The sequence below is a fragment of the Impatiens glandulifera genome, chromosome 7, assembly GCF_907164915.1.
Source record: "Impatiens glandulifera chromosome 7, dImpGla2.1, whole genome shotgun sequence".
Lineage (NCBI taxonomy): Eukaryota > Viridiplantae > Streptophyta > Magnoliopsida > Ericales > Balsaminaceae > Impatiens > Impatiens glandulifera.
In genome coordinates, this window is record NC_061868.1 from 21,982,836 (window position 1) to 22,054,924 (window position 72,089).

The window sequence follows — 72,089 nt, forward strand, 5'->3', positions numbered from 1 at the left end:
TAAAGTGTAAAGATTACTTATAAGCTTCTGGATGATTAGAACGTTATATATTTCAAGCCAATCTAAAAAGGAAAAATAGAAAAACTCTAATCTAAACTCAAAATCCAACATATTTTAATATAAACTTAAATCAAACTAAACGATATTAAAAACAATGAATTTGAACCTAAATCAAACCAATCTAAACATAAATCAAACAAAAATCTAAATACATGAATCATTGATGGTCTTTGGAAGAATTTGTAAAGATGGATTAAAGAAACAGATGAATGAAGAAAAATGAATGGTAGAAGAAGATATATTGGAGAAGAGTCAGAACTTGTTGAAAAATAATGACTTGTTTGACATGTACAAATTAAATTAAAATATTTTATTGACACGTAAATTAAAATAGACGAATTTAACGACTGTTTAGTAAAAAGCCCAAAACTAGGATAGTTCAAGCCCCATATAGCTCAAAACAAAGTTTGAGCTCAAAATGGTAATTGGCTTATATTATATGTTTTGGGTTATATTTTTTTTTAAAAATTTTTTAAAAATTTTTTGTTTTAATGAAGAATCATGGATGAAAATACACGTTAAAGTCATCGTGTTTAAAAAGACCGGTGACTCGTCTCACTTAAAGGTTGTCACTTTACAAGATTAATGACATACATTTGATCATGAAAATCTTGTACCTCAATACTTATATTTTCTTAATTGAATTTTCGTATTTATTTAGAATTTAGGAATCTAATTTGTTTCTTATTTTTTCAAAAATTATTTAGGATCTATATGAATTATAGACGACATTATAATTATAATTTTAATTTCAGTTTCATCATAATTCAATTTCATTTCTATATTTAAAAAATTATAGAAAATTGTATTTCAAACATAATAAAGTTAATTTGAATATAGATTAGTTATATTTCTGGATAGGTGGATCGAGCACACTTTCAAAATAATAATTTCTAGTCTTCATCCATATTTCCTCCTATAACCCAATTTGTATACCAATGGTGGCAACAAAATTTATGCTCTGCATTTGGGAATAATTCAGCAACGACTTTTATTAATCCATAACAAAATAAAATCAAATTATTCAGTAATTCTTCTTAAAAACTATGTGATCAAATTCACATATCAAATTGTATATTAAAATTAAATTATAATTTAAAAATATATATTTTGGATGTCTTAAATTATGTTAATGTTATCTCCTTATTTTAAACATAGATCCTCAATTAGAAGTTTAAAAAAACATTCTCAACTTGTTTTACTCTCTCCTTCCACCACATCCCATGCCATCGAAACATTTAATCATTTGCAACTTGACCAATACCATAAAGTAGTTCCCCTTTACATGCAGTCTATAAAAAACATTCATCAACCCCAATTATTTGTCTAAAAGCGTTTATCTAATCACTCTTACATGTCTCAAAAACACACCTACATTCTATGAAATTTTGTTTCACCCGTTTTTTCATCTTGGATGGTTTTTCAGAATAAAAGTACCATTATTCCTTGATTGTAATTCTTTTAGATAGTTCCATAACTCACTAAAGTCTTTCTCGATGTCACATTCCACTTCGGCCAAAACAATTCTTTTGACTTTATTCATGAAAGAAGAACTCACATCAAAATTTTAAATCCTCCCTACAATGTTGTTGAAGATTTTTTTGGAAATGTATCTAACGGGTGAAAATTATATTCTGAAATTTTATCTCAACATACTTTGTAGAGACCAACACTTTATTGTTATTAGACAATGATATTAAGAATGATAATTCTTTACTATCCACTTTTTTATTCATGCCCTTACTTGAAATAAAGTAGTAAGAACATCCTTTTTTACTTCATTTCACCCTCGTTCTGTACGAGTCTTGTAATTCATTTTAAATTAACTCTACAAACACATGAATAATCAATTATAACATGTTTTATTATTTGTTTTGATTCAAATACCATGCCTACTATGAAGCACCCTACACCCTGAAAAGAAGGGTTGAATTTTAAATAAGAACATTGTTGTCTTTTTACTTGATAAGATAATACATCATCAAGCCCATAATAACCACTTTTTTCACTACCATTCCATAAATAACTCCTATGGGCACTTTCATTAAAATATTCATAAACTTAATCTTCATCTTTTTCATCATCTATATCACTATTATAATCTGACTGAACTTCAATTTCCTCTTCATATGTAGAGTCATCTTATTCATCCTCATCTTCTACTAGAAACTCACTTTCAACCTCACATTGATCCTTAAGATTGCATTGAATTGGGACATGTTCGATACTGTCTCAATTTCAATATAATCTTTAAAATATTATTTTTCATCATTTTCAACCACCACATTTTTAACATTCATCTCTATAACTTGTATATTTATAAGAAGAATACTTGATTGAATTTCATATTATTGGAGTATAGAATCATATTTTACTTTAAGATAAATATCAAACTTTAGTAACATCTCAAGGACCTTTAATAAATGTACCAGATGTTGATCATTATTCAAAACCATTAATTTTTAATTTGGTGGACGATACCAAAACTCCAATTTATCATTATCTATTTCCGAGAGAACCTTCAAATTCCATTAAATCCTAGAAGCAAAATCGATCAAGGATTCTAATGGGAATGCTATGTTATTTACCATTGTTTACAACTCGAAGAAATCCACAAAACATTAATATAAATTTAATATTAAACAAACAAAAGTTACAAGTGCTATATTACTAATCCGGAATTGAAGAGAATTTGTTCAAAGTAATGATTATATTCTTACAATGACGACCTTTAGAACGTTCACTTAAAATATTCTTCATTTTTCTTAATTTTTCGTATTTCCCATAGTATGTTTTTATAACATTTTACTCTAAATGTGCATAATCATACTTATAAAAAAAATATTCATTATCAAATATTTTTTAATAAGTAAAAGTTTTAATTTAAATTTCCATAAAATAAAAGAATATTTTAGTCGATATTAAAAAATATTTTTCTTATGTTATTATATTCAAATGCCCAAACTCTATCCTATTTAGATATTGATTAAAAAAACATAATAAAAAAGATTATCTCGATGAACAATTCAGACAATAAAATAAGACTTAATCCAATTCAGGCAATAAATAAAACATGATTCTTTTATGCTCATCAATATTATGCAATGATATGCATGTCTTAAATGATGGAAATGATATGCAAAAATAACTTAAATTAATATTATGAAAGGAAATGAAAAAAAACATAAATGATATACAAGAATCTAAAAAAAAAGTTACTGTAATATCAATTAGTAATAGTGTTCTTTAGTAATAATGGTCTTGATTAAAACTAGTTAAAATAAAAGTCATCCGCCCATAAGTTATGAAACAGTTATTTACAACTTTTATCATTTAAAAATATTTATGAATTTTTTTATTAGAAGAATATTATATTAGTACTATATTTAATGTCATTAATTAAGAATAAATCAAATAAATTATTAATTTTTTTTAACTTAAATCATTAAATTACTATTATTGTTACTATCATTTTTAATTTGTTAATTAATTACAATAATAAATTTAAAATATTTTCATTACCAATTCATTATTTATTGTCCTGAATTCTCCAATTAATTTTTAAGTTACAATTTATTTAATTAAAAAAGAAGTAAAAATGAAAAAAATTATCTATTATTTTATGTAGGCACACACAACTTTTATTGGTCTCATATTTATGTTTTTCTTAATATGGACAAAAATATTATTTGACTTTATATTATAATATAATAAAATTTATTAAATAATTAAAAGTTAAATAATTATTATAATAAGATTAATATATATAATAATAAAAATTTTAAATCCTCCCTACAATGTTGTTGAAGATTTTTTTGGAAATGTATCTAACGTGTGAAAATTATATTCTGAAATTTTATCTCAACATACTTTGTAGAGACCAACACTTTATTGTTATTAGACAATGATATTAAGAATGATAATTTTTACTATCCACTTTTTTATTCATGCCTTTACTTGAAATAAAGTTGTAAGAACATCATTTTTTACTTCATTTCACCTTCGTTCTGTACGAGTCTTGTAATCCATTTTAAATTAACTCTACAAACACATGAATAATCAATTATAACATCTTTTATTATTTGTTTTGATTCAAATACCATGCCTACTATGAAGCACCCTACACCCTGAAAAGAAGGGTTGAATTTTAAATAAGAACATTGTTGTCTTTTTACTTGATAAGATAATACATCATCAAGCCCATAATAACCACTTTTTTCACTACCATTCCATAAATAACTCCTATGGGCACTTTCATTAAAATATTCATAAACTTAATCTTCATCTTTTTATCATCTATATCACTATTATAATCTGACTGAACTTCAATTTCCTCTTCATATGTAGAGTCATCTTATTCATCCTCATCTTCTACTAGAAACTCACTTTCAACCTCACATTGATCCTTAAGATTACATTGAATTGGGACATGTTCGATACTGTCTCAATTTCAATATAATCTTTAAAATATTATTTTTCATCATTTTCAACCACCTCATTTTTAACATTCATCTCTATAACTTGTATATTTATAAGAAGAATACTTGATTGAATTTCATATTATTGGAGTATAGAATCATATTTTACTTTAAGATAAATATCAAACTTTAGTAACATCTCAAGGACCTTTAATAAATGTACCAGATGTTGATCATTGTTCAAAACCATTAATTTCTAATTTGGTGGACGATACCAAAACTCCAATTTATCATTATCTATTTCCGAGAGAACCTTCAAATTCCATTAAATCCTAGAAGCAAAATCGATCAAGGATTCTAATGGGAATGCTATGTTATTTACCATTGTTTACAACTCGAAGAAATCCACAAAACATTAATATAAATTTAATATTAAACAAACAAAAGTCACAAGTGCTATATTACTAATCCGGAATTTAAGAGAATTTGTTCAAAGTAATGATTATATTCTTACAATGACGACCTTTAGAACGTTTACTTAAAATATTCTTCATTTTTCTTAATTTTTCGTATTTCCCATAGTATGTTTTTATAACATTTTACTCTAAATGTGCATAATCATACTTATAAAAAAAATATTAATTATCAAATATTTTTTAATAAGTAAAAGTTTTAATTTAAATTTCCATAAAATAAAAGAATATTTTAGTGGATATTAAAAAATATTTTTCTTATGTTATTATATTCAAATGCCCAAACTCTATCCTATTTAGATATTGATTAAAAAAGCATAATAAAAAAGATTATCTCGATGAACAATTCAGACAATAAAATAAGACTTAATCCAATTCAGGCAATAAATAAAACATGATTCTTTTATGCTCATCAATATTATGCAATGATATGCATGTCTTAAATGGGTGAAATGATATGCAAAAATAACTTAAATTAATATTATGAAAGGAAATGAAAAAAAACATAAATGATATACAAGAATCTAAAAAAAAAAGTTACTGTAATATCAATTAGTAATAGTGTTCTTTAGTAATAATGTTCTTGATTAAAACTAGTTAAAATAAAAGTCATCCGCCCATAAGTTATGAAACAGTTATTTACAACTTTTATCATTTAAAAATATTTATGAATTTTTTTATTAGAAGAATATTATATTAGTACTATATTTAATGTCATTAATTAAGAATAAATCAAATAAATTATTAATTTTTTTTAACTTAAATCATTAAATTACTATTATTGTTACTATCATTTTTAATTTGTTAATTAATTACAATAATAAATTTAAAATATTTTCATTACCAATTCATTATTTATTGTCCTGAATTCTCCAATTAATTTTTAAGTTACAATTTATTTAATTAAAAAAAGAAGTAAAAATGAAAAAAATTATCTATTATTTTATGTAGGCACACACAACTTTTATTGGTCTCATATTTATGTTTTTCTTAATATGGACAAAAATATTATTTGACTTTATGTTATAATATAATAAAATTTATTAAATAATTAAAAGTTAAATAATTATTATAATAAGATTAATATATATAATAATAAAAATTTTAAATCCTCCCTACAATGTTGTTGAAGATTTTTTTGGAAATGTATCTAACGGGTGAAAATTATATTCTGAAATTTTATCTCAACATACTTTGTAGAGACCAACACTTTATTGTTATTAGACAATGATATTAAGAATGATAATTTTTACTATCCACTTTTTTATTCATGCCCTTACTTGAAATAAAGTAGTAAGAACATCCTTTTTTACTTCATTTCACCCTCGTTCTGTACGAGTCTTGTAATCCATTTTAAATTAACTCTACAAACACATGAATAATCAATTATAACATGTTTTATTATTTGTTTTGATTCAAATACCATGCCTACTATGAAGCACCCTACACCCTGAAAAGAAGGGTTGAATTTTAAATAAGAACATTGTTGTCTTTTTACTTGATAAGATAATACATCATCAAGCCCATAATAACCACTTTTTTCACTACCATTCCATAAATAACTCCTATGGGAACTTTCATTAAAATATTCATAAACTTAATCTTCATCTTTTTCATCATCTATATCACTATTATAATCTTACTGAACTTCAATTTCCTCTTCATATGTAGAGTCATCTTATTCATCCTCATCTTCTACTAGAAACTCACTTTCAACCTCACATTGATCCTTAAGATTGCATTGAATTGGGACATGTTCGATACTGTCTCAATTTCAATATAATCTTTAAAATATTATTTTTCATCATTTTCAACCACCTCATTTTTAACATTCATCTCTATAACTTGTATATTTATAAGAAGAATACTTGATTGAATTTCATATTATTGGAGTATAGAATCATATTTTACTTTAAGATAAATATCAAACTTTAGTAACATCTCAAGGACCTTTAATAAATGTACCAGATGTTGATCATTGTTCAAAACCATTAATTTCTAATTTGGTGGACGATACCAAAACTCCAATTTATCATTATCTATTTCCGAGAGAACCTTCAAATTCCATTAAATCCTAGAAGCAAAATCGATCAAGGATTCTAATGGGAATGCTATGTTATTTACCATTGTTTACAACTCGAAGAAATCCACAAAACATTAATATAAATTTAATATTAAACAAACAAAAGTCACAAGTGCTATATTACTAATCCGGAATTTAAGAGAATTTGTTCAAAGTAATGATTATATTCTTACAATGACGACCTTTAGAACGTTCACTTAAAATATTCTTCATTTTTCTTAATTTTTCGTATTTCCCATAGTATGTTTTTATAACATTTTACTCTAAATGTGCATAATCATACTTATAAAAAAAATATTCATTATCAAATATTTTTTAATAAGTAAAAGTTTTAATTTAAATTTCCATAAAATAAAAGAATATTTTAGTGGATATTAAAAAATATTTTTCTTATGTTATTATATTCAAATGCCCAAACTCTATCTATTTAGATATTGATTAAAAAAACATAATAAAAAAGATTATCTCGATGAACAATTCAGACAATAAAATAAGACTTAATCCAATTCAGGCAATAAATAAAACATGATTCTTTTATGCTCATCAATATTATGCAATGATATGCATGTCTTAAATGGGTGAAATGATATGCAAAAATAACTTAAATTAATATTATGAAAGGAAATGAAAAAAAACATAAATGATATACAAGAATCTAAAAAAAAAAGTTACTGTAATATCAATTAGTAATAGTGTTCTTTAGTAATAATGTTCTTGATTAAAACTAGTTAAAATAAAAGTCATCCGCCCATAAGTTATGAAACAGTTATTTACAATTTTTATCATTTAAAAATATTTATGAATTTTTTTATTAGAAGAATATTATATTAGTACTATATTTAATGTCATTAATTAAGAATAAATCAAATAAATTATTAATTTTTTTTAACTTAAATCATTAAATTACTATTATTGTTACTATCATTTTTAATTTTTTAATTAATTACAATAATAAATTTAAAATATTTTCATTACCAATTTATTATTTATTTTCCTGAATTCTCCAATTAATTTTTAAGTTACAATTTATTTAATTAAAAAAAGAAGTAAAAATGAAAAAAATTATCTATTATTTTATGTAGGCACACACAACTTTTATTGGTCTCATATTTATGTTTTTCTTAATATGGACAAATATTATTTGACTTTATATTATAATATAATAAAATTTATTAAATAATTAAAATTTAAATAATTATTATAATAAGATTAATATATATAATAATATAAATTTTAAATCCTCCCTACAATGTTGTTGAATATTTTTTTGGAAATGTATCTAACGGGTGAAAATTATATTCTGAAATTTTATCTCAACATACTTTGTAGAGACAAACACTTTATTGTTATTAGACAATGATATTAAGAATGATAATTCTTTACTATCCACTTTTTTATTCATGCCCTTACTTGAAATAAAGTAGTAAGAACATCCTTTTTTACTTCATTTCACCCTCGTTTTGTACGAGTCTTGTAATCCATTTTAAATTAACTCTACAAACACATGAATAATCAATTATAACATGTTTTATTATTTGTTTTGATTCAAATACCATGCCTACTATCAAGCACCCTACACCCTGAAAAGAAGGGTTGAATTTTAAATAAGAACATTGTTGTCTTTTTACTTGATAAGATAATACATCATCAAGCCCATAATAACCACTTTTTTCACTACCATTCCATAAATAACTCCTATGGGCACTTTCATTAAAATATTCATAAACTTAATCTTCATCTTTTTAATCATCTATATCACTATTATAATCTGACTGAACTTCAATTTCCTCTTCATATATAGAGTCATCTTATTCATCCTCACCTTCTACTAGAAACTCAGTTTCAACCTCACATTGATCCTTAAGATTGCATTGAATTGGGACATGTTCGATACTGTCTCAATTTCAATATAATCTTTAAAATATTATTTTTCATCATTTTCAACCACCTCATTTTTAACATTCATCTCTATAACTTGTATATTTATAAGAAGAATACTTGATTGAATTTCATATTATTGGAGTATAGAATCATATTTTACTTTAAGATAAATATCAAACTTTAGTAACATCTCAAGGACCTTTAATAAATGTACCAGATGTTGATCATTGTTCAAAACCATTAATTTCTAATTTGGTGGACGATACCAAAAATCCAATTTATCATTATCTATTTCCGAGAGAACCTTCAAATTCCATTAAATTCTAGAAGCAAAATCGATCAAGGATTCTAATGGGAATGCTATGTTATTTACCATTGTTTACAACTCGAAGAAATCCACAAAACATTAATATAAATTTAATATTAAACAAACAAAAGTCACAAGTGCTATATTACTAATCCGGAATTTAAGAGAATTTGTTCAAAGTAATGATTATATTCTTACAATGACGACCTTTAGAACGTTCACTTAAAATATTCTTCATTTTTCTTAATTTTTCGTATTTCCCATAGTATGTTTTTATAACATTTTACTCTAAATGTGCATAATCATACTTATAAAAAAAATATTCATTATCAAATATTTTTTAATAATTAAAAGTTTTAATTTAAATTTCCATAAAATAAAAGAATATTTTAATGGATATTAAAAAATATTTTTCTTATGTTATTATATTCAAATGCCCAAACTCTATCCTATTTAGATATTGATTAAAAAAACATAATAAAAAAGATTATCTCGATGAACAATTCAGACAATAAAATAAGACTTAATCCAATTCAGGCAATAAATAAAACATGATTCTTTTATGCTCATCAATATTATGTAATCATATGCATGTCTTAAATGGGTGAAATGATATGCAAAAATAACTTAAATTAATATTATGAAAGGAAATGAAAAAAAACATAAATGATATACAAGAATCTAAAAAAAAAAAGTTACTGTAATATCAATTAGTAATAGTGTTCTTTAGTAATAATGTTCTTGATTAAAACTAGTTAAAATAAAAGTCATCCGCCCATAAGTTATGAAACAGTTATTTACAATTTTTATCATTTAAAAATATTTATGAATTTTTTTATTAGAAGAATATTATATTAGTACTATATTTAATGTCATTAATTAAGAATAAATCAAATAAATTATTAATTTTTTTTTAACTTAAATCATTAAATTACTATTATTGTTACTATCATTTTTAATTTGTTAATTAATTACAATAATAAATTTAAAATATTTTCATTACCAATTCATTATTTATTGTCCTGAATTCTCCAATTAATTTTTAAGTTACAATTTATTTAATTAAAAAAAGAAGTAAAAATGAAAAAAATTATCTATTATTTTATGTAGGCACACACAACTTTTATTGGTCTCATATTTATGTTTTTCTTAATATGGACAAATATTATTTGACTTTATATTATAATATAATAAAATTTATTAAATAATTAAAATTTAAATAATTATTATAATAAGATTAATATATATAATAATATAAATTTTAAATCCTCCCTACAATGTTGTTGAATATTTTTTTGGAAATGTATCTAACGGCTGAAAATTATATTCTGAAATTTTATCTCAACATACTTTGTAGAGACCAACACTTTATTGTTATTAGACAATGATATTAAGAATGATAATTCTTTACTATCCAATTTTTTATTCATACCCTTACTTGAAATAAAGTAGTAAGAACATCCTTTTTTACTTCATTTCACCCTCGTTCTGTACGAGTCTTGTAATCCATTTTAAATTAACTCTACAAACACATGAATAATCAATTATAACATGTTTTATTATTTGTTTTGATTCAAATACCATGCCTACTATGAAGCACCCTACACCCTGAAAAGAAGGGTTGAATTTTAAATAAGAACATTGTTGTCTTTTTACTTGATAAGATAATACATCATCAAGCCCATAATAACCACTTTTTTCACTACCATTCCATAAATAACTCCTATGGGCACTTTCATTAAAATATTCATAAACTTAATCTTCATCTTTTTCATCATCTATATCACTATTATAATCTGACTGAACTTCAATTTCCTCTTCATATGTAGAGTCATCTTATTCATCCTCATCTTCTACTAGAAACTCACTTTCAATCTCACATTGATCCTTAAGATTGCATTGAATTGGGACATGTTCGATACTGTCTCAATTTCAATATAATCTTTAAAATATTATTCTTCATCATTTTCAACCACCACATTTTTAACATTCATCTCTATAACATGTATATTTATAAGAAGAAGACTTGATTGAATTTCATATTATTGGAGTATAGAATCATATTTTACTTTAAGATAAATATCAAACTTTAGTAACATCTCAAGGACCTTTAATAAATGTACCAGATGTTGATCATTGTTCAAAACCATTAATTTCTAATTTGGTGGACGATACCAAAACTCCAATTTATCATTATCCCTATTTTCGAGAAAACCTTCAAATTCCATTAAATCGTAGAAGCAAAATCGATCAAGGATTCTAATGGGAATGCTATGTTATTTACCATTGTTTACAACTCGAAGAAATCCACAAAACATTAATATAAATTTAATATTAAACAAACAAAAGTTATAAGTGCTATATTACTAATCCGGAATTTAAGAGAATTTGTTCAAAGTAATGATTATATTCTTACAATGACGACCTTTAGAACGTTCACTTAAAATATTCTTCATTTTTCTTAATTTTTCATATTTCCCATAGTATGTTTTTATAACATTTTACTCTAAATGTGCATAATCATACTTATAAAAAAAATATTCATTATCAAATATTTTTTAATAAGTAAAAGTTTTAATTTAAATTTCCATAAAATAAAAGAATATTTTAATGGATATTAAAAAATATTTTTCTTGTGTTATTATATTCAAATGCCCAAACTTTATCCTATTTAGATATTGATTAAAAAAACATAATAAAAAAGATTATCTCGATAAACAATTCAGACAATAAAATAAGACTTAATCCAATTCAGGCAATAAATAAAACATGATTCTTTTATGCTCATCAATATTATGCAATGATATGCATGTCTTAAATGATTGAAATGATATGCAAAAATAACTTAAATTAATATTATGAAAGGAAATGAAAAAAAACATAAATGATATACAAGAATCTAAAAAAAAGTTACTGTAATATCAATTAGTAATAGTGTTCTTTAGTAATAATGTTCTTGATTAAAACTAGTTAAAATAAAAGTCATCCGCCCATAAGTTATGAAACAGTTATTTACAACTATTATCATTTAAAAATATTTATGAATTTTTTTATTAGAAGAATATTATATTAGTATTATATTTAATGTCATTAATTAAGAATAAATCAAATAAATTATTAATTTTTTTTAACTTAAATCATTAAATTACTATTATTGTTACTATCATTTTTAATTTGTTAATTAATTACAATAATAAATTTAAAATATTTTCATTACCAATTCATTATTTATTGTCCTGAATTCTCCAATTAATTTTGAAGTTACAATTTATTTAATTAAAAAAAGAAGTAAAAATGAAAAAAATTATCTATTATTTTATGTAGGCACACACAACTTTTATTGGTCTCATATTTATGTTTTTCTTAATATGGACAAAAATATTATTTGACTTTATATTATAATATAATAAAATTTATTAAATAATTAAAATTTAAATAATTATTATAATAAGATTAATATATATAATAATATAAATTTTATTAAAATTATATATATATATATATATATATATATATATATATATATATATATATATATATATATATATATATATTGTGTGGTGTGAATATGATTCCAATCTATTCATAATTTTAATTTTTGTTATAATTATTTATTATTATTCTTAATATATTACATTACTAAAATTAGATTTTGATAATTTAATTATAAGTAAATTTAAAATATATATATATATAATAAAAATAATATTTTATTTTTGAAAATGTAATCTAAATAAAAAACGGAGAGATTTAAGTGTTATTTTAAGTTGTGAAATTTTATTTGTATAATTTGCATTCTTAATATAATTTGTATCATGTATTGTGTATAAGTTAGAGAAGATAATATATTTTTTATTTAATTATTATTTTTTATATTTTTAGTTCACTCTTTTATAATATTTTAGACACGCTAATTTTACACTATATTTATAATAAACATCAAATAAACTTAAAATGAATATTTATTTTATAATTTTTCGTTCTTTGTGTTTTTTCATTTTGAAAAAAAAAGATCACATATGTGCAAATGGGGCCTAAGACTCCTCTATCTCTATCCACACGCCTCACATTCACTTGTGGCATGACAAGGAATAACATATGATTGGTCTTTTCGTTTTTTTGACGGTACACTCCCATACAATGAAAAAGAGTGAGCAATCATGTTTCTTTCAAATCTATTTTCGATTATTTCACTAGTGATACGAGGATTGTTGAACTTATGTACTAGTTCTCTTTGCTTCGTTCACAATTTTCGATGAATCGTAACCTAGATCTATCATTATAAGTGATCCATTAATAAATATAAACTTTATTATTGACTTTATTTATCTATGACTATTATTTGTGAATTCAAGTAAAATAAACAATTGATAGTTGTTTACTAATATTTATTTCATTTGGTGTTTTGGTTGTCGTACTCTCTCTATTCATGTATATTTTATTGGATTAAATTGGAGATGACATGTGACTGAACCGTCCAAGTCGTTTTAAGCTTCGTTAGTATTTTATATTCAATTTTATTTTCTTATTTTTTCTAAATTATGAATAAATGAAAACAAAAAGAATCAATATATATAATTATGTATGAGATATTAAACTACTATTGTATACATAAAATAATATATAATATATAATTAATAACAACTATATAAATATATATATATATATATTATGTATATAAAATAAATATAGATGGTATAATATATGATTAATAACATCTATAATATATATATATATATATATTATATTATATTATATTATATTATATTATATTATATTATATTATATTATATTATATTATATTATATTATATAAAATGAATACAGATCATCTAAGAAGAAGGTATAGACTGTGCAAATTGGGTAGGTGAATTCGGCAAGCATGGGTAAGTGTGAACTTGACATGCGTGGATAATATCAACTTACCATTGCTTTCATATTTTTAAATGTTCATAATTTATATATCTATACTTTTATTCACTTATGTAATAGAAATAAAGAAAACAAAATACAAATATTATTAAATATATATATATATGATATACAATCTAAAATAGTCCTAATAAAATATATGATCATCATTATGCCTTTTAATAATTTAAAATGTTTTTTTTTAAATATAAACAAAAAATACAAAAATATAATTCTTAATTTTTTTCGACCCCTTCTCTTTTGAACATTAGGAAGTAAAATTAAAGGCAATCTGTCACATTGGGTTTTCAAAATTATCTTCCATTTAAATGTTTAATAACCTTTCCTATGCCTTCCTGCACGCTATTCTCTTATACCAATTCGAGATATAATCTTCTAGATTTCTATTATAATAATATATAACACAAATAACGTGTGCACAACGTATACATGTGAGTTCCATAGTCTACATGCGCAAGTTCTTTCTCTAATGTCTATGTATTCTCTCTCTAATATCATACCCGAATTCTCCGTTAAAGTCCAATGTACACCTATGATAGATTGCTTTTGCATGTTCGAGTCTCTGCATTGCTACGGGAGAAATATCTCCAATCCAATTCAATTCATATCCATTTTTTCTTAAGTGACAAACCTTTCTCATTATCAACAATCGGATGTGTTCCAACATGTTAATGATAGACATTGATTACTTGGTAATATCTATAAATTAAATGATTCCTAAATACATAGTCATATCTGTGTTCGATAAGGTTTGAGGCAAAAAATAAAAAATGAGCCCCTTTGTTGCCGTAAAGTTCAGTACGTAATATATATATATATATATATATATATATATATAAACTATATGCCACATTAATAAAAACTTAACCATACTTTAAATAACTAAAAAAACATCACTCGTCTAGTTGTTTTAGAGGAAAAAATATTGATAAAGCCTGTATAATCTAATTGACAGACTATTTCATTCTCAATCGACAAAAGTACTAGCCCATTTAGTCTATTTTATGATATTGTTGATCGAAGATAATTATTGATTAACTTCAATTTCGAGAAACTTCTTTCTGCAGATGCAAACTCAGCCTATTTTATAATTCAACCCAAGAAAACATGGAATCCATATGATCCCTACTAACTTCATTATATTTAAAAATTCTATGTATATTATGCCCGTCATTGTTTTCGTCATTACCAGAATTCCCCATTCTACTCATCATTTGTTCAGTATTGAACAACTTACATAAGAAACAAAATATTATATCTAATGAAATAGAATATACAAACCATAGTCTATAAATGTTTGTCCATTTGTTATTATTCGTGTATAATGCGATAAATCAAAATGTATATAAAATGAATATAGATGACATAATATGTAACTAATAACCACTATAAATATATATTATATTATAGTATGTATAGTATATAAAATGAATACAAATGGCCTATGTGGGAGGTATAGACTAAGTAAACATGAGAGGCGTAGGTAATATAAATTTACCATTTCTTTCATTTTTTTTAAATTATCCTAATTTATATATTTATACTATTATTCACTTTTTTAATAAAAACAAAGAAAACAAATATATATATATATATGATATACAAGATAAATAGTCCTAATAAAATATATGATCATCATAATGTCTTTCGATAATTTAAAATGTTTATTTATATATAAACAAAAATTAAAAAAATATTATTTCTTAGTTTTTTTGACCCCTTCTCTTTTGAACATTAGGAGGTAAAATCAAAGGCAATCCGTCTAACTAGTGTTTTCAAAATTCTCTTCCACTTAATTGTTTAATGATATTTCCTTACGTCTTCTTGAACACTATTCTCTGATAACAATTCGAGATATAATCTTCTAGATTTTAACCATAATGGTATATAGCCTAAACAACATGTGCACAAGGTATACATGTAATTTTCAATAGTCTAGATGTGCAACTTCTTTCTCCAATGACTATGGCATGTCTATGTATTCTCTCAGTAATTTTATACCCTAATTCTCCATTAAAGTCCAATGTGCACCTATGATACATTTCTTTTGCAAGTTAGAGTCTATGCATTGTTACAAGAGAAACGTCTTCAATAAATTTCATATCTATTTCTTTTCTTAAGTGACAAATCTTTCTCATTATCATCAATCAGATGTGCTAAAACATGTTAATGATAGACATTGATCTACTTGGTAAATATCCATGAATTAAATATTTTACAAATGTTGGTGTCTACTATGTCACACTTTCAATACTCTTTGAGGTATGCCTTTGACCATCTTCTCTCAGTAATTCGGATCGTAGAAGTACCGCTCTTTGATTGGTTTATTCATTACACTTATATTAGCATAAAAATGTTCAAGATAGGTGGATCGAGAACACTTTCATAACAATAATTTTAAGTCTTCACTAATATTTCCTCCTGTAGCACAATTTGTATACATATGGCGGAAATAAAATTTATGCTCTGCATTTGGTAATAATTCAGCAACGGCTCTTATTAATACATAACAAAATGAAATCAAATAATTCAACAATTATTTTTAAAAAATGTGTGATCAAATTTATATATCGTGATAGATAAACTAGACCGGTTAAAATAAGAACTTAACAAAAACAAATTTCCTGTGCAGGAACGGTCACGAACTTTGACCGGTCAAGAATCTAACCGGTCAAGTAATCAAACCGGTTAGAAGAAGAAGCAAAGGATGTATCCAAAACCGGAAGTTATCCGGTTAACCTGAAGCTATAAACAAGCGGTAGACATCCTAAACCGAAATGAAGTATTCAACCTAAAAACGGAGAAGACACTACTTAAAGAAAGAAGTCAAGATTATCAAACTAAGTACAATCTACAAATTGGTGCAAACGAACACTTTGAGTATCTGCGGAAGATGATATTAAAGGATCAGACTATGACATTTCCATATCCATACAAGTCTGATGATACTCTGAAGGCTGCAGAAGATTGCCTGAAGAAACAGTTACCATTTTGGTACAAGTCAAAGGTGCAGTTCTCCAGATGCAGGCAACTGGCCAACCGACAGTTACCATATTAAGTAAAAGACAAATGAAGCCGGTCTGCTCCATGTCTTGGAAGCTTAAACCGCAATTAATGCAATGCTGAACCTCTGCTCAACCAATCAGATTCAAGGATTACCCTGAAGGTATCCGTTGAAGAAATGTGACCGTTGGCACATCTCACCTATAAAAGAGGGAGCTGAAGAGGAGTAAATGCAGTTCTAACAATCAAGAGTTACACAATTAAGAGTTCCAACAATCAAGAGTTACACAATTAAGAGTTCCAACAACCCAAGTTACAAGTTACAAGTTACAAGTTGTGTTTATGTCTCTACAAGATTCAAAGTTTAAGTGTTCATTTGAAGTGCGATTACCATTTCTGTGAGAATTGTAAGAGTGTTTATCGAGCAGTAAATAAGTCTCGATTGTGTAGTGTGGTTGAGTATTCCTTAGTGAATATCCTTCTCGCGGTTTTGAGAAGAAGGGGTGACGTAGGAGTTTTATCTCCGAACATCCATAAAAATCTGTGTCTTGTTCTTTACTTTCTGCCGGTTCCGCTTTCTAACCGACACGCACTGTCATAACCAACTTATATCATTCTAACCGACTAACTAAACCTCAAACCGACTTTCTCCAAATTTTATCTCTATTCATCCTGTGTGTGTTGCTTCAGTCTGAAAGAAACCACTTCCGCATTTGAACTCGGTTCAAGGGTTTGTGACAGCCTTTGTAGTATTGAAACCGGTGTTAATCTCTAACCGGATTAAACGCCAACCGTTGAGTGTTACAGTGTTAGCTGGACCCCGGACCCCATCGACGATCTAGATCCTAATAATTGGTATCAAAGCAGTTAGTTTAAATACTCAAGCAACCCGAAGTAAGCAAGCATGACTTTCGAGAAGCCTCCAATGCTAGAAGGTGATGATTTCACCAACTGGAAGATATGCATGCACTTGCACCTAATCACTATGGATGATGAGATGTCGTTCATCCTGTCTGAAGGTCCGATAAAGATTGATAAAGATAGAAAGGATTGGACAGCTGAGGATAAGAGGAGAAACAATCTGGATAATCACGCAAAAAATCATATCTTCAAAGGTTTGGACAGAAATACCTTCTATAAGGTCAGAGATTGCAAAACCTCAAAGGAAGTATGGGAAACAGTGATTCAACTTCATGAGGGAAATGAAAGAACCAAAGAAAACAAGATAATGGTGGCTACCCAGAAGTTTGAAAACATCAAGATGAAGCCAGGAGAAACCATGAGGGAGTATAGTGACCGGTTTACAAATGTGATAAATGAGCTATCAACTCTTGGAAAGCAGTATGATAACAAGGAAACAATCATCAAAGCTTTAAGATCTCTTTCGAGTGCATGGGACATAAAGACAATGGTGATGAGAGAATCAAACTGTCTAAACAATATGAAGCTAGACGATGTATTCGAAAATCTGAAGGCATATGAGTTTGAAATGAGATCCAGGATCGAAGATGAAACATCAACCTCAACCGCTACTAAGGCACTAGTCACATCTATACAACCTGTAGTTGTTGTACCGATCAAATCCGCTGAACAATTCACTGAGGATGCAATGGCAATGCTTGCACAGAAGTTTGCCAGATTTATGAAGAAAAGGCAACCGATAAACAACAACTATAACTACGGTGATAAATCTAATATTAGATGTTATAATTGCAACTGTTTGGGACATTTCAGGTGGGAATGCAGAAAACCAAGACGGGATGACTGGAAGCCAGATGATCAGAACCAAAGAAACAACTACTCACAAACCGGGGAAGGAATGGAAATTCAGAAAGCACTGATAGCCGATGATGGAGGAAGTCTATGGGCTCATAGTGACAGCGATGATGAACTCTCTTGTCTCATGGCAAATGAAGAACAGGTTATGAAGAAACGTCTAGGAAACTCTGAGTGGTACCTGGACAGCGGCGGTTCCAAACATATGACTGAAAATAGCAACCTTCTGACCGACATCAAAATAGAAACCGGTGCAATGATAGTCTTTGGTGACAACTCAAGAGGTAGAACTGTGGGCAAGGGTAAGATTGTCCATGGTAATTTAACAATTAACAATGTACTTCTAATTGAAAATCTACATTTTAACCTGTTAAGTATTAGTCAGATGTGTGATTCTGGATAGACTGTAGAATTTCTTAGACATGAATGCTTAGTTAAAAACACTCAGGGTAACACACTACTAACCGGAAATAGGTTAGGAAATATATACAAGGTAGATTGGAAAAATGAAGTGGGGCATCCTGTTTGCATGGTAGCTAAAAATGATTAAACCTGGCTGTGGTATAAAAGGTTAAACCATCTAAACCTTAAAACTATAAACTATATCCGCAATAAAAAGTTAGTTGAAGGAATTTCTGATGTAACATTTAATAAGGATAAGGTGTGCTCAACATGTCAAATGGATAAACAAACTAAATCAACATTTAAGAGTAAAGGAAACATTCAGTCTAACTGATGTTTATACCTTCTTCACATGAATTTATTTGGACCGATTAGGGTCACCAGCCTAGGTGGTATGCATTACACTATGGTTGTTATTGATGATTATTCTAGATATACATGGGTCACATTTTTGGCTTCTAAAAGTGAAACCGCATCCCATTTAATTACACTACTTAAGCGTTTACAAAATAAAAAATCAACACGTATAAATAGCATTAGGAGTGATAGAGGAACCAAATTTACAAATAGTACTCTAAATACATTTCTTGAGGAATCCGGCATTAGACACGAGTTGTCCAGTGCCAGAACTCCTCAACAGAACGGCCTGGCTGAGAGAAGAAACCGAACTCTCAAGGAAGCCGCAAGGTCTATGATAGCCGACTCAGGTATTGCTCAAAAATTTTAGGCTGAAGCTATCAACACTGCATGTTATACACAAAATCGGTCTTTGATTAAAAAATTTCACAATAAAACACCGTACGAAGTATATTTTGATAGAATTTCTAACATTCGGTATCTCAAGATTTTCGCTGCAAATGTTACATTCACATTAATGGCAAAAACTACTTATCTGCTTTTGATGCAAAATCTGATATTGGGATAATGCTAGGATACTCAGCGGTTAGTAAAGCATATAGAGTATATAATACTAGAACTTTAACCGTGGAAGAATCTCTTCATGTTGTATTCGATGAATCGGTTGAAAATAACACTACATCATCCTTTGATCTACACAACAGATTGGAAAATCATAATATCCATTCTGATAGTGAAGATGAAATTCCGGTTTTCAGACGGTTTGTCCATGACCAAATGGGTGTTGTTGAAACCCAACCGGATCAAGCTGTCACACAGTAGGAAGCTGACACCTCGGTTCAAACTGAGGAAATTGGTCGGTCTGACACTATTGTTCAGCCTACCAATATGTCTAGACTTGATCAAACAAACGGTAATTTGGTAGACATTCATAAACCGAATCTCAAAAGGAACACAAATCATCCTCCTGATCTTATTATAGGTGACCCTTCAAAACCCATCCAAATTATGCGACAAAAACTGGATGAATACTTTAATTCCGCTTTCATATCCCAGATTGAGCCGAAAAAGGTGGATGAAGCATTGTTGGATCCGGATTGGATCTTAGCAATGCAAGAAGAGTTAAACCAGTTTGAGAGTAATAAAGTCTGGTATCTAGTTCCTAGACCGAAAGATCAACCGGTCATAGGAACAAGATGGGTATTCAGAAATAAACTCAATGAAGATGGTTTGGTTACGAGGAACAAAGCTAGATTAGTGGCATAAGGATACAAACAGGAAGAAGGCATTGATTTTGAAGAATTATTTGCTCCTGTAGTTAGAATTGAAGTCATTAGAATTTTTCTAGCCTTTGCTGTTTTCAAAATTTTTAAAGTATTCCAAATGGATGTTAAAAGTGCATTTTTAAATGGTGACCTACGTGAAGAAGTATACGTTGAACAACCACCGGTTTTAAAAATGCTGACCTGACTAATCATGTATATCGTCTAAATAAAGCCCTTTACGGTTTAAAACAAGCTCCTAGAGCTTGGAATGATACATTAACTGCATTTCTGATACATCATGACTTCACCATAGGTTTAGTAGATAAAACCCTATTTAAATTTGAGAAAAAGGGACACATCCTACTTGTTCAAATATATGTAGATGATATCATTTTCGGATCAACCGATCCTAAGTTGTGTGATAAATTTTCAACCCTGATGACTAACAAATTTGAAATGAGTATGATGGGAGAATTAAGCTTCTTCCTAGGTCTTCAGGTTAGACAATTAGAAGGAGGAACTTTCATTAATCAGTCCAAATATACAAAGGAACTTTAAAGAAATTTGGGATGGAAACATGTTCCTCTGCCGCCACTCCAATGAGCTCATCAATCAAGCTAGATAAAGATGATGACGGTCAGGGAGTAGACCTGATAGCCTATCGTGGAATCATCGGTTCATTTCTATACCTGATGGCAAGTAGACCGGACATATTATTTGCGGTCGGTGTATGTGGAAGATTCTAGGCTAATCCCAAACAGTCTCACTATACAACGGCTAAACGAATCCTAAATTATCTAAAGGGAACACCTGAAGTCGGTCTGTGGTATCCAAAGGACTCAAGTTTTAACCTCGCAAGCTATTCTGATGCAGACTATGCAGGATGTAAGGTTGATAGAAAAGTACCAGCGGAACATGCCAATTCTTATGTGATCGGCTTGTTTCATGGCACAACAAGAAGCAAACGTTGGTTACTACATCAACCGTAGAAGCTGAATATCTGGCAGCCGGAAGTTGTTGTTCACAACTTCTATGGATTCAACAACAACTAAAGGACTTTGGTGTCACCGCCGAAGAGTCTCCAATTTTCTGTGACAACTCAAGTGCCATAGAAATCACATACAATCCGGTTTTACACTCTAGAACCAAGCACATCGACATAAGGCATCATTTCATCCGGGAACATGTCATGCAGAAGCACATCCGGTTGGAATATGTATCAACTGATCAACAAGTAGGCGATATCTTCACAAAGCCTCTGCAAGAAGCTAAGTTTTCTTTCTTCAGAAACATCCTCGGTCTAACCGATATAAATCAACTCATTTCTTAAAACCTTTAACCTCTAAAGGGAAAAATCGGTTCGGACAGACAAAACCGACAGTTCTTCCTAAAATGTCGGAAACCGCATTTACCATCGTATTTATTGAAAAACCGCTTTGTCTATCAGTTACAGTAAACCGACCAGTTACTTAGTACCTATACACTAAATAACTGCATCGGGACCAATGACTGAAAACCAACCAGTTTGAATATAATATACTCTAGAATATTTGGCTTCCCAACAAATATGGAACAATTGTCTATGTTTGGACATATCTGTTCTGAAAAGATTCCTTTTCAAAACAATGCAGTCATGCCTCAAAAGATGTGAAGATATAATATCTCTCATTGTCCAGGCCTATGGCTCACACCCTTAGGCTATAAATACATATAATTCATGCAAGATGTTTTATCCTACGGTTAATAAACTACATTACCTGCTACCCACTAGATAATACTACTCACCTATATCACCCCCCAACTGATATATAAGTTAGATGAATATCAAACAAATATTCACACTCTCAAACTCTCATCCTACTAAGGCAAAAATGTCTCAGTTCCAGAACATTCTTCAAGTTGAGTTTGACACAGCACAAGGCACACAAAACACTACGAAATTTTCAAGATGATCAAGTCTTTGGAAAGTACCGGTCTTCGGTCTTTCCTAGATGACAAACATATCATATTTCCTGAAACCGTGACCGAATTCTTTCACAATGCCAGAGTTTTTCACGGCATTCCATTTTTCGACACTCTTATCCAGTCAAGGGTAAGAGGAACAGTTTTCGACTTCACCGAGCGAGATTTCGCTCGGTGTTTCGACCTTTCCAAGGAAGGTCTTACAGACCTGTCAGTTTCGGCTAAATAGAAAGCCGAAATATCTCTAGAATTCTCCCGCTCCAACTCTCCGGTCGATGATCACGGTGCACGATCATCATTGAGGGCCGAATATCAGCTCCTCAACGACATCATTGGTAAAGCCATCCTGGGAAAGGATGTCACCAATACCTACTGTAACACGATCTTTAATATCGTGACTGCCATAACGACCGATACTCCGGTAAACTGGTCTAGGTTGCTGTTTGACAACCTAATCTGGATGATCAATACCCGACACACCGGTTTTATTCCTCAAATAAGCTCTCTACTCATCGAACTCAGGGTTCCACTCTGTCCAGGCGAAGTGCTGAACCAATCCCAAGTCTTGACCAGGGATTCCGCGGATTCTTTCTATGAGCGTTTTGAGAAAGCATGGAAGAAAAAGCAGAGAAACATCGCCTCCTCCAACCACTGAAGAATCACTCCTTCGGACAACAGGTCATTTTTCTTTATGCACCGGTTGTATTTCTACCTATGTTAATCGGTTGTGTCTTCCTTTTGGTCTACTGTAATTCACCTTTTTCTTAATGAAATTCTAGTAACTTTGAATTCTAACTGCATGGGAAACTACACAAACTTAGTTGGTTCCCAACTAGATTCTCAACCTCGGTCTCCGTAACCAGTCAAAACTACCACATCCCAAGACGTTTTTGAAAACATAAATATTCTAAAGCATTAATGAGACAAAACGGAATCTTGATCTTAAATGCTCTTACGTTACCTCTCATTTTCAACCTATTTAAGAAACCTCTCACTCTCATTCCAATACACTCCAAGACAACATTCTACATCTCTAAGCAAATCTGAACAATGTCTCACTCCATTCTTCGAAACTATTTGTGCATCGACTTTGATTCAGTGTTATCCCTTGATCACGATGAAACAAGGGAAGTACTCTTTAAATCTTTGATTGACACCGGGCTCCACGGATTCCTAGAGGAATCCGGACCTCTCTTTCTTCCAGAGGTACTGGAGTTCTTCTACAATGCAGCTATGCATAACGGTGTCATCGTCTCCATTGTAAACACTAGTGTCATCACTCTCTCGGAAAACACATTCGCCGGGATGTTCGACCTCCCAACCGAGGGGTTTTCGGACTTTCCACCACGGGTGAGCAGTACATTTGATGAATACGCTGAAATGTTCTCCGCCTCCGACACACCGGTTCAAAACCACGGTCTTAAAGCCCACCTTGCTCCCCACATTCAAATTTTGCATGAGATCGTCAATCGGTCGATCCTCTGCCAGACCCCCAATAAAAACTACTCCAGAAAAGCCTTTGACATGATAACCTATATCATTAGCCCAACTTCCATCAATTGGGCATCGGTCATTTTTGACAACCTGAAGACTATGGTTGAGACGAAGAAACGTTTCGGCTATACTCCTCATTTGAGCCGGATCGTTCGAGCCTTCGTTCCAAACCTTGGACCGGGTACACCGGTGAACCCTTCGAATGTCCTCACCAAGGAAGCAGTGGAAGACAAAATCTCTAGGATGTTTTAGGTTCTAAGTCGGTTAAATCTTTATCTTTTAATATTGTATGTGTATTTCAAACCGATCTTCATATCGGCCTTACCATCATCATGTATGTTTCATCCTTAATCAAATATCGTTTTAAATTACAAGGTTCAAATATCGGTTTAATTTCTCCACCGGTTAAATTGTTTACCGCTTCATTAAATACCGCCAAAAATGTCTACCACTTTAATCACTTCCCGCCAAAAGGCCTCCCGCCAAAAAGAGTTACACAATTAAGAGTTCCAACAATCAAGTGTTACACAATTAAGTGTTCCAACAACCCAATTTACAAGTTACAAGTTGTGTTTATCTCTCTACAAGATTCAAAGTTTAAGTGTGCATTTGAAGTGCGATTACCATTTCTATGAGAATTGTAAGAGTGTTTATCGAGCAGTAAATAAGTCTCGATTGTGTAGTGTGGTTGAGTATTCCTTAGTGAATATCCTTCTCGCGGTTTGAGAAGAAGGGTGACGTAGGATTTTTATCTCCGAACATCCATAAAAACTTGTGTCTTGTTCTTTACTTTCTGTCGGTTCCGCTTTCTAACTGACTCGCACTGTCATAACCGACTTACATCATTCTAACCGACTCACTAAACCTCAAACCGACTTTCTCCAAACTCTATCTCTATTCATCCTATGTGTGTTGCTTCAGTCTGAAACAAACCACTTCCGCACTTGAACTCGGTTCAAGGGTTTGTGACAGCTTGTGTAGTATTGAAACCGGTGTTAATCTATAACCGGATTAAACGCCAACCGTTGAGTGTTGTAGTGTTAACCGGACCCCGGTCCCCCATCGGCGATCTAGATCCAAACATATCGAATTGTACATTAAAATTAAATTGCAATTTAAAAATATACATTTTGCATGTCTTAAATTATGTTAATGTTATCTCCTTCTTCTAAACATATATCCTCAATTAGAAGTTTTAAAAAACATTCTCAACTTGTTCGACTCTCTCCTTCCACCACACATCCCATGTAGATAGAAACATTTAATCATTCACAAGTTGACCAATAACATAAAGTAGTTCCCCTTTACACGCAGTCTTCAAAAAACATTCATCAACCCCAATTATTTGTTTACAACCATTTATCTAACCACTGTTACCTATCTCAAAACAAACCTACATTCTATGAAATTTTGTTTCACCCATGGTTTCGTCTTTAATGGTTTTAAGAATAGAAACAGTGTTCGGGATGATAATTCTTTCCTATCCACTTTTTTTTCCTTTCTTGGAAAAACTATTAGGAACATCCTTCTTCGCTGCATTGCACCCTCGTTCTGTATGAGTCTTGTAATCCATTTTAAATTAACTTTGTAATCACATGAATAATATGTTATAACATCTTTTATTATTTCTTTTGATTCAAACACCATGCCTACTATGTACCTCCTTAGACTCTGAAAAGAAGGGTTGAATTTTAAATGAGAAGATTGTTGTCTCCTTACTTGATGAGATAATACATCATCAAGTATTAATACATCATCAAAGTTTTACGCGCGACCCTAAATATCGATTGAAATCCTTGAAATTGTTTGAAATATAATTGCGAGAACATTGTGTATTTTAACTTATGTAAAAGTATTACATTATTTGTGAGTGGTGTAACTGACGAGCAGTAAATAAGACTCGGTCGGGAGTGTGTTTGTTGAATATTCCAGTTAGTGAATATCCTTCTCACTGTTTGAGAAGAAGGGGTGAAGTAGGAGATTCAACTCCGAACATCCATAAAAAACTGTCCTGTGTTCTTCATTTTATTTTTCGGATTATTTATTCTAACCAATCGAACCGAAATATCGATAATATCAACTGAAATAACTTATACTCCCCTTAGCCGAACTGGCTTTCCCTTCATTCAAACTGACTTCTCCTAATACCTTCAAACCGAATTGTGTGTTGCTTCAGATTGAAACAAACATTTCCATCCTTGAACTCGGTTCAAGAGTTTGTGACAATCTGTGTAGTGTTAAGAGCAGTTCTAATTTTTAACCGAATTAGTACCAGTGTGTTGTGTGTGTTGTTTGTAAGAGATCTACCTTTAGCAGGACCTCGGTCCTCTATCGGCGATCCCGATCCTAACAAGTAGTATCAGAGTAGGAATCATAACACTCAAGCAACCGAAAGAGATGGGAAGCATGACCCACAACGATAGGCCACCCATGCTAAACAGTGAAGTGTTTAGCGTCTGGAAGGTTCAGATGTATTTACATCTGATCACTTTGGATGATAAAATGAGCACCATCCTAAAGGAAGGACCGATAAATATTGAGAAAGAGAAAGAAGTATGGACGACTGAAGATAGGAGAAGAAAAAACCTGGACAACCATTGCATGAGACACATCTTCAAAGTTGTGGACGATAATACGTTCAACAAAATCAGAGATTGTCAAAGTGCAAAGGAAGCTTGGGAAACTATCATTCAGATCCATGAGGGAACGAAAGAACCAAGGAGAATAAAATCTTGGTGGCAACTCAAAAGTATGAGAACATCAAGATGATGCCGGGAGAGAACATGAAGGAGTTCAGTGATCGGTTCACCAGCGTGGTGAACGAGCTGTACACACTTGGAAAAATATATGAAAACTAGGAGATCATTGTAAAAGCATTGAAATCTCTACCAAGTGCATGGGACATAAAGACCATGGAGATGAGGGAATCAAGCAATCTTGGGCAGATGAAGTTGCACGACGTGTTTGAGGACTTGTCAAAAGCGGTTTCTATATCAGCCGCTCCGGTTCCTGTCAAAAGCGCTGATCAGATTGGTGAAGACGTGATGGCCATGCTAGCACAGAAATTCGGAAGATTCTTGAAGAAGAATCAACCATCTAACAACTATAATTGTAACTCGACAAATCCAATGTAAGATGCTTTAACTACAATACTTTGGGTCATTACAGGTCAGATTGCATGAGAACGAGACGGGATGACTGGAAACCGGCTGACAACTACTAGAGAGGTGAAAGGAGTAACATGTAAAGGAAAAGAAATCCAGAAGACACTCATAGCATCTGACGGTGGAAGCGACTGGGCCTACTTAGACACGGATAACGACGAAGAAAGAGTCACCTTCTTCATGGCAAATGAAGAAGAGGTATTCGACTTTTCCTCTAAAGAATTTACTAAAGAAGACTTAGTTATTGCACTCAACGACATGGCCGCTGAGTTCGAAAACTTGTCTTCTCTTATACCGACCCGATCAAACTACGAAACTGGAGAGTCAAGTGGTATCGCTGGTGAGTCAAGCGGAACCACGGTATATGAACCGATTGAACTATCCTTAGAGAACGAGAAGCTTAAGGAGACAGTTCAATCGTTAACCGAAGAAAATGAGAGAAACAAATTTGTCACGGCTGCCTAGAAAAGATCTAGTGAAGCGGTGAGCCAGATGTCTAATTATCAAAGACATCCCAAATGCAAATTTGGTCTTGGATACAAAAAAAAACAAATCCACCAACAACAACTATTCCAACAGGATGAAACTCACAAAAGACAATCTTCACTTTATAAGATTTGTCAAGAGCTCTTCAACCGACATTGACACAGAATGTTCACATAAAACTAATCAACAGTCACCAACACTAAAAAATAAGGCACTCTTAGGCATACAGAAAGATGTCAAGCCAAGTACTAGTGAATCAATTAGAACTATCAATGGAAATGTTATCCGACTTATTAAAGTCTGGATCCCTAAGAGACTAATCAATCACGGACCCAAGTAAATTTGGGTACCATAAAGGGGTAAATATTTATTTTTTGCAAGATTTGAGAAGCAAGCCGCTAGGAAACTCGGAATGGTACTTGGAGAGCGGGTGTTCAAGACACATGACCGGAAACAGTGGACTACTAGTTCATATTATTTATGAAGTCGGAGCAATGATAACTTTCGGCGAAAATTCAAAAGGTAGAGCCGTGGGAAATGGTAAGATTGTCCATGAGAACTTGTTTATAAATAACGTGCTCTTAGTAGAAAACTTGCATTTCAACCTATTAAGCATTAGTCAAATGTGTGACGTAGGGTACACGATTGAATTTCATAAGCATGCATGCCTAGTTAAAAATCATCACGGTAATACACTTCTAACCAGAAATAGGATTGGAAACATTTACAAAGTGGACTGGAAAACTACAACTTAGAACCTGGTCTGCATGATAGCTAGGAACGATCCGAATTGGCTCTGGCACAAGCGGCTAAACCATCTAAATTTCAAAACCTTAAATTTCATATGCTCTAAAGAATTAGTTCATGGCTTTCTAAACATCAAATTTTCAAAAGATAAATTATGTGTTGCATGTCAAATGGGAAAACAAATAACATCATCCTTTAAAAGAAAAGGAAATTTCCAATCCAAATAATGCTAAGAATTACTACATATGGACTTGTTTGGACCGGTTATGGTGACAAGCCTAGGAGGCATGCATTATACCATGGTAGTTGTTGATGATTATTGTAGATTTACTTGGGTAACATTCTTTGCTTTTAAAGATCAAGCTACACAGAACTTGAGCAAATTACTTTTAAGAATACAAAATGAGAAATCTATCTAAATTAACAGAATTAGAAGTGATAGAGGAACCGAATTCACAAACAGTACTTTAACTACTTTTCTTGATGATTCTGATATTAGGCACGAGTTGTCTAGTGCCAGAACACCTCAACAAAATGGCATGGCCGAGAGAAGAAACCGAACTCTCAAGGAGCCGCAAGGTCCATAATAGCTGATTCGGGTATTGCTCAAAAATTTTTGGCTGAAGCTATCAATACTGCTTGTTACACTCAAAACCGGTCATTATTTACTAAATGGCTAACTAAAACGCCATTTGAAATATACCAGAGTTCCTAACATCCGATATCTTAGGATCTTTGGCTGTAAGTGTTATGTTCACATCAACGGCAAATACTATCTGACCTCGTTTGATGCTAAATCCGATGAAGGAATAATGTTGGGTTATTCAGCTGTTAGTAAGGCATATAGAGTTTATAATACTAGAACCTTAACGGTTGAAGAATCTTCTTATGTTGTCTTTGATAAATCTATTGAACGTAACACTGCAACACCCTCTGACCTTCACAACAGAATAGAAAATTTTAATATCTATTTTAATGATGAAGATGAGGTTCCGGTCTATAGACGGTTTGTCAATGATCAAGTGGTTAATGCTGAAAATCAGCCTGATCAAGCTGCCTTACCGAAGAAAGTTGACGCCTCAGTGTCCACTGAGGAAATCGATCGGTCTGACTCTGATAAGCCTACTAACCCGTCTAACCTTGACCAGTTAACTGGACGCTTGGAAGACACTACCAGAATAAACCTCAGAAGGAATAGAAATTATCCTCTTGAACTTATAATAGGTAATCTCTCATCACCCGTTCGAACTAGGCAACAAAATTTGGAAAAATATGAAAACTCAGCTTTCATATCACGAATTGAGCCGAAAAAGGTGGATGAAGCATCGCTAGATCCCGATTGGATCTTAGCAATGCAAGAGGAGTTAAACTAGTTTGAGAGAAATAAAGTCTGGCACCTAGTTCCAAGACTGAAACAACAATCGGTCATAGGAACAAGATGGGTGTTCATAAATAAACTCAATGAAGATAGTTTGGTTACGAGGAACAAAGCCAGGCTAGTGGCTCAAGGATACAAACAAGAAGAAGACATTGATTTTGAAGAATCATTTGCTCATGTGGCTAGACTTGAAGCCATTAGAATATTTTTGGTATTTATGACTTTCAAAAACTTTAAAGTTTTCCAAATGGATGTCAAAAGTGTTTTTCTAAATGGTAAACTAAGTGAAGAAGTGTATGTTGAACAACCTCCGGGTTTTAAAAATCCGGAACTAATAAGACATGTATATCGGCTGGATCAGCCGACCGGATATCATGTTCACGGTCAGAGTATGCAAAAGATTTCAAGCTAATCTAAAACAGTCACACAATACTGCGGCTAAAAGGATATTAAAATATCTGAAAAGAACTTAAGACGTGGGACTATGGTACCCAAAAGACTCAAGTTTTAACTTAATAAGCTACTCTAATGCAGACTATGCAGGCTGCAAAATCGATCGATAAAGTACCAATGGGACATGCCAGATTCTGGGAGACCGGCTCATCTCTTGATACAACAAGAAACAGACCTCAATTGCAACTTAAACCGCAGAGGCGGAATACCTAGCAGCCGGAAGCTGCTGTACACAACTCCTTTAGATCCAACAACAACTAAGAGATTTCGGTGTAACTACTGAAGAGTCTCCAATCTTTTGTGATAACACTAGTGCAATAGCGATCACATACAATCCAGTGTTACACTTGAGAACGAAGCATATTGATATCAGACACCACTTTATCCGGGAGAATGTGTAACAGAAGCACATCTGGCTGGAGTATGTGACAATTGATCAACAAGTAGCTGATATCTTCACCAAGACACTACAGGAAGCTAAGTTCTCTTACTTTCGAAATATCTTAGGTCTTGCCGATAACAAGCAAATTTTAGTTTAAACAAATGTGCATGCTTTTAAAAAAAACGGCCAAATAAAGTTATGTTCTTTCAAACCGGCCAACAATTACAAGTTTTGAATATTTATTCTAAATAATCAAAAAGGGAGAAATTGTAAGAAAAAATTAAGTAAGTTACTTTTTCAAACCGGCCAACAATTTCAAGTTTTGAATATTTATTCTAAATAATCAAAAGGGAAGAAATTGTTAGAAAAATTAAGTTAATTTTAAACCGGCCAAAAAACATAATTAGTCTCAAACTTTCTTGTGCAGGTACAGCTCAAGTCGCATTGGACCGGTTGAGGCATTCTGTCTCAAGGATCTGGACATAATCAAGTAAATCGATTTGACTCCTCTCACCAGATCGGCTGAGATATAAACCGTATGAAGTATCATTTCCGGCTGGCTCAAATTATCGAAGATCTTAAGGCCAACGGGAAATTATTAAAAGTAATGAAATTTGTGAAGATGACGTAATAAAATGATAAAGATATTTATTGGAAATACACAGAAGAAGGATTTGAATCAGAAGCATGCGACAAAAGAAATGATTACTGATTATCCAAGATTACAAGAAACTTCTGACACAGGCGGCCGACTAATGCATGTCTACCTTGTGTCCAAAATGGTAAGGCGTGCATGCTACCTGACTCTGACCGGCACGGCTTTAGATGACCAATCCAATGGAGAGTGAAAAATATGACAGTTGTCATCTTTTTTATATAAAATAGAAACTCAAATGTGTTAAACAGAGAGCGATTTTCCACATACGCGTGACATTCATATGGATTTCCCAATTTTACAACGACACAAATTTTACGCGCGACCCTAAATATCGATTGAAATCCTTGAAGTTGTTTGAAATATAATTGCGAGAACTTTGTGTATTATACCTTGTGTAAAAGTATTACATCATTTGTGAGTGGTGTAACCGACGAGTAGTAAATAAGACTCGGTCGGAGTGTGTTTGTTGAATATTCAAGTTAGTGAATATCCTTCTCATTGTTTGAGAAGAATGGGTGACGTAGGAGATTTATCTCCGAATATCCATAAAAACCTGTCTTGTGTTCTTCATTTTATTTTCTGGCTTATTTACACTAACCAACCGAACCGAAATATCGATTATCTCAACCGAAATAACTTATACTCCTCTTAATCGAACCGACTTTCCCCTCATTCTAACCGACTTCTCCTAATACCTTCCAAACCGAATTGTGTGAGTTGCTTCATATTTCAATAGACATTTCCGCCCTTAAACTCGGTTCAAGAGTTTGTGATAATCTGTGTAGTGTTAAGAGTGGTTCTAATCTTTAACCGGATTAGTACCAGTGTGTTGTTTGTAAGCGATCTACCTTTAGCATGATCCCGGTCCTCTATTGGCAATCCCGATGATAACAATCAACATGAACATATTCAGTGAGATCAAGTCATGCTCTTCCGCTAAAGAAATTTGGGAGAAGTTGATTCAAATTTATGGTTGTAATGATCAAATTAAGGTCAACCAAAAAGAGCATAAGGTTCTTGTGAGAGTTGAAAACAAGTCCAAGTGGTTCGATAGCGATTCATGTGACTCATATAATGAAAACGATACCGAAGTCGTCACATGCTTGATGGCAGATGACCAATCTAAGGTATTTGACTTCTATTCAAAAGATTTTACTAGAGATGATTTAGATGTTGCACTCAATGACATGGTCATTGAGTACAAGAAGTTATTAGACTCATTTAATGAAATGAAATCAAAATATGAGGCCAATAACTCTATTCCAGTTCAAGTTTCTGAACCAATTGTTTTTGAAAACAAAGTGGATTAGCTCTCATCTGAGAATGAGATGCTCAAAGAAAAGGTTCAAACCCTATCTTCAGAAAACCAATGTTTGACATATGTGGTCAGCTCATGGACGAAGTCTGGAGACGCTGTTAGACAACAAATCTATATGTTGAGGCCTGCCGGATGCAAATCCGGTTTAGGATTTGACAGTAATGACTCTGAAAAATCCTGTAAGAAGTTAAACTCAACAACAAACAAGTTTAAGCCTATAAACTTTGTCAAAGTGAACTTAACTGATAGTGAAACTGATCCAAGCTGTGAAGATCTAATATTAAACGATGAGATAATGCATGTTCCGCCAACTATTAGCTAGTTGAAACTGAAGAAGAAAACAACCAGCAAGTTTGGTTAACTAAAACCTGACAATAAGTTAAGGAGTTTTAAACAAAAATCATCCTATAAAGTGAAGGGATCAACTGTTAGATGGAAGACGTCTGTTAAGCCTAAAACATACGCACTTTTCACAACTTAAAAAGGGAAATCCATCAAAATAACTCATATAGGGATTCCTAAGGGACTGATTGATCGAGGACCCAAATGAATGTGGGTACCAAAAGATTATAAATATGTTTTTGTGTAGGTACATCAGAATAAACTGCCTGGAGGATTTAGTTTGGTATCTAGACATCGGATATTCCAGACACATGACTGGAGATAGACGACGTTTAACTGAAATAGTAGATTGTTCAGGTCCAAAAATCACTTTTGGTGATAATAGGAAGGGTAAGACTATGGGTAAGGGTAATACTATCCATGGTAATAACACCATTAACAACGTGCTACTTGTTGAAAACTTGTGTTATAATCTAATCAACATTAGTCAATTATGTGATAATAGATTTTCTATTGATTTTCAAACTCATGCATGTCTGGTTAAGGATCAACAAGGTAACATTTTGTTGACCGAAGTAGGGTAGGAAACTCTTATAAGATGAAGTGGAAAAATAAGATATCTGATCCTATATGCATGATTATCAAAAATAACCAGAACTAGCTATGGCATAAAAGATTAAATTATCTTAATTTTAAAATTATTAACAACATTTGTTCGCATAATCTGGTGTTTGATTTACCTAAGGACAAGGTTTGTCCTTATTGCTAGTTAGGCAAGTAGAGAAATCATTGTTTAAAAGTAAAAGGGAAATATCAGTCCAACCGGTGCTTGGAAATTTTAAATATGGATCTTTTCGGTCCAATTCTTGAAAAGAGCTTGGAAGGAAAGAGATTCATCTTAGTCATTATTGATGATTTTACACGATTTACATGAGTAGTGTTTTTACAATTTAAGGATCAAACGGCTGAGAATTTGATTAAGATCCTTAGAAGAATTCAAAACCAAAAATCTTTTAAGCATTGTTTCTATTAGAAGTGATTGGGAACCGAGTTCACTAACAGATTCCTAACTTTCTATCTCGAGGAGTCTGGTATTAGACACAAGTTATCTAGTGCCAGAACTCCACAACAAAATGGTATTGCTGAAAGAAGAGTTAGGAAACTGAAGGAAGCAACAAGATTTATGTTTGCTGACTCAGGTGTTTCTCAGAAGTTCTAGACAGAAGCCATAAACACAACACGCTACACACAAAATCAGTCAATAATTAATAAATGCTTTGACAAAACACCGTATGAACTGTTTTATGGAAGAATTCCTACAGTTTCCGACTTTCCAGTATTCGGGTGTAAGTGTTTTATTCATAATAATGGGAAAGAGTATTTGATCGATTTTGATGCTAAAGCAGATGCTGAAATCATGTTAGGTTACTCCTCAGTTAGTAAGGCTTTTAGAGTATACAATAATCGAACACAAATTGTTGAGGAATCCTTCCATGTTGTTTGTGATGAATCTGTTGAAAACAATTCTATTGATCCCATCGATCTTGCTAACAGATTAGAAGCGGAAAGTCTTGAATCTGATAGTGAAGATGAAGCCCCTGTTCAAATGAATTATTTGTCTGATCAAGTGGTTGATCCGGTTGAGAATCAACCAGACGTCTAAACTTTCGTTCAACAGGTTGTTGATAGTTCGGACATCGCGAGGCCATCTAATCAGACATCTAACTCTTTAGGATCAAACTTTAGATGGAACAAAAATCATCCACCATAATTGATAATTGGTAATTTTAACTCTTCTCGTAGGACAATACGCCAATTACTGGATGAAATGGATAACTCCGCCTTTATTTCTCAAATTGAACCTAAGAAAATTGGTGAAGTAGTGCTTTATCCAGATTGGATTAATACCATGCAAGAGGAGTTAAACCAATTTGTAAAAAATAAAGTGTGGCATCTAACTCCAATGTCGACTAATCAATCGGTCATTGGAACTAGTTGGGTTTTTCGAAACAAGCTTAGTGAAGATGGCTTAGTTGTAAGAAATAAAGCTCGTTTGGTTGCCCAAAGATACAGACATGAGGAAGGAATTGACATTGATGTGTCATTTGCACCTGTAGCTAGACTTGAGGCAGTCAGAATCTTCCTGGCTTATGCATCATTTAAAAAATTCAAAGTTTTTCAAATATATTTGAAAAGTTCATTTTTAAATGGTACTTTAATTGAAGATGTTTATGTTGAACAACCTCCTGGTTTTCTAGATCATACTTTATCAAATCATGTTTCAAAACTTGACAAAGCTTTATATGGTTTGAAACAAGCTCCCAGAGCTTGGTATGATACTTTGACTAAATTTTTGTTTGAACATGACTTTACTATTGGCTCAGTTGACAAAACACTATTAGATTTGTTAAAGACTCTCATATTATTCTTGTTCAAGTATATGTCGATGATATTATATTTGGGTCAACTAACCCCAAATTATGTGAGAAATTTGTCAAACTGATGTAGGACATATTTGAGATGAGTATGATGGGAGAATTAACTTTCTTCCTTGGGCTTCAAGTTCGTCAACTAGAGAAAGCAACTCTCATCAACCAAACCAAATACACCAAGGAGCTGTTAATGAAATTAGGAATGGAGAGTTGCTCGGCTGGAGCCACTCCAATGAGTTCCTTAAGCAAGCTAGATAAAGATGAAGGAGGCCAGAGTGTGGACATCACTTCCTATAGAGGAGTCATCATCTCTTTTCTCTATCTTACTTCTAGTCGGCCAGACATTCAATTTATTATCGGTGTCTATGGAAGATTCCAGGCTAATCCTAAACTATCTCACTTTACTACTCCTTAGCGAATCTTGAAATATTTTAATTGAACTCAAAATGTGGGACTGTATCCAAAGGATTTCAGTTTCAATTTAACAAGTTTCTCATATGCATATTATGCATGTTTCAAGATTGATCGTAAAAGCACTAGTGGAACTTGCCAATTCCTTGGATCGTTTGATTTCTTGGTACAACAAGAAGCAAACGTCGGTTACCACGTCTACAGCTGAAGCAGAATATCTTGCAGCAGGTAGTTGCTTCTCTCAGCTTATGTGGATTCAACAATAGCTGAGGGAATATGGAATTGAAGCAGAATAATCTCCAATTTTGTACGACAACTCAAGTGCAATTGAAATAACCTACAATCTAGTTCTGCACTCTTGGACAAAGCATATCGAAATCAGACATCATTTCATTCAAGAGCATATCAGTCAAAAGCATATTCGCCTAGATTATATCCCAACAGATCAACAAGTGGCAGTCGTGTTCACGAAGCCATTATCCGAGACTAAGTTTTCTCACTTTAGAAATATTTTAGGACTTGTTGATATTGACTGATTTATTTGAACTGATGATGCACAAATTCAGTGTGAATTTGACTAGATAGACGCGTGTGGACGAAGGTCTCCATCGATCTAATAGATCAATCGTTTAAAGAATGTGCTTACTTAGACGTGTATTTGCTTAAGTAGTCTGTGCTTCCAGGTTGGATAATTGTCTTGTTTTAAAAAATACGCAGGTTAGACGTCTGAGTCTAATAGACGTTTAGACGACTGTAAGACAAGAGTAGTTGGAGGCTCACGTCTAACCAGACACATGTCTAAGACATGGTATTTAAGAGTAATTAGATGTCCAAAGTATAATAGACTTTTGGATGTCTATAAGACATGTGTGGTTTGACGCTTGCGTCTAATAGACTCTTGTGTCTAATAGATGCCTATCCAACTTAGAGGTAAAGTATGTGGACGGTAAGTTAGAAGTCTAACTACGTACGTCATTAGACCTCATATCTTAAAGCGAGTGGGACAGTTGTCCATTGTTCCATTATCTGTCTATGTACTATTCCAGCTAAAAATTGAACAGTCACTTTTCCAATAACTTGAAGACATATGTCTCTAAATGTTAAAAAGAATGACTAAAATTTCTGAAATCCCTCTACTTCACGCATTACATTAATGACAGACTTTTATGATTATTCTTAAATGCTGCTTGTTTTTAAATGATGAGTCTCTTGGGAACAAGTCTCTATGTTTTTGACAGTTCATATAATCATTGCTTTTATTAGTCACACGTTAGTCCTTTTCTATAAAAGAAACAGTCATATTCGAAGGGATCCTCTTGTGCTTCTTAGTATTATGAATCTCTAGTTCTCTAAAGTCTTCGAAATGGGATCCCTTGTGCCATATATCCTTCAAACAGATTTCGATTATGTATCAAACTTGGTCATTCCTGAAATGGTTGCCATGTTCGAATCCCTCAAAGTGGTATGCCTTGAAAATTTTCTTAGGGCTCTTGTCATTATTCACGAACTAGATATTTGTGAATTTTTTAAGTATGGAGGCATATACGACAACAGACTTGTCGTAGAAAAGATCTTTGATGATTATACCTGTTTTTATGAGGAATCCTTCGCTCGTTTCTTCGATCCTCCGACCGAGGGACTGTCTGAGTTCCCTACATCTTCTAAGGAAGTCCTATCTGAGATGAGACTTGCCTTCTCCAACACAACTCTTGATGGGAATCTCATTCTTGTCGAAACTCACGGAATAAAGTCCGCTCTAAAAGCTGAGTTTACCCTGCTCAACGATATCATCTCCATGTCTCTCTTGGCCAAGGGCTTCTCAAACTCATACTCGAAGATTGTCTTCGAGATAATGATTTCTATCACTAAGGGGACATCAATCAACTGGTCAAAAATCATTTTAAAAAACATGACTGAGATGATTTCTCCTGAAAGGAGGCCTCCTGGGTATGTTGTCCAGCTTAGCATGCTTCTTCTTACTCTCCTCTCAAATGTCGGAGGACCTGGGATCCTCATTAAATCCTCTAGGGTGTTGAACTATCAAAGAGTTCTTGACTACGTTCTCTAGGTAGGAAAAATTAAGCTCAGAAAAAGAAATCAGGAGATTCTTTCGGCCGAAAGAGCTAATTATGAATTTATAGCTCCCGATGATTTTAAAAAGGGGGAAATGAAGTGGTCTTAGGCCCATGGGAACTAAGGGTAGAAAGGGATAAGGAAAAGAACCAATCTTTTTGTTATTTTTAGGAAATTTTCGATTATGTTATCTCCTCCATTGAAAGTATGAATATATGATCTTTTGTTTATTACTACTTTGTTGTTTATCGATTGTGTCTATTTGTCTTAAGTATTTTTAACTAAGTTTTAACATCATCAAAAAGGGAAATTGTTGGGTCAAATTATTTTAACTAAAATAATCAAGAGAATAAGACTATACTAATTCAGGCGTGGTCTAAGTAGGCTAATAGGTGTGTTACGTAATTAGACGTTGTAGTCTAACTCCATTAGACGTGATCTAATGGGTAACATAGTTAGATGTTGTAGTCTAAGTCCATTAGACGTGGTCTAATGGGTAACGTAGTTAGACGTTGTATTCTAACTCCATTAGACGTGGTAGTCTAATGGGATGCATAGTTAGACGCTGTAGTTATAATATGTAGTTAGACGTTGACGTCTAACTCCATTATAGAAATTCAGTTTTGTCTCATTTATGAAGGGAATATTTATGTTTCCAAAACTCCTTGGGAAGGAGTTACTTTTGACCGGTTGCGGAGCTCGAGGTGGAGAATCTAGTTAGAAAGGAACTAAGTTTGTGTAATTTCCCATGTAGTTGGAAGTTGAAAGTTACTTTTCATTAATGAAAATGAAATACAAGAAACCGAAAGGGACATAGTTAAAGCCGAAAACGACATAGACTAAACCGAGATGATTATAATGATACAACCGGTTCGTACAGCAAAATGACCGGTTGTAGGAAGGAGTGACTTAATTGCCGGAGGAGTTGAGGTGTCGGTTTTTCCTCTTCCATGCCTTCTCAAACCGCTCATAGAATGAGTCGGCAACTTCCTTGGTTATGACCTGTGCCTGATTCAGTCCTTCGCCCGAACAGAGTGGAACCCCGTGTTCAATGAGTAGGCAGCTGATCTGAGGGATAAGGCCGGTTTGGCGAATGCTGATCATCCAGATCAGGACATCGAATAACACCTTAGACTAGTTGACCGGTGTATTTGTTGTGATAGCGGTCATCATATTGAAAGTTGTAGCACAGTAGGTGTTGGTCACATCCTTACCTAGGATGCCACGACCGATGATATCATTGAGAAGCTGGTATTCAGCTCTTAATGATGACCTAGCACCGTGGTCACTGACCGGATGGTTTGACCGAGAGAAGCTCAAGGAGATTTTGACTTTCAGTCCGGCCGGAACGTTCAGATCAGTGATCCCTTGCTTCGGATGATCGAAGCATCGGGCGAAGTCACTTTCCGAGAAATCAAACACAGTCCCTCTGACCCTAGATTGAATGAGGGTGTCGAAATGAGGGGTACCACGGAAAACCCTTGCGTTATAAAAGAACTCCAGGACGGTTTCGGGGAAGATGACATGTTTGTCATCTAGGAAGGATTTTAGACCGGTATCTTCAAGTGACTTGAGCATTTTGAAAATTTCATAATGCTCTATACTTTAAGCAGAATCGAAATATACTTGAAGAATGTTTGGAAACTGAGACATTTTTGTCTTAGTGAGAGGATAAGTTGATACTTGTGAGTATTTTGTCTGATGTTTGCCTAAGTTATATATTAGTAGAGGGATGATAGTATTATCCAATGGATGACAATTGATGTATTCTATTGACCATAGGATAAAACATATTGCATGAAATAAGCATGTCTACAACCTAGGATGTGAGTCATAGGTCTGGACGGTGAAAGATATCATATCTTCACGTGTTTTGAGGTATGACCATTTTGCTTTGAAAATGTATCTTTTCAGAACAGATAACTCTAAACACAGATAATTATTCCACTTTTGTTCGGAGACCAAATAATCCGGAGTACATTATTTCTAAACCGGTCGGTTTTCAGTTATTTGTTCTGATGCGGTTAATTGGTGCATGCACTAAGTAACCGGTCGGTTTACTCTAACTGATAGACAAAGCGGTTCTTCAATAGGTACCTTGGTGAATTTGGAATCCGACAATTTAGGAGGAACTACCGGTTTTGTCTGTCCGAACCGATTTTCCCTTTTAGACATTTCTAAGAGATAAGCTGATTAATATCGGTTAAACCGAGTATGTTTCTAAAGTGAGAAAACTTAGCTTCCTGTAGGGGTTTTGTGAAGATATCGGCTACTTGTTGTTCTGTTTATACGTATTCCAGCCGGATGTGCTTCAACATGACATGTTCCTGGATGAAGTGATGCCTTATGTCGATGTGCTTGGTTCTAGAGTGTAAGACCGGATTGTATATGATTGCTATGGCACTTGTGTTATCACAAAATATCGGAGACTCTTCGGCTGTGATACCGAAATCCTTCAGTTGTTGTTAGATCCACAGAAGTTGTGAACAGCAACTTCCAGCTGCCAGATATTCGGCTTTTGCGGTTGACGTGGCAACCGATGTCTGTTTCTTGCTGTGCCATGAAACAAGCCGATGACCTAGGAATTGGCATGTTCCGCTGGTAATTTTTCTGTCAACCTTTCAACCTGCATAGTCTGCATCTGAGTAACTTGTGAGATTAAAAGATGAGTCCTTTGGATACCACAGACCGACTTCAGGGGTTCCCTTTAGGTATTTCAAGATTCGCTTTGCGGCTGTGTAGTGAGACTGTTTTAGATTAGCCTGGAATCTCCCACACACACCGACCGCACATAGTATATCTGGTCTACTTGCTGTCAGGTATAAGAGAGAACCGATGATTCCTCGGTAAGCTGTCAAGTCTACTACCTGACTGTCATCATCCTTGTCCAAATTGACTTATGAGCTCATTGGGGTAGCGGCTGACGAGCATGTATCCATCCCAAATTTCTTTAGAAGTTCTTTTGTGTATTTAGGTTGACTGATGAAAGTTCCTCCATCGAGTTGCTTAACCTGAAGGCCTAGGAAGAAGCTTAATTCTCCCATCATACTCATTTCAAATTTGTTAGTCATCAAGGTTGAGAATTTATGACATAGCTTAGGATCGGTTGAGCCGAAGATGATATCATCTACATATATTTGAACAAGTAGAATGTGTTCCTTTTTCTCAAATTTAAATAGTGTTTTGTCCACCGAACCGATGGTAAAATCATGTTTTAACAGAAATGCGGTTAGTGTATCATACCAAGCTCTAGGAGCTTGTTTTAAACCGTACAAGGCTTTGTTTAAGCGGTATACATGATTAGGCAGGTCATCATTTTTAAAACCGGGTGGTTGTTTAACATATACTTCCTCACGTAGTTCACCATTCAAAAATGCACTTTTGACATCCATTTGAAAAACTTTAAAAATTTTGAAAGCGGCAAAGGCTATAAAGATCCTAATGGCTTCAATCCTAGCTACAGGGGCAAATGATTCTTCAAAATCAATGATACCTTATTTTACCAATCTACCTTGTAAATATTTTCTAACCTATTTCCGGTTAGCAGTATGATACCTTGGGAATTTTTAACTAATCATGCATGTTTAAGGAATTCTACAGTGTATCCAGCGTCACACATTTGACTAATGCTTAACAGGTTAAAATGCAGGTTTTCAACTAAGAGTACATTATCAATTTTTAAATTACCATGGACAATCTTACCCTTGCCCACAGTTCTACCTTTTGAGTTATCACCGAAGGTAATCATTGCACCGGTTTCTATTCTGATGTCGGTTAGAAGATTGTTGTTTCTGGTCATGTGTCTGGAGCAACCGCTATCCAGGTACAACTCGAAGTTTCCTAGACGTTTCTTCATATCCTGCAAAATATACATATTTATAACTATTTGGTACCCACATTTACTTGGGTCCACAAGCGATTAGTCCCTTAGGTATCCAGACTTTAATAAGTCGGACAACTTTCCCTGTTATAGTTCTAACTAGTTTTCCTACACTCAGTTTGGAGTCTTTCTGCTTTCCTAAAGGTGCCTTATTCAGAGGTGGCCTTTGGTTTAACCTATGTGGTTCGGCTTTCTTACCTTTGGGCCGGTTGGCTATCCTTTTCTCAGGGTGAAGCCATTTTTCAGAGCTAGATGGACTTACATAGATTAGTTCGTCTTCAGGATATGAGGCACTTTGTTCCTCATCGTCGGTTAAAGAGATCTTGACGAAATTTACAAAGGGAAGGTTGCCTTTTGTAAGCTTTATTTTGTCCGAATAGTTCCGGTTGGCGGATTCGTTGTCATTGTACCCAAGACCAAATTTGCATTTGGGATGTCTTTTGTACTTAGACATCTGGTTCACCATGTCACTGGATCTTTTCCATGCGGCTATTCGATACTGGATTCAGGCCTCATCCTGTTCGGTCGGCTCTTGGACTGACTCCTTGAGCTGTTTGGTCTTAGAGGATATTTCAGGTGCTATCTCGGTTTCCAGGACATTATCGGGTTAAATGATTTTTGGTTCGGTCAAGGTAGGTGCTATGGGATCGGTTCTAAAGTTGAGTTGGGTAGGTATTAATGTTAATAGGTTCTTATACTCTGCTACCATATCATTTAGTGCATTAAATAACTCATCTTTAGTAAATTCTTCACAGGGAGAGTCAAATATCTGTTCCTCATTTGCCATGAGGCATGTGAGTTCATCATCACTGTCACTGTGAGACCATAAGCTTCCCCCGTCATCGGCTATCAGTGCTTTTTGGACTTCACTTCCTTCACCGGTTTGTTGATAGTTATTTCGATGATTTTGATCGTCCGGTTTCCGGTCATCCCGTCTTGGTTTTCTACATTCCCACCTGAAATGTCCCAAACAATTGCAGTTATAACATCTAATATTAGATTTATCACCGTAGTTATAGTTGTTGTTGTTTGTCGGTTGGCTTCTCTTCATAAATCTGCAAATTTCTATGCAAGCATTGCCATGGCATCCTCGTTGAACTGTTTAGCGGTTCTGATCTGTGCGGGAGCAACCGGTTCTGTGGATGTGACCAATGCTCTGGTTGAAGTTGAGGCTGAGACTTCATCTTCAGTCCTTGATCTCATTTCAAACTCATATTCCTTAAGATCTTCGAATACGTCGTGTAGCTTCATCTTGCTTAGACAGTTTCATTTCCTCATCACGATTGTCTTTATATCCCATGCACTTGGAAGAGATCTTAGCGCTTTCATGATGACTTCCTTGTTGTCATACTTCTTGCCAAGAGTTGATAGCTCGTCTATCACATCTGTGAACCGGTCACTGTATTCTCTCATTGTGTCTCCCGGTTTCATCTTGATGTTTTCAAACTTCTGGGTAACCACCATTATCTTGTTTTCCTTGGTTCTTTCATTTCCCTCATGAATCTGAATCACCGCTTCCCATATTTCCTTTGCGATTTTGTAATCTCTGACCTTACAGAATGTATTCCTGTCCAAACCGTTAGTGATGCGGTTTCTGGCATGGTTGTCCAGATTGTTTCTTCTCCTGTCTTCAGCTGTCCAGTCCTTTCTGCATCCATGGTGATTAAGTGCAGGTGATTAAGTGCAGGTGAATGCGTGCCTTCCATTTGGCAAAGTCGTCACCTTCTAGCATTGGGGGCCTATCAAACGACATGCTTGCTTGAGTATTGAAACTAACTGCTCTGATACCAATTGTTAGAATCTAGGTCGAGGCTGGGGGACCGGGGTCTGGCCGGTTAGCGTCTTCACTAAACGGTTGGTGTTTAATCCGGTTAGAGATTAACACCGGGTTTCAATACTATACAAACTGTCACAAATCCTTGAACCGAGTTTAAACGCGAAAGTGGTTTGTTTTAGGTTGAAGCAGCACATACACTAGATGGACAGAACCAGATTTAGATAAGGTCGGTTTGGAGTATAGTGGGTCGGTTTTGGGACTCGGTAATTCGGTTAGAGTAGAATCGGTTAGAGTACAAAGTCGGCAGAAAGTAAATAACAAGGGAGAATTTTATTGATGTTCGGAGATAAACTCCTACGTCACCCCTTCCTCTCGAAACCGCGAGAAGGATATTCACTAAGGAATACACAAACACATTCCGATCGAGACTTATTTTCTGCTCAATAATACTCGTACAATTCTCACTGAAATTGTAATCACTCTTCAAATAAACACTTAAGCTCTAAACCTTGTAGAGAGATAGACTTGCAATAAATCTTAGAACTTGTAGTTGGTAGAACTGATAACCGTTTTTCACTTGTTGCTATAGCTTGTAGAGCTGGTAACCGTACAATCAGAACTTGGGTTATTGAAAACTCTTGGAACTGCATTTACTCCTCTTCAGCTCCTTCTTTTATAGGTGAAATGTGCAACGATCACATTTCATTTCCTTGAATCTGATTGGTTGAGAAGAGGTTCAGTGATTCAGACCTGGAGGTCTAGGCTTCCAATGTATAGGTCAAACCGGCTAGGTTTGTCTTTTACTCAATATGGCAACTGTCGGTTGGACAGTTCCCTACACCTAGAGGATTGCGCCTCTGATTTATCTTGGAGTGGAAAGATCTTGTCGGACGATCTTCTTCAGCTTGCAGATTGTCTTGAGACTTGTATTAATATGGAAATACTAAAGTCTGTCACTTCGGTATCATCCTCAACAGATACTCGAAGTATCTATTTATACTAGTCGGTTGTTTATGTTAACCAGATGACTTCCGGTTTTTCCATAACTTCAGATTGACCGAATGTTCAACGATTTTGGCCTTCTGATTTGACCGGTCTTATCTTCTTGTTCGGTCAGGTTTTTTGTTCGGTTGGGTTGCTTGACCGGTTGAGTAACTTGACTGTTTGAGTAACTTGACTGTTCCTGCACAAGAAATTTGTTTTTGTTAAGTTTTTTATTTAACCGATCTAATTTTATCTAACAAAAACAGATATTAATATCTAACAGGATTAATATTGAATCGTTTGTCATAAGCTGTTCACAATAGTCATACCCTAGTCTCTATTGTTAGTACCAATCCTATTTAATTCAGACAATAAAATAAGACCTAATCCAATTTAGGCAATAAATAAGACATGATTCTTCTATCCAATAAATATGCAATTATATGAATGTTTGAAATGATTCTAATGATATGCAAAAATAAAACTTATAGTAATGTCTATTATCAATTGATATTACAACATTAAATGGAAACAAAATATTAATGATATACAAGAATTTGAAAGAACTTACTATAATATCCATTAATAATAGTGTTCTTGTTCTTAATTAAATTAAACTAGGTAAAACAAAAGTCAGTATGTCCATAGTTATGAAACAATAACTTACTATAATACTCAATATCCATTAATATTAGTATTGTTCATCAAACATAATTCAATGGAGTTTCATATATACTAAATAAAGAATAAAATTCAAATAGTAACAAAATAAAGTGTCAAGATTACTTATGAGCTTTTAGATGATGAGAATGTTGTAGATTTAAATCTTAACCCTAAATTCAACATATCTTAATCTAAACCTAAATACAACTAAACAACATTAACGAACTAAGAATTTAAACCTAAATCAAACCAATATAAATCTAAATTAAACAAAAATCTAAATATCTTAATTGTTGATGGTCTGATGTAGAATTTCTTTGAGATGAATCAATAAGAAAGAATTGAAAAAGAAAAAGATGTCTTGGAGAAGATAGAAAACTTGTTGAAATAAAATGACGTATTTGACATATAGAAATGAAATTAAAACATTTTATTTCCATGTGTATTAAAATAGACGGATCTAACATCCGTTTAATAAAAAGCCCAAATAACCAATATTTTGATAGTTCGAGCCCATATGCCTCAAATCAAAGTTTGAACCCCAAATGGTAATTGAATCTTGTTTTGAATTTTTATAATTTAGAGAAAATTTGATTTATGTTATAAGTTTTGGGTTATATTTGATTTTCTTTTCAATTTTGATTTTATTTGTGGAAGTGAACGATACGGTATGAAAGTGACCCTAAATAATGGGAAATTATTAGGATTATTGAAAATTCACAATAAAGTCGTTGTATTTGAAAAGATTCGGTGACTCGTTTCTCTTAAAGATTGTTACTATACAAGATTAATGACATACATTTTTTTTATCATGAAAATCTTGTACCATAATACATATATTTTGTTAATTGAATTTTTTTACTTATTTAGAATTTAGGGATTTAAATTTTTATATTTTTTCAAAAATTATTTAGGATGTGTTTGAATTATAAACAACATTATAATTATAATTTTAATGTTAATTTCAACCTAATTAAAATTTATTTACAATTCTATTCATATGTTTAAAAATAAAAATAAAAATTATAATTCAATTTAATTCTTATATTTGAACAAACAAAATACAATTATTGGAAGTAAAATCAAATAAATTAAATGTGTTTATCTATTGAAATTAACATAGTAATTTTAATATGTCACCAAAATACAAATAAGAATTAACTCCAAATTACCATATATTTGACTTATTGTTTTACTTCGAATTAAGATTATTTGTAGTCCTGCCTTATCTATATGTACATGGAAAAAATAATGAGATATAGTTCTATTAATTAATACCGAACATTATATAATAAATTTTAAAAAACAACATACAAAAAAACTTTATTGAATCACTAGCATAATTTCATGATTTTTCAAACAAAATTTAGGGTTTTATATGTTTTAGAATTTAGAATATTTTTTTTTATAAAAATAAAGATTAAGAATTTTCATTTAAAATATTTAAGTGAATTGTAAGATTTTTAATAAAAACATGCTTAAAAAGTGGTTGTATTGGCTAAAATAAGCATGTCGTGTATGATTATAAAGTGTTAATATCTACTATATAATAGTAGGTGATATTGTGTCTGATTAATGCTTAATTAAAAAATATTATGCATATAAAATATTTAAATTTTCAGATTATAAATAAAAGTTATTTTAAACTTTGGTATAAAATTGATATTATTTAATTTTCATAGTATCTTTACACATATAAAATCGATTATCGGACGAATATGTCAAGGTTATTAAACATGCCTGCATCATCTCTTCCTCTTATGGTGTCGAGGTTATTAAACATATCCGCAACATCTCTTTCTTTTATGGTTATGACTTTCTTTCTTATCTAAATTATTTTAATTGTTTTTAATATGTGTATGTATATGTCTTATTATTTTTCCTTATTTATAATGAAATTAAATTATTTTTTAATATTTAAAATTAGAATAAATTTAAATTATTTTAAACAAAATAAAAATAAATTTTGTTATCATTTTAGAAAGATAAGTGTGAAATTTTTGTTTAAAATGTTTGATAATTTATTGTAATAAATGAGTATCAAGCCTAATAAAAAAATGTAATGAAATAATTTCCAAAACAACTTTTTACAACTTTAATTAGTCACTAATTTTTTTAAAAATAAATTTTTTTATCAGATTGATATTGTTTTAGTACTATGTTTAATGTCATTAATTAAGAATAAATTCAATAAATTAATAATAAATCATCAAATTATTATTTTTAATAAGTTCATTAATTATAAAAAAATAAAAATATTTTGATTAATAAATCATTATTTATTGTCCTAAATTCTCTAATTCATTGTTAAGTTGTAATTGATTAAATTTAAAAACAAATTTACAAAATTATCAATTATTTTCTGTAGACACACAATTTTTATTGGTCACATATATTTTTTTTTAATATGGACAAAATATTATTTGACTTTATTTAATAATATAATGAAATTTATTTATATAATTAAAATTTCAATATATATATATATATATATATATATATATTTATTGTGTAAGGTGACTTTACAATCTATTCATAATTTTTATTTTTATAATAATTTATTTATTTTTATTCTTAATATGTTACATTACAAAAATTATATTTTGATTATTTAATTAAAAATAAATTTAAAATATATATAGTATAAATAATATTTTATTTCTAAACATAAAATTAATATTAAGTATTGTGTTAAGTTCTGATATGTTATTTTTATAAATTACATTCTTTATATAATTTGTATCATGGTCAAGACATCGTCATTGTTTATTTATCGTGTGTCTGTTTAATAAAAGATAATATGTTTTTTATTTAATAATTATTTTTTAAAATTTTACCTCACTGTTTTTTAATATTGTAGACATCCTAATTTCACACCTTATTTATAATTAAAATTTGGACTTATTAAATAAAATAGTATAAATCAAACAAACTTAAAATAATGAATATTTATTTTAAAATTTATTGTACTTTATGTTTTTTCATGTTACAGAAAAAAAAAGATATTACTCCAAATGAGGCCTAGGACTTCATCCATGCGCAAGACGTGCTTTCTTTTTTGGTTAATATTTGATTTTCTCGATCTAGAGTTGGAAAAAAATTTGAGACCAAATTTGTGGAGAGAAGAGAAGAGAAGAGAAGAGAAGAGAAGAGAAGAGAAGAGAAGAGAAGAGAAGAGAAGAGAAGAGAAGAAATATGTATGAGGCTCTCTCTCCTCCGTCGCTAGCCAAACGCCTCACATTCACTTATTCCAGATTTAATAATAGATAGGTGCCTTATTTATCTACGAACGAAGTACGGAGATAAGGAATAACATATGAGTGTCTCTTCACTTTTTGATATGGCATATTCACAAACAATTTTCATATATATTTATGATTGTTTCAACGATAAATTGTTGAAGTTAGGTAATAGTTATCTTTGTTACCTTTATATTTTTCAAACCATTAATAACTAAAAACATTACTATTTACTTGTATTTATAACTATTATTTGTTAATCTAATTAAAAAAAAATAGCTTATAGTTGTTTACTAATATCAATTTCATTTGGTTGCTTTACTTTATCTATTAATGTATATTTTTTGGGATTAAGTTGGAGATGACCTATGACTGAAATATCACCAAACAAGATGGTCTCATTGTAGATCCATCACCTTCAGAGCCGTTTTAAGTTTCGTTTGTGTTTTATATTCAATTTTATTGTATTATTTCCCCTAAAATATAAATAAAAAATAAATTAAAAAATCAATATATATATATATAAGATAATAAACTGTTATTATATACATAATCATATAAAATATATAATTAATAACAACTATAATATATATATATATATATATATTATATTCATAAAAATGAATACAAATGTCCTATGAGTTAGTGTCGGTTTAAGAGACCAAAAGGTCACGGGTTCGATTTCATGTGAAACAACTTTAAGTTTAAACGAGAACTATAGATGTGGGGTGTCATGCTAATTCTCCATAATTCCAAAAAATAAATGATCTATATGAGGGAGATATAGATTGTGAAACTTGAATGAGTGAACTTGGAAGGTGTGGATAAGTGCGAACTAAAGGCGTGGATAATTTCAACTTACCATATTTTTCATTTTCTTAAATGTTCATAATTTATATATCTATACTTTTATTCACTTTTTTTATTAAAAACAAAGAAAACAAAATACACATATTAATATTTATATATAAAAATATAAATATGTGAAATAGAAGCTAAAATAGTCCTAATAAAATATATGATCATCATTATCACTTTCAATAATTTAAAATGTTTATTTATATATAAACAAAAAATACAAAAATATATTTCTTAATTTTTTATACCACTTCACTTTTGAACATTAGGAGGTAAAATCAAAAGTAATCAGTCAAACTAGGTTTTCCAAAATTCAATTCCCCTTAATTGTTTAATGACATTTCCCTACGCCTTCTTGATCACTATTCTCAGGGACGAATTTTATCCTAGGGCTGAGGTGAGGTGGGCTTGTTGAAAGAAAAAAATAATCCTCCTTAATCTTTAATTTGTTTTAAATTGAAAAATATAATATATATATATATAATAAAATAAAATAAAACATTTCTATGTATATTAACAATATATACCATAATCTTTTCATATATCTTCTTTCTCAGTTTACCATATCTTAGATTTTATTTTACTAATTCTCTATTCTCTAATTATTTCAACAAAATTTTCATAATTTTTTAAATTCAAGAATAGGTAAAATCTCTTTTTTTTTAATTGTATTCTTTTAATTCTCTTCAGAATTTTCATGTTCTTAATTGGTATAATCGTTAATTTAATTTTGTATATGATATTTATAACTGATTTTATGTATGTTTGATAATGTAGAATTTTGAGAACTTATCATATTAGAATTACTTAATTTTTTTTCCACTTTTTCATCATCGTACTCTAACTTTTCGATTAACTGTTTACTTGAGTTTTTTAAATATTTTTTCAACCTTATCTTCAATTGTTCGATAAATACTTGATATTAAAAATTATGTATATAAAAAATAGAACATCAATATGCTATGCTGCAAATAAAAGAAAGATATTGATATCTTCATTCTTAAAAAAAGATAGTTCGCAAAATTAATAAAGGTTCTCCAACTACACCTACGGTCTTTAGAATAAAAAATTCATCTCCTGGTAAATCTTTATACTCAAAAAAATCATCAACTAATTTAATAGTGATGATATTTGTAAGCTTGCAACAAAATTTTACCTTGAAGATTTTACCGATCAAAACATTATTAACTTTGAAATATGAATTGGTACATCATAAACTTGATGTGATGCCAAATTTGAAGGTTTTAAACTTGTTGAGTTGTGTTTACAATTAACCAAGAGTGGATGATTACAACTTTATGTTATGTTGACTAAATTGATTATTGTTTTAACAATGCATGTTTTTACCACTACTATTGATCGAACATTTTCAACAAATTAAGGAGGTGAAAACGGAACTTCGCAATAAAATGAATATGATATTCTTACTCAACTTATTTAAATATTTTAGTATTTTTAATATATATATATATATAATTTATTACATTAAATTCTAGCCCACCCCAACATTAAATCCTGGATCTGTCCCTAACTATTCTCTTATACAAATTCGAAATATAATCTTCTAGATTTCCATAATAAACGTATATATAGAAAAAACATCGTGTGCACAAGGTATGCATGTGAGTTGCCATAGTCCACATGTGCAACTTCTTTCTTTAATGTAAAGGAGCCTTGTGTTCAAGAACTGCAAGTTCTTTTCACTTACCTATAACTTCGACATGTCGTACAATAGTTGGGACTTGTTCCCTTATTTCATTACCTTTAGAAGATGGAGCTCTTGTTATGGTAGTTGCTGGTGAAACAGATGTTAAAGGAGAAAATGTTACTAGAGATGTTGTTGTTGGTCTTTTAGCACGCTTATCAGATGACTCTACAGTTGTGCTTCAGCAGAGCCTACAACCGTGCTTAGGCTAGTACCAATTCAGGAGTTACCTTAAGAATTTCCTCTACTATAGGGGTTACTTAAAGAATTTTCTCTACTGCATGGACTACCTCAGGAATTGAGATAGTGAGTGTGGTGGGATTTACTTCCATCAATACATCAGAGTCTACTGCCTCTACTGTTATTGCATCCTCCAGCCTTGCCTTCTTTGCCTTAGAAGCCGTCTCGGTAGACTCTTTTGTTGAATTGAAGGTTCGTCTATTTGAGCTTTCAGAAGATTCCTAAAGGATTAACCTCATTCTCCTTCCTGTTGTTGATGGCTTGTAGATGGTTGTTGACTGTCTACTCAACTGTTGTGCGAATGTTTCAAGGCTAGAGTCTTGCACCCCTTTTAACCTGATAAGGTAGGCACTAACGGTTCTGATGGTCAGAATCATGGATGGATGGACGTTCACTACCTTCCCTGCGTTTACCTTGAGGTGCTAAAGTAGTCTGCTGATCTGCACAATAAATCCAGTAAGCTGCTTCTTCAGGAGCGTCACCGTCGCCACTAGGGTTGTGAATAAAACCGATGACCAGTTAATGGCTATTCTTTTGGTGATGGCCACCATTATTTCAAAACGGTCTTGTTTGTACACATCAAAGGACTCCACCATAGTGCGAAGGGATTTCACAGCAATGTCGTTGAGCAGACCGTATTAAGGCTTCACCAACCTCTTCTTTCCATTAGTAAGAATAGGATGAGAGACGTCCTAGAAGACCGTCTACATCTTCTTGATCGCGTATGACGGTATCTGGTAAAAAACCGTGAGCCCTTCAGTCGAAAGCTCAAAATATTTAGCAAACATCTTCGGAAACAGTGATCTCGGTGTCTTTCACCTAGCACTAGTTGTTGTCCCGAAGATCTTCGCTGTTGAAAAAAACTAGCGTAACTCAAATTCGTGTACGTTGTTGGGTCCCTTGAGGAATGTTTTCAGACCGAACGCTTCTAGGGTTCGGAACATCTCCACTATCTTAGGAATTCCAATAGTTTAGACAGACTCAAAGTCTACCTATAAAATATTTTGAGAGAAAGACGCATGAGATTTCAGAGATAAGAAGAAGAAAGTTATCATTAGGATTTAGATTGCAAGAAATCGCAAGAGATTTCAAGAGAGAAGAATATGAATCGATTTGAGACGAGGAGGTATTTAGAAATATTGGTCACATATTTAAAAAGAAAAAAAAATTTAAAATTTTAATTAAAAAATGTGACTATTCATTATCCAACGGGAGATGAAACAATAGCGTATGGATAAGATAGAAAAGAAGTACCACTCATCTGAAGAGTAGTCGTTTGATACTCACTAAGACAGCTAACTGAATGTGTTGTCTACATGCCTTGTATTTGATCTGAGTGTCATTACTATACTGAAATTACAAGTTGCTTATGCACAACCTCCTCTGATGTATAGTTTTATCAGTCAACTCTTCTTTCAGTTGAGTTAGAGACAATTGTTTCAATATGTCTGGCTTATTAGCTAACTATTAGATTTCCCATAAGTTTAAGAATAATATTTTAAATCTAAAAGACATAAAATATTTCTAGAGTAAGAAAACATAGTCTCGGAGAGTGGCTTCGTGAAGATGTCAGCCACTTGTTAATTAGTAGATACGAATTTCAACTGAACGTGCTTCTAGGCAACATGCTCTCAGATGAAGTAGTGTCGGATGTCGTTATGCTTCGTCCTTGAGTGCAACACTAGATAATATGTGATCTCTTCCCTAATGAAAATGTCCCTCTACTGTTGTTGAATACACAACAACTAAGCACAACAACTGTCAGTAGCAAGGTACTCTACTTCTGCTATTAAAGTGGCAATGTACTTCTGCTTCTTGTTTAACCATGAAATCACACGATCACCAAGGAATTGACACGTTCCACTGGTGATTTTATTGTCCATATTACAACATGCATAGTTTGCATCAGAGTAACTAATTAAGTTAAAACTGGAATCCTTTGGATACCACAGTCCAACACATTGAGTTCCTTTAAGATATTTCTAGATACTAGCAGCTATACAATGAGATTATTTAGGATTAGCTTGAAATCTTCAACATGATATCTGGTTGGCTGACTATCAGATAGAGTAGGGAGCCATGATCCCTCGATAAATTGTGATATCAACATCTAGAGCGCCTCCATCTTTGTCCATTTTGCTTGATGAGTTCTTGGGAGTTGAGGCAGCTGAGTAGTTCTCCATACCGAATTTCTTTAGTAATTTCTTGGTATATTTAGCTTGATTTATGAAAATTCCAGTTTCAAGTTGCTTAACTTGAAGTCCAAGAAAAAATGTTAGCTCACCCATCATGCTCATCTTAAATTTGTTCTGTATCATCTTAGAAAACTTTTCACATAGCTTGGGGTTAGTTGACCCAAAAATGATGTCATCCACATAAATTTGTACAAGATATGTGAGTCTTTGGAAAATTTAAAGAGTATTTTATCTACTGTGCCAATAACAAAATCATGATCAAATAGGAATTTTGACAGTGTGTCATACCAAGCTCTAGGAGCTTGCTTAAGTACATATAATTCTTTGTCTAATTTGAAAACATGATTAGGAAAAGTATGAATTTAAAAACTAGGAGTAGTTCAACATAAACATCTTCATTGAGTATGTTGTTAATAAAAGCACTCTTAATGTTCATTTGATAAAATATAAATTTTTTGATAGTAGCATAAGCTAAGAAGATTCTAATAGCTTCTAATCTAGCTATTGGAGCCAATGATTTATCAAAGTAAATTTCTTATTCCTATTTATATTCTTGAGCTACTAGACTAGCTTTATTTCTCATAGCTATTCCATCTTCATTTAGTTTGTTTCTAAATACCCATCTAGTTTTAATAACAGATTGATCATCTAGTCTGGAAATTAGATTTCAAACTTTGTATCTTTCAAGTTGGTTTAATTCTTCTAGCATGGCAATGATCAAATCTGGATCAAGCAATACTTCATCTACTTTCTTAGGTTCGATTCGAGAAATAAAAGCAGAGTTTACATATTCATCAATTAGTTGATTTCTGGTCATAAGAGGTGCAAATGAATTTCCTATGATTAATTCTGGTGGATGGTTTATGTTCTATCTAAAGTTTGGTCCTAGAGGGTTAGTTGTCTAATCAGCTGTTCCAGTAACATTTAGACTGTCAGTTGTCTACTGATTTTCGGTCTGACTGTCTAGTTGAACATCAACTGTTTCAACTAGTTGATCAAATGGATTGTTTCTGTTGACTTGAGCTTCATCATCACTATCAGAATGGAGATTAGTTGTTTTTAATCTGTTAGAAACTTCATTAATTTCATTAGAGTTATTTTCAACAAATTCATTAAATACAACATGAGTTGATTCTTCAAAAGTTAGAGTTTTTTTTATTGAAAATACTATAGGCTTTTCTTTGGCATCAAAAGCAGTCGGATGAGTTTTGCCATTGTTGTGAATAAAACAATTACAGCGGAATATTCTAAAATATGATATTTTAGGAACTTTGCCATAGAAAATTTCATAAGGTGTTTTATTAAATCGTTTATTAATCATCGTCCTATTTTGAGTATAACATGTTGTATTGATAGCTTCTCCTCAAAGTTTTTGAGACACACCAGAATCAACTAGCATTGATCTAGCTGCTTCTTTTAGTATTTTGTTTCTCCTTCAAGCAACACCGTTTTGTTGTGGAGTTATTGCACTAGACAAATCGTTTCAAATACCAGATTCTTTAAGGAAAGATGACAAATTCTTGTTTGTAATTTCATTTTCTTTGTCACTTCTATTTTTTATAATACTTAAAAGATTTTTCATTTTGTAATCTTTTAAGAATTTTAATTCATTTAACATCAGTTTGATCCTTAAATACTAAAAATACTACCCAAGTAAACCATGAGTAATCATCAATTATGACTAAAGTATATCTTGTTCCCCCTAAACTAGTTACTGAAATTGGACCTAACAAGTCCATGTGAAGTAATTCCAAACATTTATTTGATTGGATATTTACTTTGTTTTTAAAAGTTGACCTGACCTGTTTGCCAATTTGACAAGCTGTGCAAACCTTCTCATTATTAAATTTCAGTTTAGGAATTCTAGTTACAAGATTTTTTGAAAAATGTTATTAATTGTTTGAAAGTTTAGGTGATTAAGTGTTTTATGCCATAACCAAGTTTGATCATCTTTGGCAATCATGCATACATGATCGGATAATTTATTCTTCCAGTTCATTTTATAGGAGTTTCCTACTCTACTTCTTGTCAGTAGGGTTTCCCCTACTGATCTCTAACAAGACATGTATGCTTTTGAAATTCTACTTTGTACCCATTATCACACATTTGACTTATGCTAATTAGGTTGTAACATAGATTTTTTTACCAATAACACGTTGTTAACATTAAAGTTGTCGTGGACAATCTTACACTTACCCACGATTTTACCTTTTTAGTTATCACCGAAAGTGATTTTTGGTCCAGTGCACTTTGATATGTTTGCCAGCAGTCAGTTGTTGCCTATCATATGTATAGAGAAACCGCTGTTCATATACCATATTGAGTCTTCCAAGTAGCTATCTTATTTTCCCTACACATATATACATTGAAAACTTTGGTACCCATATAAATTTTGGTATATGGTTAATCAGTCCCTTAAGGATCCATATTTGAGTTATTTTTATGCATCTCCCATTTTGCGTTATTAATAGTGTACTTGACAGAGGTCTTACTTACTGTCGATGATCCCTTATACCCCAGGGGATGACCATTTTCAAGGCACCTAGTTCGGGTGCAAGGGTTGACTTTAGATGATTATTTTTTATAAAATATTCCTGGTTTTCTGTCAGGTTTTTGCTTATCAGACCAATTGGCTGCCTTGTTTTGGGGCTTAAGCCAACTTTACTTTTGGTCAATTGGCTTAACATGTTTAATTTCATCTTTCAAAGTCAAGTTATCATAGCATTGATTAGTTCGAATATCAGTTGGATTTTCCTTGTTGAAACTTATGGAATTAATTTTGCCTTTTAGTGGGTTCAACTTCTTGCTGGACTCAATAGGATTTCTCTTAACATATCCCAGACCGGATTTGCATCTGGCAGGTCTTTGTTGCTCATGCATCTTCTTGAAAGCATTTCCAGATTTCGTCCAAGAACAAACTTCATAGATTAATCTTTGATTTTCAAAAGAAAAGGTGTGAACTATTTCTTTGAGTTTCTCATTCTCAACTAATAGCTCATTTATTTTGTTTTCCAAAACTTTTGGTTCATTGTTTTGAGTTAAAAAACTTGTACTGTCATATTTGTTTTCAAATTTTTTTTATTAAGAAGATTTGATAGTTTCTTGTACTCAATGACCAAGTCATTGAGTGCAGTAGTTAGATCATCTCTTGTGAATTCGTTAGAGGTGAAGTCAAATACTTCGTTGTCGTCTGCAATGAAACATTTGATAATTTCTTCCTCACTTTCACTTGAGGAACTCTAATTTGAATCGCTTTCATCTCATTTTCTCATGCTTTCCTCATCCATTAAAGCTTTTTGTTCCTTTTTATTCCTCCTCTCGAATGGCTTCTTGTCATCCCTTCTGGGTGTTCTGCAGTCAGCCTTGAAGTGACCTTCTTTGTCACAAATAAAACATCTTAAATTAACATTAGGCTTATTGTTATAATTATGTATGTTAGAATTAGATTAAAATGATTCTTCCTCATGAATTTGCCAAATAATGACATTACGTCGTCACTATTCTATTCATCCGACTTAGCAGTTGTCGAAGCAGGTGGCTCTTCAACTGTCACTAGTGCTTGTGTTATGATTGAAGTGGACGGCCCCTCCTCATTCCTTGAGTTTATCTCAAACTCGTAGGCCTTCAGATCGGCAAATAGATCATACAACTAGATCTTGTTGAGGTCCTTGAATTCCCTCATAGCCATCGTTTTGATATCCCATTCTCTGGGCAATGCTCTCATAGCTTTGATAACCACATCTCTATTTCAATATATCTTTCCTAGGGTTGAGAGTTTAATGACCATGCTGCTGAATTTTTCGTCGAACTCAGTCATGGTGTCACCGCTTGTTTGGCAAAGTTGTCGATCTTTTGTATGGCAACCATCCGCTTGTTTTATTTTATGTGGTCGTTGTCTTCACAAAATTAAGTCAGCTTCTCCCAGATCTCTTTGACAGTGGAACATGACTTAATCTTGCTGAACATATTCTTTTCCAATGTTTTGTAGAGAATGTCTTTGACCATATTATCGAGGTTGTCTGTCCTCTTATCTTCAGTAGTCCACTCGTATCTGGTTTCTCCTTCATCTCAGAAGAACCCTCCATTGTATTTATGGTTGTGTTGACCTTCAGTATCTTCATGGGACCATCTGTAATGATATACCACATATCATCATCTTGTGATGTAAGATGTGCTTGCATTCTGATCTTTCAGTCATCATAGTCTTCTTTAGAAAATATTGGAATCTTGTTTAGGTAAGACATGATTCTGATATCTGCAGTAGCTTGAGAATAGAAAATCTTGCTCTGATACCACTTGTTAGGATCGAATACAGCAGTAGAAGGGGGGGTTGAATAATGTTGTTCTATTTTTCACTTAAATGAGATTTTAATCTTGTTAGAGATTGAAAATCTATTTCTATTCTTGAAAAATTGTAGCAATCTCTTAAACGGTTTCAAGTGCGGAAGATGCTTGCGGGATTTGAGGCGGCATATATAAGACTAAATGAAGCAATGAAAAGACAACATAAGATTTTATGGATGTTCGAAGATAAAAATCAAACGTCACTACTTTTTCTATTCTAGAAGTATTACAATAGAAGACTTTGATTTTAATAGCCTCTATATAAACCCACTAGCTGTTCACAGATATTAATAATTTCTTATCTGAACTACTAGCTGTCAAACTATCTTGTTGAACAGACAATGTTATGTTCAACTTACACCAATGAAATCACTATCGAATGATACAAAAGATTATCGCTCAATATATATCCTCTCGTGTATACTTAACGTAGTAACTTGCAAAGAACTTGAACGAATAACGCTTAGTGACCAAGAAATTCGAGAGCCGAGAGGTTCACAGTTGTTCTCTGATGCCTTCATATCTTTGAATCATGACAACGGTTGAATCCATTTTGTTGACACGTGGCAACTGTATGTTTGTCGTACGCCTAGCGTATGGGGTAGTGCACAGGAAAATGAAATATTTGTTAATGCGTAGTGTACAGGATTGTAGTGCGTAGGCAAATGGAATATTCGTTTGTGCAAGGTATGTAGGATTGTAGTACATTTTTATAGTATTCAGCTAGCGTGAAACTTAGTTGATATCGAGCTCTACTAGTTATTAGCTATGTTGATGAGCTACTCTACTAATAGTGAACTCAGTTGTTGGAGAAACAAAGCTATTGGCGCAACCCTACTGATGGCAACTCAACTATTGGTGCAACATAGTTGTTGGCGCAACACTATTGATGGCAAATTTGGTGTTGGGCTACTTAGTTATTAGAGCAAATCTACTATGGGGTTACTCAGCTGTTAGCGCAACTCTTCTGTTGGGCTACTCAGCTGTTAGCATAACTCTGTTGTTAGCGCAACATAGTCGTTATCGCAACTATATTGTTGGGCTACTCAATTATTGGCGCAACTCTACTGCCAGCGAGTTTGCTGATGGCAACTCTACTGCCAGCGCATCTCCAACTGATGTCACCTCTACTGTTAGCGAATCTTAAGTTTTACATACGCATAAACACATCGCTGAACTTAGTTTTATTCATTCATCAAAATCATGTGTGTTTATTTTAATTCACCTAAGTTCATTTTAATCAATTAAAGGCGTTTTTCATAATTCAACTTAATTAACGATTTTCCCTTAAATCTTAATTTAACAATTTCCCCATTTTCCCTTTTTATCTTAATCTAACACAGATCTCAAAGATCTTTAACAAATTTACCAATGTTGATCATTATTAAAAGCCATTAATTGATGATTTGTTGGACGATACCAAAAATACAATTTTTCTTTATCTCTATATCCAAGAGAAACCGCAATGTCTAATAAATCTCATAAGAAAAATCGATCAAGATCTCTAATAGAAATGAGATATTCCTTACCATAGTGTACAACTCGAAGAAATCTACAAAATATTAATAAAAATATAATATTAAATTAGAAAAAGTTACAAGTGCTAATGAAAATTAATTTTAAGAATATATTACTGATCTGGAATTCGAAAGAGTTTTTTAGGAGTAACGATGGTATACTTACAATGACGGCCTTCAGAACTTTAACTTAAAAAAATCTTTATTTTTCCTAATATGTTTTATTTACCATAGTAAGTATTTCAAACATTTTATTCAAAATGTGCATAATCATACATATACAAAAATATTCATTATGAAAATTAATTTTATGTGGAATAAATATTCATTATCATACATAAGTAAAAATTTTAATTTAAATATCTGAAAAACTGAAGAATTTCAGTGGAAATTTGAAAATATTTTTCTTGTGTTATTCTATTCAAATTTCCAAACTCACTCGTATTTGGATTGTGAGATGCAAAAGATTATCTCGATGAACAATTTAGACAATAAAACAAGACCTAATCCAATTCAAACAATAAATAAGACATGATTCTTCTATTCTCATTAATAATATGCAATGATATGCATGTTTGAAATTATTCTAATGATATAAAAAACAACTTACTGTAATTCATTGATAATACAGACAGGAAATAGAAACAATACCTAAATGATATAAAAGAAGCTGAAAGAACTTATTGAAATATCCATTAGTTATAGTGTTCTGGATTACGAACTAGGTAAACAAAAGTCATTATGTCCATAAGATATGCAAAAATAACTTACTGTAATATTTATTATCCATTAATATTAATATTACTTGACATGATATACAAACATTGAATAAACTAACTATGGTATGAATGAATATGATATTCTAAAAGAAAACATTATTTAAACTCAAATATATTATTTACTAAATATAAACACAATCAAACATAATTTGGTTTAGTTTCATATATATACTCAAACAAAGAATATAATTTCAGCAATAATGACTATTTAAACTAGAGAACAAAATAAAGTGTCAAGATTACTTGTGAGCTTCTAGATGATGAGAATATTGAAGATTTCAAACTAATCTAAAAAGGGAAAATAGAAAAACCCTAATCTAAACCCTAAATTTAACATATCTCAATCTGAACCTAAATCAAACCAAAAGACATTAACGAACCAAGAATTTTAACCCAAATTAAACCATTATTTAAACTTAAATCAAAATAAAATCTAAATACCTGAATCGTTGATGGTCTAATGAAGTATTTCTCGAAGATGGATCAAAGAAACAGATTAACGAAGAAAATAATATTTGAAGAAGAAGAAGGTGTATTGGAGAAGAGAGAACTTGTTGAAAAATAATTACGTGTTTGACATGTAGAAATTAAATTAAATATTTTATTGTCACGTCAATTAAAATAACCGGACCTAACGTTCGTTTAGTAAAAAGCCCCAAATGACCAAAATTTTGATTGTTCAAGCCCCATATGGCTCAAATCAAAGTTTAAGCCCCACATGGGAATTGGCTCTTGTTTTGAATGTTTATAATTTAGAGAAAATTTAATTTATGTTATAACTAGGTTATATTTGATTTTTTTTTTGTCAATTTTGATTTTATTTGTGGAAGTGAAGAATCATATATGAAAGTAGCGCTAAATCTTGGATAATTGTTAGTATTATTGAAAATACACGATAAAGTTGCCGTGTTTGGAAAGATGTGATTGTCTCTCTTAAAGAGTGTTACTATACAAGATTAATGACTTATTTTATCTTGAAAATCTTAAACCTTAATACTTGTATTTTCTTAATTGAGTTCTCCTACTTATATTGAGTTCTCCTACTTAATTGAGATCTTAAACCTTAATCATTTAAGATGTGTTTGAAATATAGACCACATTATAATTCAAATTTTAATTTGAGTTTCATCCTAATTAAAATTTATTTAAAATTCAATTTCCAGATTTAAAAAAATTATAGAATATTTAAATTCATATATTTTAGCAAACATAAAAAATTAATTTGAATATAGATTAGTTATATTTTTAAAATAGGCTAAAACTTACTAAAATATAGCTTAATAGTAAAAAATTAAATAAATAATTTTTTTTTTAAATTAAATATTGAAAGTATAATCAAATAAATTAAATTTGTTTATTATTGAAATTAACTTAGTAATTTTAATATTTCTAACCAAAATATAAATAATAATTAACTCCAAATTACCAAATATTTGACTTATTCTTTTACTTTGAATTAAAATTATTTTGAGTTCAACTCGTGATCTATTACTGTTATAACTGCGTACATTGACCAAAGAATTAGATATAGTTCTATTTATTATTATTTAACTTTATATAAAAACATGTTTTTGAATCATTAGAACAATTTCATGATTTTTCAAACAAAATTAAAATTTTTTTAAGTTTTGAAATTTAAAAGAAAAAAAATTGATAAAAATAAAGGTTAAGAATTTTCATTTAAAATATTTTAAGTAAATTATAACATTTTTTAATAAAAACATACATGAAAAGTGGTTGTGTTGTTCTGAAATAAACACGCCGTTATTGTAGTTGATATTGTGTCTTATCAGTTGATTAATTATAAAATATTACTTTGATGCAAATAAAATATTTAAATGTTTTGATTATAAATAAAAGTTATTTTAAACTTTGTAATGAAATTGATATTATTTTTTTTTAAATATTATAAAATTTAAATTGTGTCATTTCACATATATGATCGATTATTGGGCGGAGACGTCATGTTATTATACATGTATGCATATATCTCTTTCTTTTCTTGTGTCGAGGTTATTAAACATTAAACCAACATCTCTTTCTCTTATGGCTATGACCTTCTTTCTTATATAAGTTATTTTTATTATTTTTAATATGATTAGATATATGTCTCATTAATCTTCCTTACATATAATGGAATAAAATCATCTTTTCAATGTTAAAAATTAAAATAAATATAAATTATCTTAACCCAAACCAAAATAAATTTGGTTAAGATTTTAAAAAGATAAGTTTGACATTTTTATTTCAAATGTTAGAAAATTTATGGTAAGAAATTACAATGAAAGATAAAAAAAGAGGTGATACGGGAAACGAATCTGGGGAACGAATCCATCAACGAATTCCCGTGGTATGACATGTAGGTAAAAGAATAATTATTTTTGCTTTCTTTTTCCACGTAGGATACTTCCCCCTCATTTCAAACTCCCTTTCATTTCCTATCAAACCTTCTCTCTCTTCAATCTATCTTCGTTCAAACTCCCTCTCATTTTCTCTAAAACCCTCCTTCTCTTCAATCTATCTCCGCTCAAACTCCCTCTCATTTCCGCTCAAACCCTAACACTATGTATCTAATGCTATTCAAATGAAATCCACACAAACCCTAATCCTAAGTATCTACTGCTCTTCAAACGGTATCCGCTCCTCTACTTCTTCTTCTTTAAACGTTATTCAACTTCTTGTTCTTCTCCTATCTATAAAACGTTTACTTCTACAAACTCTAAGTATTTTATTACTAATTAGAATCTGGTAATTGTCATAATAAGTATGTCAACAATGACAAAGAAAAACTGTAAGACTTTAGGTAAAAGGAAAGCTTCAAATAAAGATGAATGGTAACATCAACTTATCATTGTTGTACTGTTTTCATTAATGTGTTTTTATGTGTCATATACGATGTAGCATATGTGTCATATATTGTGTTATCCCTTGTTGATAAATATTAAGCTTAAACTGTTAATATTAGACTATGTGGTCATTTGTTTTTAGTTATGTTTTCCTATGTCGATTACAATACTAGTGTCTTCTTTTTTATGTTTCAGAAGATTTAGTGGGGTGGTATATAATAGGAAGATTACCAACAAGAATGTTGCTCGCTCTAACCCCATTTGAGATCGCCTTATATTGTTGAGATTGAGGTTGAATTACCACACTTGAGAGTTAAGGACAAAGTATACACGAACCTGGTATTCGTAGAAAAGTCAGAACAAAAGGATATTTTGTACTTCAGCACTATGACTACTCTCAAACACGGCACCCTAAAGACAATTCAAAAACATAGTTGGCTGAATGCAGGGATAATCAATGTCTGGGCTCATAAAATGAATATCCGCGTCAAACACACTACAAAGCTATGAGCACTTTGAAACCAAGCTTTTTTCTCAACCACTCATAGTGTGAGTATTACACATGAACATTATGTCTTTATATAATAGTTTTTTCTCATCCAACATAAAAGTTCTTCAATAGGGTGTAATAAACTTGTCACAAAAGGATTATAATACTGTATTACTAAAGGAAATGACAGAGTTTGGATTAATGCTTGGAGACCTTGAAAGAGCTGAAATTGTAAGTCTATTGTCTTGTATTTTAAAACACTTTTGTATTGTGTCTTGTACTATTTCTTGTACTGTGTTTTCCAATGTCGTGTTGTCCATTGTCGTACACTAAAATATGTTGTCCTATGTTGTTAACTTTGTTACTATACTATGTGTTGTCATTATACTATGTTAACTCTATTGTGTTGTGATATTTGGATGCCGATTTTTCTACCCATAGGTTATGATTCTCATTTTTATTTGGTCATTTACAATACAAAGTCGAAGATAATGGATATCATTGACAATACGCCATTCCCGAAGGGTGTATATATATAGGTTCAAAGTACGCAGTAGTGAAGACTATTGGATGCATGTTTTTGAACATTGTTGCGGATATGAAGTTGAGCATTTTTACAAACTCTTCAAATGCATTGCGAGGCTATTGAAAATGACCTGCAACTATAAGGATTGTGGAGTATCCTGTATGATGCACATAGAGACTTACAAGGGAGATCCGAAGTGGACTTGTGGCATAACCAGATTATCCAAAACATTAATGTAATGGTTTTATCTTAGTAGAATTAAAACATTTACTTGTTGTGAAGCAACAAGTTATACTTAACGCTTTAATGTGAAGCAATAAGTTGTACTTAACATTACTTGTTGTAAAAATATAACATTTATGTACTCAAGAAAATATAATAATAAACACAGGACAACATAGTACAAAATACATGACAACATGTTATAAGACACGGGACATCACCATTATAAATACGGGACAACATAGTATTGGACACAAGACGACATAATTTTCGACACTAACATTATTTCTAGAACTTGGTTTCTTCTTTGCTTTCTAAATGTAAAGTAATGATTTATTAAATTTCATTCATAAAGTAATGAATATAAAATTTATGTAATCGTTTTATTTTTCAATTAAATTGAAGTTAAAAAACAATTAAAATGGTAAATATATAATCTAAAACAATGTTATCTTTGGGAAACATATTATTAAGAAATGTTATCTTCTGATGTTGTCCCCACATGAGTTATCTTTAAGAAACATATTATCAGATACATGATGTAATTGACTCGACAATAATGATGTAAATGATAGTTGAGTCGAGACTGAATGGGTGGTGAAGTGTTGATTCCATTGCTCTTGCATTGATATTGGAGAAGGATTACTTATTGCGGTAATATCCTAAAATAAAATGACAATGGAGTCTTAAAACATAGTGTAATATACAGGACAACATGGTGTAATACATAAAATAATATAGTGTAATACATGGGACAATATGGTGTAATACACAGGATAACATGGTATTGGACATAGATAGACATAATTTTTGACACTAACCTTATTTATAGGACCTGGTTTCTTAATTGATTTCTCAATGGCAGCCTGTTTCTGTTTTGTGGGTGGTCTCCCTCGAGCTCTTACCTTGAATGCGAGTGGATAACTTTTTCTGTTGGTTCGGAATTCGTTGTACAATTTGGAGATATCTTGAACTTTTCCTTCATATCTTTCATCACTTCAGCCAAAGAAGAACAATTAACTAGGGATTTGGATGCAAGTTGTTGAACCTCTAGCATGATGGGAATTAGGTAGTTGTACCGATTTCTTTCAATTTCACACACATCCAAATCATAAATGTCAGTGAATATTTGGTAACCTGTCTTCAAGTTTTTACGCCAATGGTATAATGAAAATTTAAACATCTATTTTGCATCTGGGTGAAATAAAGTGAGACATCTTCAGTATCGCCATTTCATAACCTCGACCTTCTAGCTTCTGAGATAAAATTTCAACATATTCTCTCATCAAAATTCAAATTATCATACCCTCTAGCTTCAACTACAATTGATTGAAAACTTTTAGCCAATGTTATTCTAGCTTCATCGTTTAATTGCAATCTTCTCTGCGCACTTGGATCTAAAACCTTGTGATATCTAATATGTCTAGAATTTGAAGGACTCAACGGATGGTTATACTGAAGAATGACACTCCTAATCTGAAAATCAAAATCATTCCTCACAACAACGTTCATCCTACCCTTACAATCGGTCTTGGTGGAAGGTCTAAGTTGAAATATATTCTCCCTCCTTGGCGTAAACGAACCACTCTTCGCACATCCAACAAAGAATTTTTTTTGCTTACCATCTGGTCCATTCATCGTTCCCAACATTCTGACTCCAAAACCCATTGATTGGGCATATAATCTATAAAATTCTCGAAGGTCATTTTCAGAAACAAACGTTATCCCAACCTTGGGAATTTTGTCTTCAGTAAATGGTGATAATGGTCATCCATAGGGCTATATTAGAATACAAAAAAGAGAAATCAACACAAAGAATACATGACAACACATGAACAACATATTACAGTAATACATGACAACATATTAGATAAAACGTATAAAAACATATTGGATGAAACATATGAAAACGCATGAAAATATAGTTTAAAACATGAAACAACATATTAGAATAATATAAATGATAACAGAATATTAACATTTCGAGCAACTTATATATTTACAATACATGACAACAACGTATAAAAATATAGGACAACATAGTTTAAGAAACAGAACATCATTGTTTAAGACATGGGATAACATAGAACAAAATAGAGGACAACACAAGCCAACAAAAATATTAACAGTTTTATACAGGTTCTTGAAAACAACATAATATTAATAGTCTATCTATATAAACAACAAAAAGATATACCTATTTATGTCCCTAGTTGTTGGTTCTTATACATAACCATCACAAAATAATAGAAAAACGTGAATCTCTTGAAACAAACAGAAGAACAATGAAACAAACAAAGAAAAAAACAAAGAAAAAAAAGTAAACTAGGATGGCAAAGAAGATATACCATTAGAAGAAGAAACTAAACGGATAGTGACAAAGACGAATCTAAACAAAACGAAGATCTTCAGAAGTAGAGATCTCTTCAAACGAACAAAAGAATAGTAAGAAGCTAAACGGCGAGGATAAAAACAAATCTAAATAACGGAAGGAGAAAAAGCTAATCAGCGTTCCGAGGGTGAAGAAAATGGAAGAAGAATGGGGGTTTTGTTTGATAATGAGCAGGAAATGATATGAGGGTTTGCTAGAGAGAGAAGATGTCATTTTTTTTCTCTCATTCGTGGCATGCTAGGTGGATTCATTCTCTAATTTACCTTACTAATTCGTTCCCTATATCATTTTCCTAAAAAAAATATAAAAAATAACTTTCTAAACAAATATTAATATTATTTTATTACTGTATTTAATGACATTAATTATGAATAAATCTAATAAATTATTTATATATTTTTTAACTTAAATCATCACAATAATATTATTGTTACTTGTCATTTTTATTTTGTTAATTAATTACAAAATAAAATTAAAATATTTATATTAACAATTCATTTTTCTGAATTCTCCAATATTGATGTGCTAATTTTTACTTGCAATGCAATTTTTATCCTACTAGCATGTATTTTGTGCATTTGCACGAGTAATGATATAAAAAAAACCGTGAAAAAATATTACGGTAAAAATGTGATATCATTTTTAATTTTATTTTTAACCGTTTTAAGTTTATGGGTGGGTCAACCCACAATCAGACCCAAGTATTCATTTACTCTCAAATATATATCTAAATTAACCACAACTCTCAACCCGACAATCCATACACTTTAAAAATTAAGCATCATTATATATATATATATTAGTTAGTTAAAAAGTTGAACTTATATTAATAAAATTTCTCACGTTCATTAAATTTGGTATTGAATTTAAAATATAAAGTGTTATTAACCTAGTTGGTTAAAAGGTTTTACTTATTTTGTTAGGTTTGAAGTTCGAACCATACTCTTGGTATTCTTTTAATTTTATTTTTAGCCATTTTAAATTTATGGGCGGGTCAACCCACAATCCGACTCAAATATCCATTACTCTCACATATATATTCAAATTAACCACAACTCTCGACCCAGCAATCGAACACTTTAAAAATTAAGCATCATTATATATATATATATATATATATATATTAGAGATTGAAAATCTATTTCTATTATTTGACAAATCGTAGCAAACTCTTGAACGGTTTGAAGTGCGGAAAATTCTTGCTAGATTTGTAGCGGCAAATATAAGATTATAAGAAGCAGTAAGGAAATAAAACAAGATTTTATGGATGTTCGGGGATAAAACTCCTATATCACCCCTTCTTCTATTTCCAGAAAAATTCCACAATAAAACTTTTATTTGTATATCCTCTACACAAACCCACTTAGATCACAGGCTTTAATAACTTCCTTTTCTGAACTCCTAGCTATCACACTCTATTGAACAGACAACGTTCTGTTCAACTTAAAATACTAAAAATACTATCAGGTAGTACAGTAAATTATTGTTCATCTTAATGTAGTGATTTGCAAAATCACTTGAACAATGATTTAGCTGTCAGAGAAAAGCCAGAGAATCGAGAGAGTCATCGTTGTTCTTTGATTCCCTTTTTATATTTGATGCACGACAACCGTCGAATCTATTTCATACATACGTGACAACTTTTCATTTGTTATATGCCATGTGTACGGGGTAGTGCGCATAAGAATAATATTTGTTGGAGCGTGGCGTACGTGATTGTTGTGCGTGAAATATTTGTTAGAACGTGGTGTATTGGATAGTATTCCGTGGGCTAGTGGAATAATCGTGTACGTGGAGGGAGAATTTTTTATAGCAACGAGTTTGAAATTTCTTCCCCCAAATACGTGCACATTCTCATATTCAATTAAGAATCCTGTCGGAATCAAGATCGTCGGCACGTTCGACACAATCGGCATGTTTGGCACGGTCGACACGTTAGTCATAGTTGCTCGGTCACATGATTTAGTTGATTTGGAAAATGTGGTCGGAGTACAGATTGTCGGCACGTTTGACACGTTCGGCACGATCGACATGATAGGTACGTCTGACAAATTCGACACATCGGGGAAAAATCGTCTAGGGTTTGTGTTGGGTCAAATTATTTTGATTGAAATAATTAAGAGAATAAGTCTATTCTATGCAAAATTTATTTTGATGACATGTGATTAAAACTTAATTATGATTAAATAGAGGATGCTAAGTCGTCTAATTGTTTCTGTGCAGGTGCATCAAAATTGGCTAACTTAGACGTGGTCTAAGTAGGCTAATTAGACGTGTTGCTAATTAGACATTCCAGTCTAACATCATTAGATGTGATAGTCTAATGGGATACTTAGTTAGACATGCTAGTCTAACAAATAGGTAGTTATATGTGCTAGTCTAACAAATACGTAGTTAGACATTTCAGCCTAAGATATACGTAGATAAACGTTTCAGTCTAAGAGATACGTAGTTAGACATGCTAGTCTAATAGATACGTAATTAGATGTGTCAGTCTAACAGATATGTAGTTACACATGCAAGTTTAATAGATATGTAGTTAGACGGGCAAGTCTAAGAGATACGTAGTTAGACGTTCCAGTCTAACAGATACGTAGTTAGACGTGATAGTCTAACATATACGTAGTTAGACGTGTCAGTCTAACTCCATTAGACGTGGTAGTCTAATGGGAAACGTAGTTAGACGTTGGCGTTTAACTCCTTTAGATAAGTCTGAAGTGAAACGTTGGTGTCTAACTCCTTCAGATAAGTCTAAAGTGAAACATAGTTAGACGTTGCAGTCTAACTCAATTAGACGTGGTTGTCTAATGGGATGCAAAGTTAGACGTTACAGTCTAAATCCATTAGACTTGGTGGTCTAATGGAACTCGTTGTTAGACGTTGATGTCTAACTCCCTTAGAATTAGTTGTCCAATGGAGCACGTCTATTGTCTCGCTTCAACAGCCGTCTGAAGTTAGCATACGTCTACCCATGATCAACTAGTTGTACGCTACTCCTACTCCACTCTTTCTCGCAGTCCAGTACGCCATCTATTTGCATCAAATGAATGAACGTCACGTACGCAAATATTCTTCCCACTACTTGTTTAGTACATGATAGTTCCAGAAGAATATTCGTCGCACTACCGTTCAGTACGACCACGATCCATGAGCACAGAATCTGTTGTACTCTTGTACTCTAGGGGCTTTCTAACGGACGTTTGTCATGTGTCCATGAAGAAGATTCGACCGTTGGTGTCCTTCTATTATTTATAGATGCTCAAGGACAACAAACGAATCACCAGTTAGCGGTTACTCTACTCACATTACAATCTTACAAGCTTACTCTTGCACTTATTGATATCTATCATCTTCCAAGTTCAAGAGAGAAAGAATCAAAAATTGTCCACCTGAGTGAATATTGTTCTTAATAATGTAAGTTGAACAGAGGGTGTTCTGTTCAATAGAGTGTTTAACTAGATCAGTAAACTGTATTTGATTCAAAGAAGTATATAGTGAAATCTCTCTGGTTATTGGAAGAATGGGTGACGTATGAGAGTTTGCTCCAAACATCCATAAACAACTTGCTGTGTTCTTTCCTTTCTGTCTTTCCTTACTCATTGGTTCAAAGCTTCAAAAAGTGAAGGTTTTCCAAGAATAGAAAGTGATAGCAATCCCTAAAAGAATTTATTTTAAACCGTTTTCCAGAAGTTTCTAATAATAGTTAGACCCTTGTCTCTATTGATTGCACCGATCCTATCAAATGGTATCAAAGCCTCATTTTCTATTCTCAAACAACAAGAACCTAAATCATGTCTGTCATCAACCAAATTCCTGTGCTCTCAAAAGAAAACTAAGATTATTGGATGATGAGAATGCAATCTCATTTGGTTGCCCTTGACTGTGACATGTGGTATGTCATCACTAATAGTTCGATAAAGATTGAAAAGCCAAGATGTAGCTGGACGACTGGAGATATAATGATGAACAACCTGGATAATGTTGCCAAAGATGTCTTATTCAAGTCCATCAACATAAACATATTTAGTGAGATCAAGTCCTGCTACTCCGCTAATGAAATTTGGGAGAAGATAATTCAAATCTATGGCTGTAATGTTCAAACAAAGAAGAACCGAAAAGTGTATAAGATTCTTATAAGTGCTGAAAATAAGTCTAAGTAGACCGATAGCGATTCAGATGACTCATCTAGCGAAAGTGATATCGAAGCCATCACATGCTTGATGGCAAATCATCAATCCAAGGTATCTAATCTCTCTTCACAAGAATCACTAGAGATGAGTTAACTGCTGCACTCAATGACATGGTCATTGAGTACAAGAAGTTATCAGACTCATTTAATGAGATGAAATTAAAATAGAAATCTAATAACTCTTCTTCATCTCAAGTTGTTGATCCAATTTTTTTTTAAAACAAAGTAGATGAGCTCTCATCTGAGAATGAGACGCTCAAAGAAAAAGTTCAGACCCTATCTTTTGAAAACCAACGTTTAAAGTATGTGGTCACTTCATGGACAAAGTTTGGTGACGCTGTCAGACATCAAATCTATATAATAAGACCTATCGAATGCAAATCTCGTTTAGGATTTGACAACAATCACCCAGACCAGCCCTATAAGAAGTTAAACCCAAAAACTAACAAATTTAAGGCTATAAACTTTGTCAAAGGGAGCTTAACAGACAATGAAACTGACATAAGCTGTGAGAATCTATCCTTAAAGGATGATATTATCTATGTTCTGCCGACTATTTGCTAGCTAAAACCTAGGAAGAAAATAGCCAGCAAGTCTGGCAAATCCTGACAAGAAGTCAAGGAGTTTTAAATCAAAACCATTCTCCAAGGTTAATGGATCAGTTTCTAGCAGGAAGACGTCTGCCAAGCATAAATCATACGCATTAATCACAACACAAAAAGGGAAATCCATAAAAATAACTCAAATATGGATTCCTAAGGGACTGATTGATCGAGGATCCAAGTGAATGTGGGTACGAAAAGATTATAAATATATTTTTATGTAGGTACATCAGAATAACTGTCTAGAGGATTCAGATTGGTATCTGGACAGTGGATGTTTCAGACACATGATTGGACATAGACGGCTTTTAACTGATATATCAGATTGCTCAGGTCCTAAAATCACCTTCGGTGACAACAAGAAATGTAGGAGCATGGGTAAGGG